The sequence below is a fragment of the Triticum urartu genome, chromosome 4A (assembly GCF_056163025.1).
Source record: "Triticum urartu cultivar PI428250 chromosome 4A, HENAU_Tu73, whole genome shotgun sequence".
NCBI classification, from domain to species: Eukaryota; Viridiplantae; Streptophyta; class Magnoliopsida; order Poales; family Poaceae; genus Triticum; species Triticum urartu.
This window is the reverse complement of record NC_141876.1, coordinates 442,288,673-442,360,761: the sequence shown is the minus strand read 5'-3', so window position 1 is coordinate 442,360,761 and position 72,089 is coordinate 442,288,673. Positions and strand designations below refer to the sequence as shown.

Genomic DNA, 72,089 nt, shown 5'->3' with positions numbered 1-72,089 from the left:
ACTATCGAGATTTAGTAAGAATAGACCACTCTTCAAGGGTGCATGACCATAAAATATATTACTCATATAAATAGAACAACCATTATTCTCTGATTTAAATGAACAACCGTCTCGCATCAAACAAGATCTAGATATAATGTTCATGCTCAATGCTGGCACCAAATAACAATTATTTAGGTCTAATACTAATCCCGAAGGTAGATGTAGAGGTAGCGTGCCAACCGCGATCACATCGACTTCGGAACCATTTCCCACGCGCATCATCACCTCGTCCTTAGCCAATCTTCGCTTAATTCGTAGTCCCTGTTTCGAGTTGCAAATATTAGCAACAGAACAAGTATCAAATACCCAGGTGCTACTGCGAGCATTAGTAAGGTACACATCAATAACATGTATATCACATATACCTTTGTTCACCTTGCCATCCTTCTTATCCGCCAAATACTTGGGGCAGTTCCGCTTCCAGTGACCAGTCTGCTTGCAGTAGAAGCACTCAGTTTCAGGCTTAGGTCCAGATTTGGGTTTCTTCTCCTGAGCAGCAACTTGCTTGCTGTTCTTCTTGAAGTTCCCCTTCTTCTTCCCTTTGCCCTTTTTCTTGAAACTAGTGGTCTTGTTGACCATCAACACTTGATGCTCCTTCTTGATTTCTACCTCCGCAGCTTTCAGCATTGCGAAGAGCTCGGGAATTGTCTTATCCATCCCTTGCATATTATAGTTCATCACGAAGCTCTTGTAGCTAGGTGGAAGTGATTGAAGAATTCTGTCAATGACGCAATCATCTGGAAGATTAACTCCCAATTGAATCAAGTGATTATTATACCCAGACATTTTGAGTATATGCTCACTGACATAACTGTTCTCCTCCATCTTGTAGCTATAGAACTTATTGGAGACTTCATATCTCTCAATCCGGGTATTTGCTTGAAATATTAACTTCAACTCTTGGAACATCTCATATGCTCCATGACGTTCAAAACGTCATTGAAGACCCGATTCTAAGCCGTAAAGCATGGCACATTGAACTATCGAGTAGTCATCAGCTTTGCTCTGCTAGACGTTCTTAACATCGCCAGTTGCATCAGCAGCAGGCCTGGCACCCAGCAGTGCTTCCAGGACGTAACTCTTCTGTGCAGCAATGAGGATAATCCTCAAGTTACGGACCCAGTCTGTGTAATTGCTACCATCATCTTTCAACTTTGCTTTCTCAAGGAATGCATTAAAATTCAACGGAACAACAGCACGGGCCATCTATCTACAATCAAACATAAACAAGCAAGATACTATCAGGTACTAAGTTCATGATAAATTTAAGTTCAATTAATCATATTACTAAAGAACTCCCACTTAGATAGACATCCCTCTAATCCTCTAAGTGATCACGTGATCCAAATCAACTAAACCATGTCCGATCATCACATGAGATGGAGTAGTTTCATTGGTGAACATCACTATGTTGATCATATCTACTATATGATTCACGCTCGACCTTTCGGTCTCCGTGTTCCAAGGCTATATCTGTTATATGCTAGGATCGTCAAGTTAAACCTGAGTATTCTGCGTGTGCAACTATTTTGCACCCGTTGTATTTGAACGTAGAGCCTATCACACCCGATCATCACGTGGTGTCTCAGCACGAAGAACTTTCGCAACGGTGCATACTCAGGGAAAACACTTTTACTATGATAATTTAGTGAGGGATCATCTTATAATGCTACCGTCAATCAAAGCAAGATAAGATGCATAAAAGATAAACATCACATGCAATCAATATAAGTGATATGATATGGTCATCATCATCTTGCGCTTGTGATCTCCATCTTCGAAGCACCGTCATGATCACCATCGTCACCGGCGCGACACCTTGATCTCCATCATAGCATCGTTGTCGTCTCGCCAATCTTATGCTTCTACGACTATCGCTACCGCTTAGTGATAAAGTAAAGCATTACAGGGCGATTGCATTGCATACAATAAAGCGACAACCATATGGCTCCAGCCAGTTGCCGATAACTCGGTTACAAAACATGATCATCTCATACAATAAAATTTAGCATCACGTCTTGACCATATCACATCACAACATGCCCTGCAAAAACAAGTTAGACGTCCTCTACTTTGTTTGTTGCAAGTTTTACGTGCCTGCTACGGGCTTAAGCAAGAACCAATCTTACCTACGCATCAAGAACCACAATGATAGTTTGTCAAGTTGGTGTTGTTTTAACCTTCACAAGGACCGGGCGTAGCCACACTCGGTTCAACTAAAGTTGGAGAAACTGACACCTGCCAGCCACCTGTGTGCAAAGCACGTCGGTAGAACCAGTCTCGCGTAAGCGTACACATAATGTCGGTCCAGGCACCTTCATCCAACAATACCGCCGAACCAAAGTATGACATGCTGGTAAGCAGTATGACTTATATCGCCCACAACTCACTTGTGTTCTACTCGTGCAAATAACATCAACACATAAAACCTAGGCTCTGATACCACTATTGGGGAACGTAGTAATTTCAAAAAAATTTACTATGCACACGCAAGATCATGGTGATGCATAGCAATGAGAGGGGAGAGTGTTGTCTACGTACCCTCGTAGACCGACAGCGGAAGCGTTATGACAACGCGGTTGATGTAGTCATACGTCTTCATGGCCCGACCGATCAAGCACCGAAACTACGGCACCTCTGAGTTCTAGCACACGTTCAGCTCGATAACGATCCCCGGACTCCGATCCAGCAAAGTGTCGGGGAAGAGTTCCGTCGGCATGACGGCGTGGTAACGATCTTGATGTTCTACCATCCCAGGGCTTCGCCTAAGCACCGCTACAATATTATCGAGGATTATGGTGGAGGGGGGCACCGCACACGGCTAAGAGAACGATCACGAAGATCAACTTGTGTGTCTAGAGGTGCCCCCTACCCCCGTATATAAAGGAGCAAGGGGGAGGGGCGGCCGGCCAGGAGGAGGCGCGCCAGGGAGGAGTCCTACTCCTACCGGGAGTAGGACTCCCTCCTTTTCCTTGTCCAACTAGGAGAGGGGGAAGGAAGGGAGAGAGGAGAGGAAGGAAAGGGGGGGTGCCCCCCTCCTTGTCCAATTCGGACTAGAGGGGGAGGGGGGGCGCGGCCTGCCCTGGCCGCCCCTCCTCTTCTCCACTTTGGGCCCATGAGGCCCATTAACGCCCGGGGGGGTTCCGGTAACCCCCCCGGTACTCCAGTTTTATCCGAAACTTCTCCGGAACACTTCCGGTGTCCGAATATAGCCGTCCAATATATCAATATTTATGTCTCGACCAATTCGAGACTCCTCGTCATGTCCGTGATCACATCCGGGACTCCGAACAATCTTCGGTACATCAAAATATATAAACTCATAATGAAACTGTCATCGTAACATTAAGCGTGCGGACCCTACGGGTTCGAGAACAATGTAGACATGACCGAGACACGTCTCCAGTCAATAACCAATAGCGGAACCTGGATGCTCATATTGGCTCCTACATATTCTACGAAGATCTTTATCGGTCAGACCGCATAACAACATACGGTGTTCCCTTTGTCATCGGTATGTTACTTGCCCGAGATTCGATCGTCGGTATCTCAATACCTAGTTCAATCTCGTTACCGGCAAGTCTCTTTACTCGTTTCGTAATACATCATTTCGCAACTAACTCATTAGTTGCAATGCTTGCAAGGCTTATGTGATGTGCATTACCGAGAGGGCCCAGGGATACCTCTCCGACAATCGGAGTGACAAATCCTAATCTCGAAATACGCCAACCCAACATGTACCTTTGGAGACACCTGTAGAGCTCCTTTATAATCACCCAGTTACGTTGTGACGTTTGGTAGCACACAAAGTGTTCCTCCGGCAAACGGGAGTTGCATAATCTCATAGTCATAGGAACATGTACAAGTCATGAAGAAAGCAATAGCAACATACTAAACGATCGGGTGCTAAGCTAATGTAATGGGTCATGTCAATCACATCATTCTCCTAATGATGTGATCCCGTTAATCAAATGACAACACATGTCTATGGTTAGGAAACATAACCATCTTTGATTAACGAGCTAGTCAAGTAGAGGCATACTAGTGACGTTTAGTTTGTCTATGTATTCACACAAGTATTATTTTTCCGGTTAATACAATTTTAGCATGAATAATAAGCATTTATCATGATATAAGGAAATAAAATAATAACTTTATTATTGCCTCTCGGGCATATTTCCTTCTGTCCGATGAGGGAGGGTTCCGACGAGGCGGCGGCGACGTCGACGTGTAGGAGGTGGCGATACAGAGAAGTGAACGGCTCGATCCGCGCGAGGCAGGGGTCCCGAGCTCCGATGTGTCCGCGTAGTCGATGAAGGCGGCGGAGGCGGTTCTCCCGGCACAATCTGAGGCGGCGTGGAGGACGTCCGGCGCGAGGACGACCGGATCAGCGACGGGGTCGGGGCGCCATTGCCCCGATCCAGAAAGGTGTGGGGAGTGGGGAACGAGAGGAGGAGTGGGGTGCGAGTGAGGGGATTCAGGTCACGAGGGGGGGTTATGAGGAGTGGGGGTGGGCCGGCCGGGTGGGTGGCCCAATGGCCTGCTGGGCCGGAGCCCAGTGGGGGTTGTTTCCTTTTTTTTCTTTTTTTGTTAGTTTTCTGTTTTTATAAATTTTTTCTTTATTTCTCTTTTTTCCTTTTCTATTTTAATTCAATTTAAAATATTTATGTATTTTCTAAACATGTGTTTTCTTCACCATAATTAACTATGTAATATTATGCACAAACCGAACATTTTTGTTTTAACGTTTGTAAACTTTTACTATTAACTTTATTTTTAAATTTTAATTTGACTCGGTTTTGAACTAACGTCAGACTATCAACAGTAACCGTGGTGACATGGCATGATTAGCGTTGGATTACTGTAGCACGATTATCCGGGCGTTACAAATCTCCTCCACTACAAGAAATCTCGTCCCGAGATTTAGGAGGTAGAAGGAAACAATGTGGGGTATTCATCACGCAGGCGGTCCTCGCGTTCCCAAGTGGCTTCATCTTCAGAATGGTGCGACCACTGGACTTTGAGGAACTTGATCGCCTTCTGACATGTGCGGCGTTCAGCTTGGTCGAGAATGCAGACCGGATGCTCTTTATAGGAGAGGTCCTGTTGCAATTCAAGCACTTCATGATCCACTGCTCAGATTGGATCCTTGAAGCAATGGCGGAGTTGTGACATGTCGAACACATCGTGAACCTGGGAAAGGTTCGGCGGAAGCTCCAGTTGATATGCCACTTTTCCACGCCTTTCGAGAATAGTGAATGGGACAATATAGCGAGGAGCTAGCTTGCCTTTGATCCCGAAGCGGTGAGCATCCTTCATTGGTGTAACTCGAAGATAAGCCTTTTCGCCAGGTTGATAGACCATGTCCTGGTGATGACAGTCATACTGACTTTTCTGACGTGACTGAGCAGTATTGAGATTCTCGCGAATAATGCAGACTTGTTCTTCGACATGTTGGATAATATCCAGACCGAAGAGTGGACGTTCCCCAGTTTCTGACCAGTTCAGAGGGGTTCGACACTTTCGTCCATATAGCACTTCGAAGGGGGACATCTTCAGACTAGCTTGATAGCTATTATTATAAGAGAACTCGGCATATGGAAGAGATTCCTCCCATTTCTTGCCGAAGGAAATTACACAAGCTCGAAGCATGTCTTCGAGAACTTGGTTGACTCGTTCAACCTGCCCTTGCAACTGAGGATGAAACACCGTACTGAACGACAGGTGAGTTCCCATAGCTTCTTGGAAACTTGCCCAAAATCTTGAAGTGAATAACCTGCCACGGTCTGAACTGATAACCAGTGGAATACCGTGAAGTGAAACAATTTTGGACATGTAGAGAGTAGCAAGCTGACTAGTAGTGATTGTCTCTTTGACCGCTAGAAAATGTGCAACTTTAGAAAGCCGGTCAATGACGACAAGAATAGCATCATTACCTTTCTGCGATTTGGGAAATCCAGTGACGAAGTCCATTTCAACATGGTCCCATTTCCATTTAGGAATAGAGATAGGTTGCAGAGTTCCAACAGGCCTTTGATGCACTACTTTGATACGACGGCAAATGCCACACTCAGCAACATAACGAGCAATGTCCTGCTTCATATTAGACCACCAGAATCTTTGACGGATATCCTGGTACATCTTTGTACTACCAGGATGGATGGACAGAGGCGTATCATGAGCTTCTTTCATAACCCTTTTAGTCTTATCCAGGTTTTTCTTCGAACATGGTACCACTAGGCGGCCTTTGAAGTACAAGGCGCCATCATCGGCGATAGTGAAGAATGAGGGCTTTCCTTCTGCTAGATGGCGTTTAATCTTATGGACTTCAGAGTCATAACCTTGAATAGTCTTTATACCAGCTACAAGATCTGGTATGACAACCAGGGTATTTAGAGAACCCTTAGTAACAACATGAAGATTCATCTTTCGAAACTCTGGGGGAGGGGGAGCGAGTTCTCCAGGAGGAACAATATGAAGGTTCAGCTTTCTAAATTCTTCAACAAGCGAGGGATGAACTTTGTGAACCTGGAGGTGGTTGCAGTAAGACTTGCGGCTCAAGGCATCAGCCATTACATTAGCCTTGCCGGGGGTATAGGCTATACCCACGTCAAAGTCTGCAATAGTCTCCATCCATCTCTGCTAACGGAGGTTCAGATCTGGCTGAGTAAACAGATACTTCAGACTTTGGTGGTCGGTGAAGATCTCGCAACGATTACCGAGAAGGTAATGTCGCCACTGCTTCAGTGCACGAATGACAGCAGCAAGCTCGAGCTCGTGAACTGGGTAGTTTTCTTCGTGAGGGCACAGTTGATGAGAGGCATAAGCAATCACTCTGCGCTCTTGCATTAGGACACAGCCTAATCCTTGACGGGAAGCGTCGCAGTAAATGACGAAGTCCTTCTTAGTATCAGGTGGAGCAAGCACTGGGGCAGAAGTCAACTTGTCTTCGAGCGCCTGGAAACTTTCCTGACATTTGTCTGTCCATTCGAACTTGACACCCTTATGCAACAGATTAGTCAGAGACCTGGCAATCTTGGAGAAGTTCTCGACGAATCGACGGCAATAGCTGGCGAGACCGAGAAAACTTTGGACTTGGTTGACATTCTTCGGAGGAGTCCAATCGAGAATAGCCTGAACTCGTTCAAGGTTGACGGCAATACCATCCTTGGATATGACATGCCCAAGATAGGTTACTTCGGGGAGCCAGAATTCACACTTGGAATACTTAGCATACAGTTGATGCTCTCAAAGCTTTTCCAGCACCAGACGAAGATGTTCAGCATGTTCTTCCTTCTTCTTGGAAAATACAAGGATATCGTCCAAATAAAGCATGATGAACTTGTCGAGGTAATCCATGAATATATAGTTCATCAGACGAGAGAAGGTGGATGGAGCATTCGTTAAGCCGAATGACATGATGGTGTACTCGTATGATCCATACCGAGTCACGAAGGCGGTTTTTGGGATGTCCTCTTCACGAACACGGATCTGGTGGTAACCCAACCTCAAGTCGAGTTTGGAGAACACTGATGAACCAGCCAGTTGATCATAAAGATCATTGATCCGAGGAAGAGGATATTTATTCTGAATGGTAGCTTGGTTTATAGGATGGTAGTCTTGGACTAATCGGTTTGTCCCATCCTTCTTCTTAAAAAAGAGAGAAGGTGCTCCCCAAGGAGAGCAACTTGGGCGAATGAAACCTTTGACAAGAGATTTGTCGATTTCCTCCTTAAGCTCAATGAGTTCATGTGGTGGCATTTTGTAGGGTCGTTTAGCTATAGGGGTGGTGCCGGGTTTCAAGTCGATGATGAATTCGACAGCTCTAGCAGGGGGAATCCCTGGAAGTTCTTCTGGGAAGACATCTTGGAATTCACGAATGATGGGAATGTTTTCAATGCCCTCGAGTGGTGCAGCGTTCAACGCATTCAAGGCATAAAGCCGTGCCTCGGCTTTCTGAACTAGATGAGCTTGGTAAGCAATTATTTCATCAGAAGGGTGTAGCAGATGGACGACCTTAGTGGCGCAAACTATAGAAGCAGTATGCGCTTTCAACCAATCCATTCCCAGAATGAGGTCGATGCTACAGGACTTCAGTACGATGGGAGAGGCAAGGAATTCCAGTCCTTCGATTTCAACGGGGACGTCATTGCAAATCATGGAGGTCCGACATTGGCCCGCGGGAGTGTGTACTAATAGCGAAGTGTTCATGTCCTCGCTTTTAATGCCATGCGTGAATGCAAAATCCTCTGACATGAATGAATGTGATGCACCTGTATCAAATAAAACAGATGTTGGTGCTGAATTTACGAGGAGTGTACCCATCACAGTAGCGGGCTGGTCTAGAACTTCATTGAGATCAACGTGGTTGGCATGAACACGGCCATAAGACTTGGCATTGTTGTTGCGGGGCTGGTTGCTTCCACGGCCAGTTGCAGGAAGGGCCAGTTGATTCTGGTTCTGAAAGCAGTTCCTGGCGAGGTGACCTGGTTGGCCACACTTGTAGCACAGACCATTATTGGGAGTGGGAACAGGAGCTTGGGGTGGTGGAGCTGGAAGCCTTGGCTGCCTAGTTGGTGGGGGAGGCAGACGCGGTGCAGCATAGGACTGCCTTGGAGCAGGTGCAGTTGGCTGGTACATGCTGTTGGGAATCCATATCCTACACGCTTCTGCGAGGACGGGCCCGAAGATGAGCCCGTGTCACGGTTGCGCCTGTGAGAGCTCTGGTGTTCCTGCAGACCAGTTTCGGCATTGATGGCCTTGTTCACCAAGGTGGCGAAATCAGCAAAGTCATGCACTAGAAGTGCGAGCTTGATATCAGCTTGAAGGCCATCACGGAACTTCTCGTGTCTGCGTGCATCAGTTGCAATGTCTTCTTCAGCATAGCGGGACAGATCCATAAACTCCCGCTGATAAGCTTCCACAGTTTTGTTGCCCTGAGTGAGGTTGCGAAACTCGCGCTTGTTCCGGTCCATGACTCCCTGAGGAATGAAGCAGCACGGAAGGCAGCTTGGAAGTCTGGCCAGGTGATGATTGTTCCAACTGGTAGAGTACGCATGTGGCTGTCCCACCATTGAGCTGCGGGTCCCTTCAGGAAGAAGGAAGCAAAGCTGACATAGCTGGCAGGGGCTACATCAGCAGACTCCATCTCATAGGTGATGTCACGGAGCCAGTCATCAGCATCCAGAGGCTGAGTTGAGTTGCGGTACACAGTTGGGTTCAGGCGCATGAAATCCTGCAGAGTTACTGGGGTTGGCTGCTGGTTCATATTGGGGCGAGGAAACTGAGCCATAATATTCTCCATGAACTGGCGTTTCATCTCAAGCTGTTGGATCATACCAGCCATGTACTCAGGCGGTGGTGGGGCATTGCCACCACGACCACGGCCACCTGGTCTAACCATCCTGCTATTATATAACAGGAGTAGTTCAGCATTGAGAAATTGCGAGGACAAGAATCATTCATGATGAAACATGCATAATGAAAGGAACACGATAGATACTACATAGTAGTTGGCACATCTTACAGAAGTGAATATGCATAGAGTTCGGTACACAGAGTTCACTACACAGACTAAGAACATCATAGGCGGCACGCAGGCTCGCGGCGAAGGCATCTAACACTAACAAGCAAGTCTACCTCAATCCCAGGAGGAACTGTGGAGGTAGGTGTAGCCTGACAGCTGGTAGTAACGCAAAGGGAAGACCTCCACGCGAGTAGCCTGGGGTCCGCGGATACTCTGGTGCGGAACCCGATGCACAGGTGGAAGGAGAGGACCAAGTGCGGGAGAGTAGCCTCCCACATCTGGCCAACCGATGCCCTGGGGCATCACGGTCCTGGAAGGGTAGATCGTAGAACGCGACAGATCACCAGAACGGACAGAGGGGTGCAACGGCGTCACAGCACGGTATAGGTGCTGACGGGTGGTGTACAACTCGTGGCGAAGAGCTCGGTTAGCTCTATCCAGCCCATCAGCATGCAGAACCAGGTTCTGATGGTAGAAGGGCTCTCGGGTGACAGTGGAGTAGGCAGCAGTGTAGTACCCCTCCGCACCAACATCGGATGCGATAGCAATGTGCCTGAAGGGGGAGGCGTCCAACTCCTGATACTCTCCATGAAGACGTGTCAGAGCAGCATAAGCAGCATCATGGACCGCCATGTCGATAGTCACTCCAACACCATGAGCAGTGTGCATCACGGTAGTGGAGTCATACTCCCGAGAGTAGAGGTGGACGATGGCACGGTACTGCTCCTGGTTGAAGTCCTGATACTCCTCATAGACGGTGTACTCAGGGTGCCAGCGATAACCCAGATAGGTCATCATCTCAACCAACACAGCAGGTGATCCTGAGGCACCAATGGCCATCGTGTGACGCACGACCTGTCTCGTGGGTTCCATCTGAAAACAAAGATGTTTCAAAGGAGTCAACTGATAGTGTGGATAATGTTCAATATACTACTCTAAAGAATAGCTAGGGCTTATCCAACTTTGGGGTGAACGTGGTCACGGGATCCTAATGTTAAAGTTAGTAAAATCATTTAACCCGAGTAGAAGAGAGATCAGAGTCCCAGAGTATAGGTCGAGGAATAAAGGATCCTAATATCACCCAATGGCGACGTGGGCCCATGGGCCACACAGCCATGTTAGTAAAACAGTTTTCATCGACTAGACTCGACTTCGGCCAAGGAGTGTGGAAGGGGGATTCCTACAGGCAGTCGGCTCTAATACCAACTTGTGACGCCTCCAATTTGACCGTACACTAATCATACACGCAAACGTGTACGATCAAGATCAGGGACTCACGGGAAGATATCACAACACAACTCTACAAATAAAATAAGTCATACAAGCATCATATTACAAGCCAGGGGCCTCGAGGGCTCGAATATAAGAGCTCGATCATAGACGAGTCAGCGGAAGCAACAATATCTGAGTACAGACATAAGTTAAACAAGTTTGCCTTAAGAAGGCTAGCACAAACTGGGATACAAATCGAAAGAGGCGCAGGCCTCCTCCCTGGGATCCTCCTAAACTACTCCTGGTCGTCGTCAGCGGGCTGCACGTAGTAGTAGGCACCTCCCGAGTAGTAGTAGTCGTCGTCGACGGTGGCGTCTGGCTCCTGGACTCCAACGTCTGGTCGCAGCAATCGGGTATAGAAAGGGGGAAAAGAGGGAGCAAAGCAACCGTGAGTACTCATCCAAAGTACTCGCAAGCAAGGAGCTACACTACATAAGTATGCATTGGTATCAAAAGGAATAAGGGTATCATATGTGTACTGAACTGCAGAATGCCGGAATAAGAGGGGGATAGCTAGTCCTATTGAAGACTACGCTTCTGGTAACCTCCATCTTGCAGCAGGAGAAGAGAGTAGATGGTAAGTTCACCAAGTAGCATCGTGTAGCAATATCCTAACCGATGATCCTCCCCTCGTCGCCCTGTGAGAGAGCGATCACCGGTTGTATCTGGCACTTGGAAGGGTGTGTTTTATTAAGTATCCGGTTCTAGTTGTCATAAGGTCAAGGTACAACTCCAAGTCGTCCAGTTACCGAAGATCACGGCTATTCAAATAGATTAACTTCCCTGCAGGGGTGCACCACATAACCCAACACGCTCGATCCCATTTGGCCGGACACACTTTCCTGGGTCATGCCCGGCCTCGGAAGATCAACACGTCGCAGCCCTACCTAGGCACAACAGAGAGGTCAGCACGCCGGTCTAAATCCTATGGCGCAGGGGTCTGGGCCCATCGCCCATTGCACACCTGCATGTTGCGAGGGCAGCCGGAGAGCAGACCTAGCAACCTCCATTACAAAGGAAGTTGCGTTACGCGGTCCAACCCGGCGCGCGCCGCTCAGTCGCTGACGTCACGAAGGCTTCGACTGATACCACGACGTCGAGTGCCCATAACTGTCCCCGCGTAGATGGTTAGTGTGTATAGGCCAGTGGCCAGACTCAGATCAAATACCAAGATCTCGTTAAACGTGTTATCTTGAAATAACCGCGAACGCCGACCAGGGCCAGGCCCACCTCTCTCCTAGGTGGTCTCAACCTGCCCTGTCGCTTCGCCACAAAGATCCACACAGAGGGCCATTGGGACAAAGGTCCTTTCAGCCCCCAATCCGTGGATCACTCGTGGGTGCTCCACGAGCCGACCCGACTTTAGTCACCACATGTATCATGTATAAAGTATATAAGTATATACCCGTGATCACCTCCCGAGTGATCACGGCCTGATAGTATAGCATGGCAGACGAACAAGAATGTAGGGCCACTGATGATAATCTAGCATCCTATACTAAGCATTAGGATTGCAGGTAAAGGTAACAACAGTAATAGCAAGGACAGGCTATGCATCAGGATAGGATTAACGGAAAGCAGTAACATGCTACACTACTCTAATGCAAGCAGTATAGAGAAGAGTAGGCGATATCTGGTGATCAGGGGGGGCTTGCCTGGTTGCTCTGGCAAGAGAGAGAGGGGTCGTCAACACCGTAGTCGTACTGGGTAGCGGCGGCGTCGGTCTCGGTGTCTAGCGAGAGAAGATGGGGGAGAAATAATAAATACAATGCAAACAAATGCATGACGATGCATGACATGACAAAGCGTGATGCTAGGTGTGCCCTAACGCGGTATGAGGTGGTACCGGTGAAGGCGGAAATCATCCGGGAAAATGTTTCGCGTTTGCGGACATACGAACCGGAGGGGGAAAGTTGCATGTTCGCTATGTTAGGGATGCCCGGCGGACGAACGGGCTGCGTATCCGGATTCGTCTCGTCGTTCTGAGCAACTTTCATGTACAAAGTTTTTCCATCTGAATTACGGTTTATTTTATATTGATTTTAAAAGATTAAAATAATTTTTAGGATTTGTTTAATTTATTTAATCCAACATTATCCAGAACAGTATTTGCTGACATCATCATGACGTCAGCATGATGTCAGCAGTCAACAGGGTTGACTGGTCAACCTGACGTGCACCGTTAGGTTAAACTAATTATTGCTTAGTTAGACTAATAGGTTAATTAGATTAATTAAGTAGGATTAATTAACTTAATTAATTAATTAATTTAATTATTATCTATTTATTTATTTTTATTTATTTATTTATTTACATTTACTTATTATTATTATTTTAATTCTATTTTTTTTGTAAAACGTTCTCAGGGTGGGCCCCCACTGTCATAGGCCCTATGGGGCTTAACGGGTGGGCGGCGACGGGCGCTGGGCGCGGTTGTGGGCGCCCGAGGGAATGGAACCGGGCGGCGCCGCGGCTACGGGATGCAGCAGGCCGGCCGGCGGAGGCCACGGGGCTGGAGTAGGGCGGCGTGTGTGCGTGCGCAGCGGGCATGCGTAGGAAGCAGTAGCTGCGCGAGGCGATGCGGTGAGGGGAGCGGCGCGGTACAACACGCAGGCAGAGCGGGTGGGCGGCCGAGGCGCGACGGCCACATGCGCAAGCAGCGGTGGACGAGCACGTCCAGCGGCGCGCGGGAGCAGGGTTATGCGGGCGGCGCGGTGAAGGGCTAGACCGGGGCCCTGACAGGCGCGGCGTGCAGCCGGGGAGGTAGGGGAGGGCGCAGGCGAAGCGAGGGTGCGGGCAGCGCGCGCTGAGCGCGCGCATCGTTGCGGGCGGGCGCGTCCAGGAGCAAGGGACGCCCACGACACGGGGAGCGGGAGCGGGCGGTGCACGCGCGGGTGCGGTCCAGGGACGGTCGGCGCGCGGTGAGGCACGAGAAGGGCGCGGCAAGCGGCGGGTAGGAGTGGCGGCAGCAGGCGATGCAGAGGAGAAGGAGGGAGGCTCACAAGGTAGCTGTAGGGTATGAGGCAGCAGGTGTTGAGGAGGAGGACGGAGACGACGTTGACGGAGACAGGAGGCAGTCCGATGAGGGAGGGTTCCGATGAGGCGGCGGCGACGTCGACGTGCAGGAGGTGGCGATACAGAGAAGGGAATGGCTCGATCCCCATGAGGCAGGGGTCCCGAGCTCCGATGCGTCCGCGTAGTCAACGAAGGCGGCGGAGGCGGTGCTCCCGGCACAATCTGAGGCGGCGGGGAGGACGTCCGGCGCGAGGACGACGGGATCGGCGACGGGGTCGGGGCGCCGTTGCCCCGATCCAGAAAGGTGGGGGAGTGGGGAACGAGAGGAGGAGTGGGGTGAGGGTGAGGGGATTTAGGTCACGACGGGGGGGGGTTATGAGGAGTGGGGGTCGGTCGGCCGGGTAGGTGGCCCAATGGCCTGCTGGGCCGGAGCACAGAGGGGGGTGTTTCCTTTTTTTCTTTTTTTTGTTAGTTTTCTGTTTTTATATTTTTTTTCTTTATTTCTCTTTTTTCCTTTTCTGTTTTAATTAAATTTAAAATATTTATGCATTTTCTAAACATGTGTTTTCTTCACCATAATTAACTATGTAATATTATGAACAAACCGAACATTTTTGTTTTAACGTCTGTAAACTTTTATTATTAACTTTATTTTTAAATTTGAATTTGACTCGGTTTTGAACTAACGGCAGACTATCAACAGTAACCGTGGTGATGTGGCATGATTAGCGTTGGATTATTGTAGCACGATTATCCGGGCGTTACAACCAAAGCTATGGAAATCAAGGCAAATGGAGACCAAAGCTCTGATACCACTTGTAGGATCGAAATTAGGTCTAGAGGGGGGGTGATTAGACTACTTGGCCAAATAAAAATTTAGCCTTTTTCCCAATTTTAAGTCTTGGCAGATTTTAGCAACTTAGCACAAGTCAAGCAATCAACCTACACATGCAATTCTAAGAGTGTAGTAGCAAAAAGTAAAACATTGCATATGAAGGTAAAGGGAAGGGTTTGGAGAAGGCAAACGCAATGTAGACACGGAGATTTTTGGCGTGGTTCCGATAGGTGGTGCTATCGTACGTCCGCATTGGTGGAGACTTCAACCCACGAAGGGTAACGGTTGCACGAGTCCACGGAGGGCTCCACCCACGAAGGGTCCATGAAGAAGCAACCTTGTCTATCCCACCATGGCCATCGCCCACGAAGGACTTGCCTCACTCGGGTAGATCTTCACGAAGTAGGCAATCTCCTTGCCCTTACAAACTCCTTGGTTCAACTCAACAATCTCGTTGGAGGCTCCCAAGTGACACCTAACCAATCTAGGAGACACCACTCTCCAAAAGGTAATAGATGGTGTGATGATGATGAACTCCTTGCTCTTGTGCTTCAAATGATAGTCTCACCAACACTCAACTCTCTCTCTCTCTCATAGATTTGGCTATGGTGGAAAGATGATTTGAGTGGAAAGCAACTTGGGGAAGGCTAGAGACTTGCGGTTGGATTGGAATGTCTTGGTCTCAACACATGAGTAGGTGGTTCTCTTTCAGAAAATGAGTAGTGGAAGTGTAGGCACGTTCTGATGGCTCTCTCTTCAATAGAGAAGGGGGTTGAGGGGTATATATAGCCTCCACACAAAATCCAACCGTTACACACATTTGACCCAACTCGGTCATACCGAATAGGAGAACTCGGTGAGACTGATTCAGTTCAAAATGTGAACGTTAGGAATCTCGGTGGGACCGACATGATCAACTCGATGGGACAGATGTGCTAGGGTTGGGGCAAAACCTCATCTCGGTGTGACCAATTGCATGAACTCGGTGAGACCGATTTCAGCAATGAGTAAACAGAGAGTTGGTCAGGAAAACTCAGTGGGACCGATCGCTCATTTCGGTAAGACTGAAACATTACGAAGGGAAACAGAGAGTTTACATTGCGAACTCGGTGGGACCGATCGCTTATTTCGGTAAGATCGGAAAATCACGAAGGGAAACAGAGAGTTTGCATTGCCATCTCGATGAGACCGAGAACCCGATCGATGAGACCGAATTGATTGGGGTTTCTGGCAGTGGCTATGTCAAACAAACTCGGTGGCGCCGGATAGATCAAATTGGTGGGGCCGAGTTTGACTTTAGGTTTTGGACAAATTTGGAATTGAGAAAGTGGTTGAGGGCTTTGGAGAATATCATTAAGCACTTTGAGCAAGTGGACCATTAAGCAACACCTCATCCCCTTTTAATAATATTGGCTTTTCCTATGGACTCAATGTGATCTTGGATCACTAAAATAGAAATGAGGAGTATTGAGCTTTTGCCAATCTTTGTCCTTAGCATTTTGAGGGGTCCACATCTCTAGTCCATGCTATGCCAATCATTGAACTTTCTGAAATATTTAACTTGAATGGATATTAGTCCAATGAGCTATATGTTGTTATGAATTACCAAAACCACCAGGGGATTAGTTGCACTTTCAACATGGCACTTCACCTTATTAGGGCCTAAGTGAATGCATTGTGGAGTAGTTATTAGATGATGGGTTGCTAGAGTGACAGAAGCTTAAACCCTAGTTTATGCGCTACTTCGTAAGGGACCAATTTGGGATCCAAAAGTTTAATGATATGGTTAGATTTTATCTTAATACTTTTCTTATAGTTGCGGATGCTTGCGAGGGGGTTAATAATAAGTAGGAGGCTTGTTCAAGTAAGAACATCACCTAAGCACCGTTCCACCCACATATCGAATTATCAAAGTAGCGAACATGAATCAACCAACATGATGAAAGTGACAAGATGAAATTCCCGTGTACCCTCAAGAACGCTTTGCTTATCATAAGAGACCATTTTGGCATGTCCTTAGCCACAAAAGGATTGGGCTACCTTGCTGTACTTTATTTACCATTACCGTTATTTGCTCGTTACAAATTATTTTGCTAGCAAACTATCTGTTACCAACAATTTCAGTGCTTGTAGAAAATACCTTGCTGAAAACCACTTGCCATTTCCTTCTGCTCCTCGTTGGGTTCGACACTCTTACTTATCGAAAGGACAACAATTGATCCCCTATACTTTTGGGTCATCAAGGCTCTTTTCTGGCGCCGTTGCCAGGGAGTGAAGCGCTCTTGGTAAGGAAAAATTATTACTACATGCTGAATTTATTGTCACTTGTTACTATGGAGAACAATCCTTTGAGGGTTTTGTTCGGGGTATCTTCACCTCGACTGGAACCACAATTAGTTGCCCCTCAACCTACTTCACCTACTGAAAATATTGGTTATGAAATTCCTTTGGGTATGATAGAACAAATGCTAGCTAATCCTTATGCAGGAGATGGAACTGAACATCTTGATACACACTTAATATATGTGGATGAAATTTGTGGATCATTTAAGCTTGCAGGTTTATCCGGAGATGAAGCCAAGAAGAAGGTTTTCCCTTTATCTTTGAAGGGAAAATCATTGACATGGTATAGGCTATGCGATGATATTGGATCTTGGAACTAGAATCGATTGAAATTGGAATTTCACCAAAAAAATTATCATATGCATCTAGTTCATCGTGATTGGAATTACATATATAATTTTTGGCCTCGTGAAGGATAAAGTATCTCTCTAGCTTGGGGGAGGCTTAAGTCTATATTATATTCATGCCCCAATCATGAGCTCTCGAGAGAAATGATCATTTCGAATTTTTATGCTCGGCTTTCTCGCGATGATCAATCCATGCTCAACAATTCTTGTACTGGTTCTTTTATGAAGATGACTATTGAACTCGGGTGGGATATTTTAGAAAGAATTGAACACAACTCTGAAGATTGGGAACTCGACAAAGGTAAAGAGTCAGGTATTAAGCTTGAGTTTGATTGTGTTAAATCTTTTATGAATACCGATGCTTTTCAAAAGTTTAGCACTAAATATGGACTTGACTCTGAGATAGTAGCCTCTTTTGTGAATCATTTGCTACTCATCTTGATCTCCCTAAGGAGATGTGGTTTAAATATCACCCCCCCTATTAAATAAGAAATTAAAGAACCGGTAATAACTATAGATGAAACTATTATTTACAATGTTGACCCAGTTGTGCCTACTGTCTATATTGAAAAACCACCTTTCCCTGTTAGGATAAAGGAACATGCTAAGGTTTCAACTGTGGTTTGCAAAAGTAATATTAGAGAACCTAAACCTGCTGAACAAATTAAAGTAGAACCAAGTGTTGCTATGATTAAAGATCTCTTGGCAGAAAATATTGATGGGCATGTTATTTACTTCTATGATGAAGCTGCTAGAATTGCCAAACCTGATGAGAAAGATAAACATAGACCTGTTCTTGGCATGCTTGTTGTCTCAGTCAAAATAGGAGATCGTTGTTATCATGGTTTATGTGACTTAGGTGCTAGCGTGAGTGCTATCCCTTTTACCTTATATCAAGAAATTATGAATGGCATAGCACCCGCCGAAATAGAGGACATAGATGTTACTATTAAACTTGCTAATAGAGACACCATCACACCACTTGGGATTGTTAGAGACGTTGAAGTCTTGTGTGGGAAAACAAAATATCCTACTGATTTTCTTGTTCTTGGTTCCCCACAAGATGACTTTTGTCCCATTATCTTTGATAGACCTTTCTTGAACACTGTCAATGCCACCATAGATTTTCATAAATAAACCGTTCGTATTAGCTTTGGTGATGAGTCTCATGAATTTAATTTTTCCAAGTTTAATAGACAACCTCATAAGAAGAATTGCCTAGTAAGGATGAAATAATTGGTCTTGCTTCTATTGATGTGCCTCCTACTGATCCACTAGAACAATATTTGCTAGACCATGAAAATGATATGCATATGCATGAAAGAAATGAGATAGATAAGATTTTCTTTGAACAACGACCTCTGCTTAAACACAATTTGTCTATTGAAACTCTAGTAGGTCATCCTCCACCTAAAGGTGATCCTGTGTTCGAATTAAAACAATTGCCTGACACTTTGAAATATGCTTATCTTGATGAGAAAAAGATATTTCCTGTTATTATTAGTGCTAACCTTTCAAAACATGAAGAAGAGAGATTATTGAAAATTCTGAAGAAGCATCGAGATGCTATTGGATATACTCTTGATGATCTTAAGGGCATTTGTCCCACTCTCTGTCAGCACAAGATTAATATGGAACCTGATGCTAAACCTATTGTTGATCATCAACGATGTTTGAATCCTGAGATGAAAGAAGTGGTAAGAATTGAAATACTAAAGCTTCTGGAAGAAGATATAATATATCCCATAGCTGATAGTAGATTTGTAAGTCTCATTCATTGTGTCCCTAATAAGGGAGGTATTGCTATTGTTCCTAATGACAAAAATGAACTTATTCCACAAAGAATTGTCGGTAGCTATAGAATGGTAATTGATTTTAGAAAATTAAATAAAGCAACTAGAAAAGATCATTACCCATTGCCTTTTATTGATCAAATGTTAGAAAGACTATGTAAGCACACACACTTTTATTTTCTTGATGGATATTCTAGTTTTCCTCAAATAACTGTTTCACAACATGATCAAGAGAAAACCACATTTACTTGTCCTTTTGGAACTTATGCTTATAGACGTATGCCTTTTGGTTTATGCAATGCACCTACTACCTTTCAAAGATGCATGACTACTATATTCTCTGATTTTTGTGAAAAGATTATTGAGGTTTTCATGGATGATGTTTCTGTATATGGAACTTCTTTTGATGATTGCTTAAGCAACCTTGATCGAGTTTTGTAGAGATGTGAGGAAATTAATCTTGTCTTGAATTGGGAGAAGTGCCACTTTATGGTTAATGAAGGTATTGTCTTGGGGGGGGGGGGTATTGAGGTGGATAAAGCTAAAGTTGATGCAATTGAGAAAATGCCATGTCATAGAGATATTAAAGGTATTCGTAGTTTTCTCGGTCATGCTGGTTTCCATAGGAGATTTATTAAAAACTTCTCTAAAATTTCTAGGCCTCTTATAGATCTTTTACAAAAGGATGTTCCATTTGTTTATAAGCCTTTGAAACACTTAAGAAAGCCTTAATTTCTACACCTATTGTTCAACCACCTGATTGTAACTTGCCTTTTGAAATTATGTGTGATGCTAGTGATTATGTTGTTGGTGTTGTTCTAGGACAAAGAATTGATAAGAAATTAAATGTTATCCATTATGCTAGCAAAACTCTAGACAGTGCCCAAAGAAATTATGCTACTACTGAAAAAGAATTTTTAGCAGTTGTGTTTGCTTGTGATAAATTCAGATCTTAGATTGTTGATTCTAAAGTTACTGTTCACACCGATCATGCTACTTTTAAATATGGGAAAACTTTGTTTTTGCCACTCTAGCTTTTGCCAACTTTGCTTATGCCACTCTAGAATTTCATCTCTCACTTTTGCCACTCCTAGCTTTCGATAATATATCACAAATGCCATTCTGTTAGGTCAATGGATGTTTTGACCAAACAGAGCAGAGAAAAGACTAGATTGCCCCCAATTAATTTGTTTTGCTTTTGCCACTCTCGTTTTATTCAACTATTGCTTTTGCCATTATATTAACGTCATGACCAGCAGCATACTAAAGAGGACATTTTGGTTGACATTTGAAAATCTAACCATCACACATAATTGCACAATATTTAGAGATCATGACCAACACCACCGTAAAGAGAAAATTTTGGCATGACCTATTTGAAAATCTAACCATCACACATAGTTGCACAATATTTAGATGAGAAGTATGCACATTAATAAGATCATGACCAGTAGCATAGTAAAGAGGAAATTTTGGCATGACCTCTTTGGAAATTTAACCATCACACATAATTACAGGATATTTAGATGAGAAGTGCAATAATAACATCATGACCAAAATCATAGTAAAGAGGTTAAGGCATTCTAAATATCAACAAAATACTTCATAGAAATCAAATCCATCATCTAATCTAAACAGCTCGTTCACATGCATATGGACCGCCCCAAAAGCAGCTCTACACAAGTTGAGACATAGTACAGCCAAGTCTAGCAACATCATCAGCTAAACAGCAAGGTTCACATATGCATAGTGCTCCACAAAATAAATGTAGTTGTGAATCATCCTAAACAGCAAGGTTCACAACTTCTTTTTGCTTGTGCTCTTCACCAAAGGACATTTTTTGCTTCTTGTGTTCTTCGACGGAGGACATTTTCTTCTTGTGTTCTTTGCTGGGCTATCATGGGTAGCAGAAGTCTTCTTAGATGCTTCAAGAACTGGGCTAGACTTTGCCCTTTTACCACCTCTTCTCTTGTTTGTAGAACCATTTTCAGCACTGAGAATGAATGCAAATAAGTGTTGAGATGCATATTTGATAGGCAAAAATAGAATTCTATGCATTGGCTTGTTCGAAACAAAATTAGACGCACCAGAGTAGGCAAAATGCATATTTACAATAGACAAAATTAGACCATTATGGATTGTTGGAAGCAAAACAAAGAATATTAACCTTGTAGTGCCCATAGTCTCAGCATCTATGGCAATAGCTTCTGCGTCTTCGATGTCTACTGGCTCAACATTTTTCCTTTTCCTAGCAGATTTGAGATAGAGAAATTTAGTTAGACTATACATTTCTTTGCATTTAAATTTCGAATGTACAATTCTTTGCTAGAAAGTACCTGTTTCTTGTCTTGTGTTCGGGATAAAGTTTTGGACATGTCTTCAACAAATGCCCAAGTTCTTTGCATTCTGGGCACTTGTGTCTTCTCTTTGATATGCTCTCAAAGGTTGACTTTATCCTTTGTGTCCTAGGTCTACCAGCAGCCTTTTTCAGTACAGGAGGGTGCAATTTGAACCCAACATCGACCACTGGCCATTGTTTCTTATCAGTCATGGTGGGCGCATTTTTTGCATATGCATTGCTGAATGATTTCACGGAGTAGTACTCATGCGCATAGTCATCTATCTCTCGACCTCCTCTAATACTTGTGATGAATGCAATGGCATGTAGGCAAGGTTGTCCAGTTACTTGCCACTGTCTACATGAGCATTCCCACTTCTCCAAATCTACACAATGCTTCCAATTATATCCATGGATCTTTATAGTGACCTCCGCTTTGCAGTCATCACTTCTAGATATCCCAACTAGCACAATCCCCCTTGATCTATTGTTCATCATGTTGCTGATCCTTGGCAGAATTTGTAGATGTCTGCGTACAAATTTCTCCGCTATTTTAGCTCTTATTTCAAATCTGACCATTAGCCATTCTCGCAATGCATCCAATAATTCAAGAACAGGGAAACCCTTCAATTTCTTAATCATGGAGTTGAATGACTCGGCTATGTTGTTCATCACATAGTCACATTTGCATGTCGTAGAGAACTTGCTTCTGCTCCACAAATTAGAATGCCACTCATCAAGGTATGCGATAGCTTCTGGATTGGCTTCCATAATTTTGTCCATATGGTGATTATGCTTGGCAAGAGAATACGTGTATGCTGCTGGTCATAGATTTTCTTCAAAAACCTTTCCATGATATTTCTTTCTGAAGTTCATTATCATGTGTCTAAAGCATTCCCTATGTTCAACAGCTGGGAATACCGTATGCACTGCTGTTTCCAACCCTTTGCACGCATCTGTGCATATGACTAAGCCATCTGGCATGCCAATAGCTGATTTGAGATTCTCCATGAACCACTCCCAATTTTCTTTAGTTTCTGAATCGAAGACAGCATAAGCTACAGGATACAACCAGTTGTGTCCATCAACACCACAAGAAACTGCGAGCTGTCCTTTCCATTTCCCATTCAAGGCAGTGGCATCAACGCTCAAGTCAGGCCTACATCCTGACAGAAATCCATCAATGCAAGCTCTAAAACACACAAATGCCCTTGTGAATTGTTGCTGCCCTTCTACCTCTTTGTGATTTATCACTACAATACTTGTTGGGCACTTCCTAAGCACCTCAGCTTGCCAGCTATACAAGCACTCAAAGCTATCCTCCCACTTCCCAAATATCTGGTCCAAGGCTATGCGTCTACCTGCAAGCACTCTCTGATAATCAATATCGACATGGTATTTCTCGAACAACCTTTTCTTCAAAGCGATGCTAGTCATACTTGGGTCACCCTTCAACCAATCAGTCACCCTGGCCGCAATCCATTTTCTCTTAGCAACCTTTACTTTTCCATCTCTTTGTGTGCTAGGACATGTGTGCATCTTGGGTTGATTCTTCACCTGAATTGTTTTTTTGTCATATAAGATCGAACCATTCACCCTCCACTTGCATGGGTTTTTTTCCTTCCGGTGGTTCATAGGAACAAGAAACCCTCACCCTCTTTTGATCACTTTTATCAGTTTTGTAACTAAACTCATTGACAATGGCATGTGTAGCAGGTTCAACTCTGAACTCTTCAATTGAGGGAAATAATGTCCCTTTTGTCATAGGTGGATTGTCCTTGTCATAACTTATTGCTGGAATATCATGCACTATGCCCCCATCACTATCCTCATCACTAACAACCCCTTCATCACTATCAGCTTCCTCATCATCACTATCCTCTTCCTGCTCACCACTATCTTCATCAACATCTTGGGGAACATCCTCGGTTGCCTTATGGTCAGCATATTTGGCTAGCTCGCCTCCATTTTCCTGCTCACCGCCATCAAGGTACTGCTCCTCCTCGTCTATTCCTACATGGTCCTCTCCTTGATAGCCCTCTTCAGATCTTTGTTGCCCTGCCAAGTTCTCCTCAGGTATCTCATACTCATACTGAGAATTTTGAGTTAAATCTTCCAGTATGAACTTGGGTATGTCCTTTGCTGGAGGTTGGATTGGTTGAAGCAAACTAATAGCAAGCTCATCCTCCTCACCATTCTTGCAAAACTGGAAAAGTATCTTAATAACCTTTTCTTCCTGATTCTCATCATACATGCTCACCACATCTTCATCATTGCGAACTAGCGCAAAATATTGGTTGCAAGTATTCCACTTTGAGAACACAACACCCTCATCATTTCCCCATGGATATTTACTCTACATGAGCCCCACAAGCTGATCGTAACTAGCCAGCCTCTCTACATGGATGTCCCAGCTCCAAGAAGAGACAGTGCACTTCTCGCCCTTGTAATTCTTGTAAGAACGTGCCCCATATGTCACAATCAGCTTATAAGGTGGCATGTTTGACCTACATTGATAGAAATTTGACATCAGTGAATGCATAGGTGATTTACTTAAATGATCTACTGATCTAGTGATTTACTTAAGTGCTGCCAGAACATAGGTTATTTACAGACATGAAGAACACTATGCAATCAGCATTTGCAGACCAGAAAAACAAACAAACAAGCAGTACCATCTCACAGACATGTGTATGGTGAAGAAATTATTGGATGCTACACATTATTGGATGCATTGCATGTGTGTTCACTGATGCATTCAAATTAGACATCCGACGGCGTGGCTCACAAACAGACAACCAGACTTGCAATCCCAACAAACTAGCAGTGGCATCTCACAAACCACCAGCCAATATGCCCCATGAACAGAACACAAACGAACCAGCATGAGCATACAAGGAATTCTATTTCTAGCATAAAAAGATGTTTATTTCTAGCAGACCAGATGCTACACATCAATGTGAGGAGTTGAAAACTTGCCCATCAGGAAGAGGAACCAGCAGGTTCGAGGTCTTCTGTGCCGCCCCTACCGCCATGGTCGACGGCGCGGCCCCCTCCATCCTGTGTGAGCTGTTGAAGGCAAAGGAAGGGGGGTCGCTGGTGCAGACAACGTCAAGGAGGGAGGCCGGTGTAGAGGATGGGCCGTCACTGGTGCGGACCGCGTGGGGAGGGAGGCCGGAGCAGAGGAACCAAGCCCGCTGCTGCGGACCACGTCGGGGAGGGAGGCTGGAGAAGAGGAACCAAGCCCGCTGCTGCGAACCGCGTCGGTGAGGGAGGCCGGAGATGGGCACCGCAGAGGGGAGGGCGGAGGTGCGCCATGGATCGGCGAGGTCGGAGCAGGGCGTCGTGGTGGGGGGACCTGAGAGTCGCGATCCATCAGCGAGGCCGGAGGACGGGAGGCCAGAGGGGACGTGGATGCGGCGGCGGCGGAGTGTGGCCGCGGCGGCGGCGGGAAGGAGGACGCCGCGACATGGATGCGGGCGTGGCTGGTGGATGCGGCCCGTGTGTGGTGTCGATGCGGCTAGTGGCTGCGGCCTAGGTCATTTTTTTCAGGGAACGGGTGGGTGTGTGGTGTGGTTGGACCCGTGTGTGTATATTCTCTGTTTGTGTCACTTACAAAGTGGCCCCACAAGTCAGTAGGGGCAACCTGTGTCATTTTTACAAATACTGACAGCTCTTCTTCTAGTCAACTAGATAGAATAAACAGTCAACTAACGGATGTGTAACAGAATGGCATTTGTGATATATTATCGAAAGCTAGGAGTGGCAAAAGTGATAGATGAAATTCTAGAGTGGCATAAGCAAAATTGGCAAAAGCTAGAGTGGCAAAAACAAAGTTTTCCCTTTAAATATCTTATGGAAAAGAAAGATGCTAAACCTAGACTCATTAGGTGGGTTCTCTTGCTACAAGAATTTGATTTACATATTACTGGCTGGAAAGGAGCTAAGAACCCCGTAGCTGATAACTTGTCTAGGCTAGAAAATATTCTTGATGACCCACTACCTATTGATGATAGTTTTTCTGATGAACCACTAGTTGTAATAAATGTTTCTCATAACACTCCTTGGTATGCTAACCATGTTAATTATATTGTTGCTAAATGCATACCACCTAGTTTCACATACCAACAAAAGAAAAAATCTTCTATGATTTAAGACATTACTTTTGGGATGACCCACATCTTTATAAAGGAGTAGATGGTATTATTAGACGTTGTGTACATGAGCATGAACAAGGACAAATCCTACGGAAATGTCACTTTGAAGCTTATGGAGGGCATCACGCGGGAGATAGAACTGCTCACAAGGTATTGCAATCTGTTTTTTATTGGCCTACTTTCTTCAAGGATGTCCGTAAGTTTGTTTTATCTTGTGATGAATGCCAAAGAATTGGTAATATTAGTAAATGTCAAGAAATTCCTATGAATTATTCACTTGCTATTGAACCATTTTATGTTTGGGGTTTTGATTATATGGGACCTTTTCCTTCCTCTAATGAGTATACACATATTTTGGTTGTTGTTGATTGTGTTACTAAGTGGGTAGAAGCTATTCCAACTAGTAGTGCTGATCACAACACTTCCATTAAAATGCTCAAAGAAGTTATTTTCCCAAGGTTTGGGGTCCCTAGATATTTAATGACTAATGGTGGTTCACACTTTATTCATGGTGCTTTCCACAAAATGCTTGCTAAATATGATGTTAACCATAGAATTGCATCACCCTATCATCCACAATCTAGTGGTCAAGTTGAACTTAACAATAGAGAAATAAAATTAATATTACAAAAAACTGTTAACAGGTCCCGAAAAAATTGTTCTAAGAAATTGGATGATGCACTTTGGGCCTACCGAACAACATGTAAAAATCCTATGGGTATGTCTCCTTCTAAAATGGTTTATGGAAAATCTTGTCATTTGCCTCTTGAGCTAGAACATAAAGCATATTGGGCAATTAAGGAACTCAACTATGATTTCAAACTTGCCGGTGAAAAGAGGTTATCTGATATTATCTCACTAGATGAATGGAGAACCCAAGCCTATGAAAATGCCAAGTTATTTAAAGAAAAGGTTAAAAGATGGCATGAAAAAATAATCCAAAAGCGGGAATTTAAAGTTGGTGAATATGCCCTTTTGTTCAACTCTCGCTTCAGATTTTTTGCAGGAAAGCTCCTCTCTAAATGGGAAGGACCATATATCATCGAGGAGGTTTATCGTTCTGGAGCCATCAAAATAAATAACTCCGAAGGTACTATCCCGAAGGTTGTCGATGGGCAAAGAATAAAACACTATATCTCAGGTACGCCTATTAATTTTGAAAGCAATAGTATTCAAACAATGACACCGGAGGAACACATAAAAGAAACCTTCTGGAACACTCCAGAATAACCGAAAAGAGGAGGTACGTGATACGGTAAGTAAACGGACACCAAAAAATCCACAAAAATATTTTTTTTGTCAGTTTTGGAATATTTTAAAAATTAGGAAAATAAGAAACAACCAGGAAGGCACCCGAGGGGGGCACAATACACCAGCGCACACTGGGCCCCCTGGTGCGCCTAGGTGGGTTGTGCCCACCTCGGGAACCTTCCAGACTCTGTTTTTCTCCCGTTTGCTTGTTTTCCAAGATAAAAAATCTTTATATACCCCCCGAACGCATTGACCACCGTATCGCGGAGAAATCTCCTATTCTTCTTTCTTGTTGTTTCCTGGTAGATTTGAAATATGTCATCTCAAGGTTCAAAAGAGGATTGCCCAGTTTCTTATCAACCCTTGGATAAAAATATCTTCAAAGACACCTATCCCTATATGTGGTTTACCGATGAGGAAGATGAAGATGAGCCAGTACCTCCTCGTTTCAAGCAAGAAATCAAGGAGGCGTTATGCAAGAGGATAATAAAGCTTGAGATGGAGAATGAGGAGTTGAGGATAGATAATTTTACTCTTCGACGCAAGTTGGAGAAAAAGGATAAGCCTACTACCTCATCACCACCACCACCTTCTTCATCACCAAAGGAGAGTTGAGTTCATGGTATGGACACTCCCCTTGGCTCGTCCCAAGCTTGGGGGAGGTGTACCGGTATCGTATCACCACCACTATCTTTGCCCTTATCTATTTTAGTTCAATCTTTAGTTATCTTTTGATTTAGTTGAATAAAAGTTTAGTTTGATCCTCTCTTTTCGAGTGCTTGCTTAGTGAACTATATATGTAATCATGTTCGAAATATATAATAAAGTTTAGTTTATGTTTTGCTTTCTTTACTTTTAAGTTTCAATAAAAAGAAGGGAAATAAATGAAAAAGATCATATGCTAATCTTGTGGTGAGTAATGACATCACATAAGGAAAAGTATAAGTGGTAAAATTTATTGGAGATTGACAAACATAGCATTGGTCAATGATGCAATTCATGAAAGAATTAATAAGGGCAGAGAAGATTCACATGCAAATACACTATCTTGGACATCAAAAGGGAAGATTCACATGCAAATACACTATCTTGGACATCTTTTATGATTGTGGCCCCCCATCAAAATATTACATGCCAAAATTGTTGGCGTCGGACAAGGAAGACAACGTAATGATTTATGTTTGTTCATATTCACATAGAAGTTATATTTTCATAGATCCTTTAACATGTGGTGCTTGCTCAATATCTTTGCTAGCCAAAAATTTCACACTAAGTAGAGATACTACTTGTGCATCCAAAAACCCTCAAACCCAAAATCTTGTTTTGAGAGTCCATCATACCTACCTATGGATTGAGTAGGATCCTTCAAGTAAGTTGTCATCGGTGCAATAAGGCAATAAAAGTGCTTCTAAATGTGTTGGATCATTTAGTGTAAGAGAAAATTGAGCATCCTATGAATTTGTGATGGCAAAATAATAAAAGCGACAGACTGCATAATAAAGGTTGCTATCATAAGGGGCAATATAACGTGACGTTCTTCTGCACTAAGAGATTGAGCATACAACCAAAAAGCGCATGACTACCTCTGCTTCCCTTTGCGAAGGGCCTATCTTTTACTTTCATGTATTTACTTTTATGCAAGGGTCAAAGTATTCTTCTCTATTCCTTTTTATTTTCTCTTTTTGCAAGCACCATGTGGTGAGGAAAGATCTAGGCACATATACCCAGTTGGATATGGGTGGGCATGAGTTATTATTGTTGACATCACCCTTGAGGTGAATACGTTGGGAGGCCAAACTATAAGCCCCTATCTTTCTATGTGTCCGGTTGAAACCTTTTGCTCATGTGTATGCGGTGAGTGTTAGAAATCATAGAAGACTATATGATGGTTGAGTATGTGGACTTGCCAAAAGGCTCCGATACGTGACCCTTCCTGAAAAGATGATGAATTGTAGCTGCAAAGTTGCCTGAGAACATAGTTTGTTGGTTTTCAATAAGGTTTATGCATTATACTTCAATGTTGTGATGAATTGTTACTTGCTCATGAGAAATTATATGATAAAATTTATGTGATAAAGTTTATTGCTGTTATAATAATATGCATGATGCTTCTATGTCTGTATTTTCTTTTTATCGACACCGGTCTCTCTAAGCATGTGGACATGTTTTTCGATTTTGGTTTTCGCTTGAGGACAAGCGAGGTCTAAACTTGGGGGAGTTGATACATCCATTTTGCATCATGTTTTCCTACTGTTATTTATAATGTTTTTATGCATAATAATGCTTCTTGGAGTATTTCTAATGCATTTTCTCTCATAATATGCAAGGTTTACACAAAGAGGGAGAATATCGGTAGCTGGAATTCTGGACCTGGAAAAGCTATGTCAGAGTTACCTATTCTGCACATCTCCAAATGAGCTGAAATTTTACGGAGAATTATTTTGGAATATATGAAAAATATTGGAACAAATAACTACCAGAGGTGAGCCGAGGAGGGCACAACCCACCTGGGCATGCCAGGGAGCCCAGGCGCGCCCTGGTGGGTTGTGCCCTCCTCGGCTCACCTCCGGTGCCCATCTTCTGGTATATAGGTCATTTTTACCTATAGAAAATCAGGACGGGACTTTCGGGACGAAGCGCCGTCATCCCTAGGCGAACTTGGGCAGGAGCACTTTTGCCCTTCAGCAGAGCGATTCCGCCGGGGGAACTTCCCTCCCAGAGAGGGAAATCATCATCATCATCATCATCACCAACAACTCTCTCATCTGTGGGAGGGAAATCTCCATCAACATTTTCAACAACACCATCTCCTCTCAAAAACCCTAGTTCAACTCTTGTGTTCAATCTTCGTACTGGAACCTTAGATTGGTACTTGTGGGTGACTAGTAGTATTGATTACATCTTGTAGTTGATTACTATATGGTTTATTTAGTGGAAGATTATATGTTCAGATCCATTATGCTATTCAATACCCCTCTGATCTTGAGCATGATTATCATTTGTGAGTAGTTACTTCTGTTCTTGAGGTCATGGGAGAAGTCATGTTGCAAGTAGTCATGTGAACTTGATATGTGTTCGATATTTAGATGATATGTATGTTGTGATTCCCTTAGTGGTGTCATGTGAATGTCGACTACATGGCACTTCACCTTATTAGGGCCTAAGGGAATGCATTGTGGAGTATTTATTAGATGATGGGTTGCTAGAGTGACAGAAGCTTAAACCCTAGTTTATGCGCTACTTCTTAAGGGACCGATTTGGATCCAAAAGTTTAATGCTATGGTTAGATTTTATCTTAATACTTTTCTTGCAGTCGCGGATGCTTGCGAGGGGGTTAATCATAAGTAGGAGGCTTGTTCAAGTAGGAACAACACCTAAGCACCGGTCCACCCACATATCAAATGATCAAAGTAGCGAACATGAATCAAACCAACATGATGAAAGTGGCTAGATGAAATTCCCGTGAACCCTCAAGAACGCTATGCTTATCATAAGAGACCGTTTTGGCCTGTCCCTTGCCACAAAAGGATTGGGCTACCTTACTGCACTTTATTTTCCATTACCGTTATTTGCTCGTTACAAATTATCTTGCTATCAAACTACCTGTTACCAACAATTTCAATGCCTGCATAAAATACCTTTGCTGAAAACCACTTGTCATTCCCTTCTGCTCCTCGTTGGGTTCGACATTCTTACTTATCAAAAGGACTACGATTGATCCCCTATACTTGTGGGTCATCAGCCACTGCTTCGAGTATGATGGTGACCTCTTTGATGTGACCTTGGTATACCCCGCGCAAATCTTTGGGGCAGTTCTTCCATTGTCAGCGCATGCAATTAGCAGAACCGAGCATACTTGAAAAACCTCTTGCCTCTCCAATAGCCATCAACCTTTCTGTATCTTGCACATCTGGTTCTCTCAAATACTTTGCTCCAAACACCTACACCATGGCACGGACAAATCTCACAGTTGTCTTTCGGCATGTGTTCCCACCATCCGGACCATCTCACCAACGACATGGTGACAGTGCAAGCATCCTCATAGCAACCGTGCATTTCTGCTTGGCAAAGAAAGAGAGTAATCCGCAACAATACTTGGTGAGCCTGAAGTACGGATCATGTGCCTCCACTCCCTCCACTACGCGCAAGAAGAAGGGTTTGCACATGTCGAAGCGTCGACGAAACCATCTATCAGGGAGTGTTGGCCCGAATAGGAGTAGTCCTTGCAGAGCAGCCATGCTGCAGTGACCCTATCCATGTTCAAAACTCTCCCCCTTTAACCAAACCCTTGAAGTTCGGAATGTGCTCCACCTCCTGTCCATTTCCTTCTGGACACTCATGATCGTCATCATCTCGGCATCTTTGTCCAACTACGAGGAATTGAAGAACTCCTTTTGCACTAATTTATCAAGCTCTATGTTTCCATACTCCTCATCCGACAAACCATCCGAATCCATCGTTTTTGCCTACAAAAAAACTGCTCAAATAATTTGTCGAACACATAGAGTGCAGGGTGCAGTTTGAGAACAGCCGGGCATACCGTGGCGACATTCGAGGCGGCGAGACGGCCGCGGATGAGTTTTGTGGCGGTGGCGGTGGCGTTAAGGGGCCGGAACGACACCGGAGCTAGGGTGGCGCGGAGCTAGGGGAGGGCCAGATGGACGAGGGAGAAGAGAGGAGAAGAAAATGACTGGTTCGGCAAGATCAGGCTCATTTGGTGGAATTTGTGTTGGGTCTTGTCTGTTGGATCCGGCACTATGGACGCGCCCGGGCAAGTCCGAGCCTACTCATATCCGCCCTAGATATGAGTTGGATATGGAGGGTGCCGGTCAACCTAAACGTATAGGACCGATTTGAGGAGGCCGATTGGGTCATGATTTTGTGATCGGTCACTGACCGGGCCGTCCGCCCAGACGACGTATAGGGGACGTTTGAGAAGTCTGGCTATAGATGCTCTAAACCATTTTCTTAATCAAGTTTGGGATGCTTACCCATGTACCACGTGATACCTAAACCATTTTCTTGAACTTCCAGTCGAGTGATGGAAAGTATAAGAGCAACTCCAACGAGGCGACCCATTTCATCTGCGGCCGTTCGTTTGGCTCGGCACGGACAAAAAATCCGGCCCAACGCGCCGACCCAAACGGGCGTGCGTCCGCTTTCGTCCGCCTGCCGACCCATTCCCGGCCCATTTTTGAGCCTGATTTGCGTTGGCGTGGACACAAGACGGACGCGCGCGCTCGCCCTCTTTCCTCACCGGGCCCGCTGGTCGGTGGCACATTGGATTCACATCTTCGCCCGCCTGCTACGTCGCCAATGCCGGCGGCCATTTTTTCAGATAAAAATGGATACATAGATAATTCTAGCGTACACAGATAAAAAGAAAAGACCACTACTCGTCGATTTCTGACTCCGACTCAGTAATGTCCTCCTCCGATGTCTGAATGTCGGCGTCATCATACGCCTCGTCTTCAAAGTCCCAACCCGCCGTTTCTCGTAGCTTCAGTTTCAATTGAGCTGCCTACTTCCGCGAACGCTTGTCCTCCCGATAGGCGGCTCGCTCCCTCCTCCTCACGTCCCTCTCTGATCTCAATTGCTTGTAGAACTGGCGCTCGTCGATGATGTCCTACGGGAAGCCTCCGCGCCACACCACCAAGGCTTCCACGTCCTTCTTTATGATGGCGAGGCGACGCTGCCGCCTCCGGTGGACACGACGATCCTCGTCAGTGAAAAGCCGCGGGAGAGGCGCCATATCCTGCGCCCGTTGGCTCGACACGTTGGGAAAATTCATATCCCGACGAGGCCTCAGGAGACGCCACGCCGTCACGTCATGCGCGTGGGCCGCCTTCTCTGCGGTGTCGAAGGTGCCGAGGACGAGACGTTACTCGCGAAACCAGATCTCGGCGGAGAAGGCGCCGGAGCGGCGCTCGCGGACTCCACGAAAATCCGAAGCGCCCAGGCGGCGAGAGTGGGCGGCCGACAGAGTGTGGAGGGAGCGCCTTTTTTATAGCGAGTGTCGGCCGCGGCGCGCGCGAACCTTTCCCGCGCGCTGGAGCGCCAAAACCAGTGCGCGCTAGGCCGCTTTCCCCGTGCGCGCGAACCTTTCCCGCGCGCTGAAGCGCCAAAACCAGGGCGACGGCATGATGTTAAACGCGCACGGTCATGAAATGGGTCGGCCCGTTGGACGCACTGCCGACCCAAAACTAAAAAAGGACGGACGACGGACGGGCGGCCGACCCAAACGGACAAAAAGCGGACAAAAACACCGTCCGTTTGGGTCGACCCGTTGGAGTTGCTCTAACTACGATGTCTCGTGATCAGCTGTAAAAAAAACTCCCGTGATCTGAAATCGTGTGATGGGATGACTCACCGGGACAAGCAGGTGTGCCGACACTATCCAGATTCAAGGCCGTCAGTTTCCGTGAAGAAATCTGGTCTATTTTCTGTACTCTGACAACGATCCACTGTCCAGTAGGGCAGCAGTCCAGTACAAACGTCGGGTCAGGCAAGCACCGCCCAAACTTCACCAGAAAAAGCCTGACGCCGATGGCTGCACTGCCAAGATTTCTTTCTTTCTTTCTACACGGCCCGCTATACCAAGACCCAAGTACTCGTACTACTACAATCCAACAGGCAACGCCAAACGGATGGAGTGGGACTCACTTTCACCCTGGCAACCGGCGAGTATAAGTCAAAAACGCTCTTATATTATGGGACAGAGGAAATAGTATATAGGAAAAACATTTGATAAAGGAAAGCAAACATGATTATCAACTGTGCTGATTATGCTTAGGAAAAGAACATTCGTTGATTTCAGATGAACTTAATAGAGGGTATGTGAATCATTAAGCATGAATGCATTTTTGGTTGGCATTGCACATTAGCACAGCTGAAAAACTCATGAAAGCAATGCTTACCTGGGGAGATAATCTGGCATATATGATCTCCATATTTGCCAAGTTTGTCGTCCAGCTTCTGTAGCTTATACAGTATGAATAATTGAAAATGATCACTACTCAGTCCCAGACACTCCTTCCATTTATGAGTGCAATTGTTGGTACATCGTTAGGCGTAATGGTACACGCAGTCACAAGGGGTCCATGCAAAGCATCTTTCACAGTTGATGCACCGCACTGCATATATGTATGTAGTACATCCACCAACCAGGTAGTGAGATCGCATTCTACACAAATCACACCCAATCCGAGCATGGAAACTGACGCAGCGAAATCAATGAACTCTTTAAACATGGCTGCAATTCCCTACGGATCAGGGACTTTACAATGGTACCTGTATCTCAGAGTACACAGAGTAACCTTTGATGCCAGCTTAATCTGCTGTCATCCTGTAACAGTTTATTTCTACATTTTCTTTATAACATTGCCAGAATCTTCCTTTGTAGGGACTCCTTTTTCTAAACCTACTGATATGTCGTTTTCGGGGTTCTGCTACCGCCTATATTTGGTGGCATAAACAGATGCCCAATGCTGTTCAGATACAGGTAGGAAAGGCTTCACCAGAAATCTTCAGCAATCAAAACACATGGGTGAGGAATAGGATTGTTACAGCAGGAGCTACAGTTCCAAGGAGTGTAACAATACCTGTGTGTTTTGAAAGATAAACACATTCAGATCTGCTTCCCCCCTTCTTTTGCTCAGCTTTATTTTGTTTCTTCTTGTCCCTCTACTTTTCAAAATATTCACTTGGTCTTATTAGCCAAAGGTGTCCAGGGCTGGTAAAGGAGTTCCATCTGAGTTCCTTTTACACAGCTTGAGGCAGAAGAAAGCTTGTATTCAGGCTTTGCTGTCACAACTTCACAAAAAGGAAAAAAGCCCAATCACAAGAAAACAAGCATGAAGGAAAATGACATATTTTTTAGAGAAAGAAGAGTGATCAAAAACCTTTACCTCTTGGTTGGTGTAAAATAGCACACCGACAGCTCAAGGTAAATCTAAAAAATATACCAGCCAAGTGAACTGAACATAGACGGCGGTAAATTATGTATGATAGAATTGGAAAATAGTCGTACACAAAAGGAAAAGAGAAACACACAAGCTTGTACGACTGAATTTCTTTAGTGAAGTTACACAAAGAAGATAGGTACCCCATAGCAATCACTTGAAGGACAAGTAATTAGCCTAGCAGCAGCACCTCCTACCTAACTTTATGTTCCACCAGTTCTTCCCTGCACATATGTAAGTTCCTCTTGGCTAGACTCAACAGAATTGTACAGAAGCTCACTTACATCTCCTTTAGTGCTCCACAGAATTATATGAGTGATGAAGTAGGAGACATATATAGATTATACGAGAGTAATCAGTACCACCATACAGAGAGATCAGCTCCTCTGGCGAAGAAGAGATGATGAGGGAGGGTGATGCATGTGTTGCACTTCTGAGAAGCAAGCTCCATGGCCTGATCGAGAGGAACCACACTCTGGAAGAGGAGAACAAGCAACTGAGGCATCAAGTCAGCCGTCTAAAAGGCCAAGTCTCCTCACTTGAAGGGCAGGATACTGAGAGAAAGATAATGTGGAAGAAGCCGGAGAATTCTGCCACCAGCAACAACTACTTCAAGGAAAAACAGTTTGTTCACAACAATGATGATGTGAAGGAAGCTATGGATCTAAACAGCTCGGCATGTTACAGCAGGCAGCAATTTTCTAGGACACCGTCTGTGAAATCAAGAGCACCAAGGGTTCCAAATCCACCACCAAGTCCGACGTGCATCCAACCGATCATCAAGGCAAAAAAGGAAGGATCCATGGGTCCTCCTCCTCCACCGCCACCTCCCCTACCTTCCAGATTACTGAAGAGCACCAAGGGAGTCCAAAGGGTGCCAGAGGTAGTTGAGTTGTACCGGTTGTTAGTAAGAAGAGAAGGCAAAAGCGATGCGAAGTCTGGATCTGTGGGAATTCCAGTAGCTACTAACAGCCGAGACATGATCGGGGAGATAGAGAACAGATCAGCTTATGTTATAGCTGTAAGTACATATGATTTTCTATCTATTTTTAGATGTGCATATGATATACTGTTTACTTAGCTGCCAATTCCTTTCTTAGTTTAATTTTTCTTTTCTTTTCGAACCAACATAAGCAACAAGAGTATGAGTAGTATGACAATTGCACAATATTTCCTCCCGCATGACAGTTACCAGTTCGTTGCTGTATTAAAGACAATATCTCAATAGATAGACTATTCTTTAAACATCTCTCCCATTTCATAAATAGTAATTTTTTATTGTGTAAAATTTTCACTCATCTTTAAAACCCTACGAATACACCACAATATATGATATCTTTTCCTTATGCATCAAAAAGCAATGCCATGCGTTAGTTTAAGAGCATGCGACATGTTCTTCTGATTTTTCTGTTTCCCTCCTGCAGTTGATAATGTTATATAACTCTTTATTCTTTTAGTACGAATAATCTTTTAATGTACATCTGAGTCATGTTTTCTCCCTATTATTCTGTATAGATCATTAATTTCCTCAGCAATCCAAAAACATTCCCTTATGATTGTGTTCCAACAGATTAAATCAGATGTAGAAAATCAGGGTGAATTCATTAGCTTCCTGGCAAGGGAAGTTCAGAATGCAGCATACAAGGAAATAGCCGATGTTGAAGAGTTTGTTAAGTGGCTAGATGGGGAACTATCATACCTGATAGACGAACGGGCAGTGCTCAAGCACTTCCCTAACTGGCCTGAGAAGAAAGCAGATGCCATGAGAGAAGCAGCATTCACCTACCGGGATCTGAAGAACCTGGAAGCAGAAGCATCATCATTTCACGACGACAGGAGAGTGGCTACACCTATGGCTTTGAAGCGCATGCAAGCCCTACAGGATAAGTGAGTAGACGAACTGCATGCATTTAGTAAGGCTGTTACATTGTCAAACTTTCAACAATATGACATGATTCATACTTCCCCTTGTAGAATTGAACAAGGTATTCACAATACTGAAAAAATAAGGGACAGTGCAAGTGGAAGATACAAGGATCTCATGATCCCATGGGATTGGATGCTTGATTCTGGAATCATAAGCCAAGTATGTACCATCTACTCCCAAACTATCCATCTTTTTCATCAGTTTGATATAATAGAGAAGACAGAGTTAAGTGCATTTTACAAACTCGTCTTCAACTCCAAACCAACTTATGAGTTATGTGGTACACATTGGAATTATCCCACTACCCTTTTAGCTATAAATTCGTGTCTAATAGACATATCATATATGAAGTATCCTCTTGCTATGTTAACAGCTAAAGACCGCTTCATTGAAGCTTGCAAAAGAATACATGAACCGCATTATGAATGCACTGAAGTCCGATCCATTTGTAAATGATGAGGAACTGCTCCTGCAAGGTGTCCGCTTTGCCTTCCGAATACATCAGGTAATTCTACCACAATCATGAATTACTTTCGGATGGCATTATGAGTTGCTACCTACAAACTAACTAACCAAGGTAACTTCAACAAACCAAATTTGCAGCTTGCGGGTGGCTTTGATGAAGGTTGCCGGAAAGCGTTCCAAGAACTCAAGACGTATGCAAGCAAGTCAGAGTGATCTGATGGATCATATATGGGTTCAAATAAGCATCATTGGGATGCAATGGACATAATTAAGTTTTGCCGAGGTTGGCTCCAGGTCGACTCCACTAGTCTCCAGGATAATTCCGTGAACAATTTTCTTAACTTAATTATTTTGCATCTAAGATGCGGACCTCTTGGATGCAATTTGAAGCCTGAGAATTCTAAGTGCATCCACTCACCACTCTTAATTTAAGTACACCTTTTGGGAACATTCTAAAATTTCATTCGAGGCTGGTTAATAAAAGAAAACAAGAGCCAACCCTTTGATTGTTAGGTGGTCGTACCATGAAGTATCAAGTAAGAATCTGGAAATGGCATAATTTACGGATACAGACAGGACGACAGTATGTGCCCTTCATTCCTAAGGAGTGAGGTTCACAATTGTTAGGGCACACTGAATACGATTTTTTCTTGTTAGAATTTGTCTGAGGTTTGCTAAAGAGCAAATTGGCTGTAAATGCTCAAAAACTAGATGTCTGCTCCAAGTATTCAGACCTGCACAGCATTTATGCGACAACTGACAAGAGTATCAGATACATCCAGTTTTCCCATAAAAAAAGCAGACAAATCCACTTTTACCTAGGGCGCCTACCTTTTCAGATTCCGCTGTTGAGGGTGTTCAAGTGCACGCTGAATCAACAACAGCCTCTACTTCTCAGGAGCTCTAGTTGTCTGTAGCAATAAAAATACCACCTAAGCACCATAAGCCCGACATTTCCCACAATCCACCAATGGTGGATAGCCCTATTATACAGAGGACGGCAGTATAATCCTATTATACAGATAGGACGACAGTATAATCCTACTATACAGATAGGACGACAGTATGTGCCCTTCATTCCTAAAGAGTAAGATTCACAACTGTTAGTGCACATTGAATAAGGTTTTTTCTTGTTAGAATTTGTCTGAGGTTTGCTCAAGAGCAAATTGGCTGTAAATGCTTCCCATTAAGTAACAATTGCCAAACCATATCTCTCCTTAGGCTTCCGATTAAGCATAAATGTGATGAGGATGGTCTAACAATAAGCTACAGAAAATCTTAAGAAGTACTATCGTCTCAAATCGTGTTTTGGATCGAAGGCAGCAGGATCATGCGGTTTGGCAAAATGTGCAAGTGTTCCCGGCGCCAAAGATCCACAAACCAGAGAAAATCTACAAGGTTGCTGTCAAGGAAAAAAAAACACGGGCACCAATCAACTTCGCTCTACGGCGCCTACCATTTCAGATTCTGCTATTAACTGCTGCATTGTTTCGAATCAACAACGTCATTTACTTCTTTAGCAGCTAATATTGTCCGTAAGCAATAAGAATACCACCTATATATAACCCTCAAAAGAATTTGCACAATCCACCAATGGTGGAAAGAATTTGCGAGATTACTCAACTACCCAAACAGAGATGCGCGAGCAAACCAAGCACGAATGCATGGAGCTGGCAGGCTGCTGCAATATCTACAAGAGCATCACACAGACGTGCTGCAGTATCTACAAGAGCATCACACAGACGTGCTGCAGTATCTACAAGAGCATCACACAGACGGGAAAGGAAGGAAATCAGCCACCTTACCCGCGAAAAAAAAAGGAATCAGCCACCCCCCAAAAATACCTGGATCATGTAGCCCTTGCTGGTGCGGCGGAAAAAACCGGCGGCGGCGGGCCGGTCCATATGACGGCGTCTCCCCGCGGCACCGCCTGCTTCCCGCGTATCTCTCTCCCTCTCTCTAGGCTGCTCGCCCCCTTTCTCCGCGCTGAGACGCTTCGCCCGCCGTCGTCGGCCGGCGGTATTGCTGTTGTCATCGGACATTCCTAGGCTGGCTGGTGGGCCAGGTACGTTTCCGGCCCCACCAGCTGTTGCGGATTACGAAGGGATCTACCACCATCGCACCTCCCCTCGTGGCCCCACTTGACAGTCGCACGAAAAGACGATACCGACGCGCTCGCTTTTCTTCCTTCCGGCACCTTCCAAGTCCCCCTTCTGGCCTCCCCGGCGATGGCGACGGCGGCGAGCTCCGGCGGCGTATCCGACCACCAGTATGTCTCGGTCAAGTTGGAGAGCCCCCGCCTGGCGGCGCTCGACCTCGCCCCTCACCTCTTCGGCTCCCACCCCGCCGCCGGCTCGTGGGACCCTACCAAAGCCGTAAGCGTCGCATCCATCCCCTCTTGTTCGCGAGTGTGTTTCCCGTGCGGAGATTGATGGAATTTCTTTTTCCTGGTGGTGTTCGCAGCTGCCGATGGAGCGGGCCGCGGCCGCCATTTGGGAGCTCAGCTGCGTCCTCCCTTCTCGACACGGTGAGTTGGCTCATTTTATCATGCTGTTCGACAACTCCATGTGGGTTTGAGATCCCTTCTGAGGAGGTTTGCGCTATGATGAGCTATCTTGCTGTGTCATGCTGCTGGGATGCTCTTGTTTGAGTTGTTGGGTTGGGCTTTAATTGTTTATTGGGGCTGTCTCCTGTCTGTTTAATGTGTGTACATATTTTGTCATGAACTAGTGATTTGTCATTGCTGAGTATAACAATGTAGTACATGAAGTTGGGCCTTCGAAATGAAATAAAGTGATTCTTCAGCTGATCATTTGCTATGCTCTGGTTAACTGAGTTGTTTACTTACTACATACGCATGGAGTTAGATTCTCTTCAGTTTTTTGAGCATCCTGACTAGTTTTATGCCCTTTATTTGTTATGTTTTGTTAGAAACACTGGATTTCAAGTTACTATTGAAGCCAAAAGCCGATAGCTCAGAGTGCATTGTTGAGGAGGGACCGAACCGACCGCTAGGTTGCGGGAGCAATCAAGTGGAAATGACGGATGCAGTCTTTAAACTCACTGAGAAAGATTCACTTGAGTGTAAGGTTTGGGTTGAGACAGAGATGTTGTCCCCATTTGACCTAGCCGCAAGCTGGAAGGCTCATCAGGAGAATCTTCAGCCTTCAAGGGTGCGAGGGACCTATGATGTCGTTATGAACACTGAGACTGAAGCCAGGGACGAGGTTTGAATTCTTTTATATGCTTTATCTTACTTCTGTATTATGGTGCTGCCGAATGTAATTAGGAAATTGTAAACCTAACCCTCTAATAATCTTTTAACGGATAGTATATATGCTTATTTTGCAAAAACCTGGTTTCTTTGAAAGTAGTGTTTGACTGTTTGTAGCATCTAGTTTCCAGCCAATGCTTTGTTGTTAACAGTCCGATACCTTAGAGGGTGCTATGTAATAGGTTGACTGTTTGAGGCAGCTTGCTACTTGCTTGTGGACCTGGACCTCATGTCTGGTTCCTAGCAAAACTCACTTGTTTCAACACGTTCCCATTTCCCTGCTATTAATTGGTGTAATGAAGTGATGTGTTCACTCAAGAGGGTGTGAAACTGACCAAGTACCCAGCAGATTTCAGAACCATGACTGACAGTACATCTTACATATTACTTTGATGTTTCAGCTCTTGTGTTCTTGTGAATGTAACCTACTCTCTCCGGTCATCATGGTGTTTGAGATGCTTGGCCATTAGTTTCCGTTACAGATATTTAAAGTTCGTAATATTATGGAAGTATTTCACAGTGAGTTGCCATTTTACTCTAGTGGTCAAATGTCAAAAAGTTCAATGGCATGCTTCCAATGGTCACAAGAAGTTGTGACCAGTGGAAGTATTGGAGTAATGCCTTTAAAACCCCAGAATGGTGACAGATTTTACCTTTAGGAGAACTGCAAGCATTTAAAATATATCAAACCAAGCAGAAAATCAAATGGTAAAAAACGTCCCAGTGTAGGACTGCGGGAAAAGACCAAATTGCATTTAGCACAAGGTACTTATGTGACCTAAAAGTTAGTTGCCCTAACTAATTTAGACTGCCCCACTCATGTTCAAGCTGTCTTTATGCGAAGTGTGACACCCAGGTTTGGCAAAATATATTAGTGTAAAGAAGTAGGTTCAAGGGTCTTTCCGAAGGCAGGAGCAGTGTTTGTTACTGTGTACTTAAAAAAATAAATTCTTCCCACAAAGCTGTTGCCTGTGTTTCTATTGCACTATAGGTGGTGCTTCCTTTTCTGTTCTGCCAATTTTGTCTTTTTCCTTCAAGCAGAATGACTTCGCTTCTGGTTTGGAGCTTGATTTAGAGAAGTATGTAGTTCCAACAACACCCAACATGGGCTCAGGTGTTGTTTATGCAGCTAACTTGACTGAGAATCCCCGCTCTTTATTGGACACCGGTATCTCACCAAACAATTTGATCAAAGGTGACGCACCCCTGAATCATTATGCTAACACAAAGAAGGTATGACTTAGTTTTCTCTGCTCTATTCAGAATTGACTGTTAGCTTTAAATCATGTAGCGTCGACATTTATTCATTTATACAATCCATTATAGATGGTAGTTGCTGCCCTTTTTAGTAAACTATGTGCAAATTTAGGCAGCTTTAATAGAAGCCACTTTCTTCAATAGTGTCATCCGTTTCTTTAGATATCCAAACAAATGAGCTACTTTCTCATATGTCTTTTGTTCGTTCAGAAAAGAAAGGAGAGGTTGAATTGATTTAAGTTAAATGAGATTATGAGCCAGGAAAAGTTTCTGTTATTATGTTATATATGTTAGGAAATGTGACTCGTTACGAATGACGTGCTTGGATTTTTTTCTTGTGGTCATGGATCTACCAGATTTTCTTTACTTGTTTGAACTTAAGCCTTATCAAAAGTTTCTGCATTATGTAAGTCAACAGATAATGGATGTTCATCTTATGGATGGACTTATCTGTATGTGTTAGAGACTGAAACTCGTTTAATATGCACATGTACCATACAGTTGGTTCGCTTTCTATGTCTATGAACTGAAACATTGCAATTATTTTCTGTAGCAACTGAAGAAGCTTTTGTTTATCATTAAATATATATATTTCTGATTTAGGCCTCATGGGAGGATTAAAATATAACTATTGCTAATAAGACTAGGATAGTATGAGAGAACTAAACATGCATTTGTCAGGCTACCCAAAGCCGACGCTCAGGGGGCAGGCCTGGGATTGTTCCAGACTTCAGGCCATAGCTGCTTCCACAAAGCCGCCTTGGCTGAACCCCTGTTGCATATACCACTCTTTATGTGTCTGCTATCATTGTCATCTGGTCAACAGCCAAAGGAGACGAACACATCCCATTCAGATTAGAACAAACTTTTTGAAATATATATGTCTACATTTTCCTACATTTGGATAGAGGAGCTCCTGTTAATATCAACACTAGGAATGATTTATAACTTATGCCTCAGGATGTAGATGGAAGACATACTCCGTCACAGGAAGAACAAAAGGCAGTCTTTGTAGATAGAGGTGTTGGTTCACCAAGGTTTGCTAGACCAACAAACGAAACCGTTTCAACGAGCAACATCAAGCAGGATTCTGAAGCAAAGTTGGTATGTATTGTTGAGCTATTTGGTATGTGCTAAATAGGCATTGAGCTTTAACTCATTGAAACTTCCATAACTTCTTCGTTATTGCAATTCATGCAGGACTTAGTTCTCCCGAGTCTTAAACTACAGTAACTGTGTAGAAATATTTATGATGTATAAACTCATCAGTTTATTTGTTTCAAGCTATCATATATCACATAGGAACTTCACCCTTTGGTTTATTCTTTAAAAATAAAAATTCATCCCCTATGATAAGTCCTGTACTATGAAGTTTCTGAATCTGTCAAAAATACATGTTCTCAAATCTGTCATCTGAAGTTCTTTCAGCTTTGGCTATCAGGGTATGCCAGCAGCAGAAGGAGCTGTTGCAGCAGCAGCTGTAGCTGATCAGATGTACGGACCAAAAGAGGACCGCAAGTTGGTCATTGTGCTGGTAATTTTCATGCCATTTATGTATGTATTCAACAAATATTTTAACAACAAAGAATGTGCAGCACTACCTCAGGGTTTTCTTTGTGTTGATAATTGCTCAGTTATATATTTATGGTTGATAAGATATGAATATAGTTAAATATGGTTATACTCATTCCTCTGAACTCCTTGAAGCATTTTCTGTTGTTTCAACTACCTTGTCTGTCCTTCTGTAATCATGTGCTGACATTGTAGGTTGGGCTGCCAGCTCGTGGTAAGACCTTTACAGCAGCTAAGCTTACAAGATATCTCCGATGGTTAGGTCATGAAACAAAACACTTCAATGTTGGAAAGGTGAACATTTAGCTTAAGCTAGTTTTGCAGATAACTGCACATATTTATGGTAATCACTAACCCTGTGTATTTTTTGATGTTTCAAATATAGTACCGTCGGCTCAAGCATGGCACTAATCAGGTACTTGCATTTTTATGTGCCTAATCACTGTTACTAGCATTGGAGTATTTTAACAATGCTCAGGTGCTACTGACAACTGGCTAATTTTCTGGTGGTTTTCATGGGAAATGATGAACTTGTAATTTCCATTTCCATTGAGTCCAGCATAGGATTTTATTCACTCATGAAGTATTTTGAATCTGAATGGACTTTGAAATTGTGATCCTATTTATGAGTTTTGTTAAGGAAGAGTTCTCTAATTGCATCATTTTCTTTTGCGCAGACTGCTGATTTCTTTCGTGGAGATAACAAGGAGGGTGTGGAGGCACGTAATGAGGTTGGTGCATTGCTACTATCACTATGTTGAAAGTCAAAAGTAACAGGGAAATTGTAAGTATTTATGTTGAATCTAGAGCATGGGCAATGCTACTCCCTCTAATTCCAAATGTGTGTTATTTTTGATAATGACATGGTCTAGTGCACTATTTTGACTACTAACTTGTGTCCAGTATGCTGTTACAATTATGAAAGTATGTTCATGATGAAATAGGTAATACCGCTTCCAAGTGGATAATCTAGAGCTCAAATTCCTTCTATATATGTTAATGTTGGTTATCAGACCCAAAAATGTTTTCTTAAGGGAATATTTTACTTTCTGTGGATCTAGTTTGCATGCATTTTCATACATAACAAAGTAACAAACCTATATGTTTTCCATGAAACACATAATTCTTGCATTTTATGCTAAACTATTTTATGCATATTTTAGGTGGCAGCATTAGCAATGGAAGATATGCTATCATGGATGGAGGAAGGTGGCCAGGTAAGGCAATTTTTTCTTGTCTTATTCTCTTTTTTTAACAACTGATTATTTCTGCTGGTCTGCAGGTTGGTATTTGTGATGCCACAAACAGCACAAGAAGTCGAAGGAACATGCTGATGAAAATGGCTGAAGGAAAATGTAAGGTACAAATTAAATCGGCGGTAGCTCTTGAGTGTCTTCTCAGTTGGAATCATTTGGATCCATCGGTGATACTTGTCACTCCTACACTTTTTAGTGTAACTGGCCACTTCCCCTGCATTTCTAAAAATAACACCTGAAACCATTTTTCACGGGTATATGTTCCAGATAAACTCCAGAGGCAAATACTGTTCCATGTGAACATTTCTGTGTGTGTTGGCCTAAGTAATTGTTGTGTGTGCCTGCTTAGTGAATGCATTCACATTCTGAAGGACAAATTTCTAAAAGCATGATCTCTAAAATTTAATCAGGAGCAAGTAACAAAATTTACTCAAAAGTTCTTACACATATCCTAGTAATTACAATTATTATCTGGAAGACTAGAATAATCACTATTTACAGAATAAATTGACATCACACCAGCTATTTTGAGCTGAGTTGCACCAAATGCTAGGTCCAAGTGACATGTTTAATAAAATACCACTCACTTTGACATTGTTTTGCACATCTAACATTGCCCTCCATATTCTGATTTGAGTCGCATAAAACACCATGTAGACCAAATGCGCCACCACACATGTTAAATATGCCGAGTTACTGTACAGTTTGTGACCTAATTATCTGCTCTTTAATATTGGCCATTCGTTCTACTTTCTAGATCATCTTTGTGGAAACAATATGTAATGATCAGGATGTTCTTGAGAGAAATATTCGCCTGAAAGTTCAACAAAGTCCTGATTATGCGGAGCAGTGAGAAACATCTTGCCTACTCACTTGTTAACATCATACCAAGGCATTTCTTGTGTCATTGATGTTGTTTGTATTACAGAACGGATTTTGAAGCGGGTGTGCGAGATTTCAAAGAGCGACTGGCATATTATGAAAAGGTCCATAGCTGCTGAATTGTGTTATTTGGGGAAAAATTGTGCGTGGAATTTCGAATAGCTATACCCAAATAATTTGAAATTTCTGCAGGTGTATGAACCAGTAGATGAAGGGTCATACATAAAAATGATCGATATGGTTAGTGGGAACGGGGGCCAATTGCAGGTATGTATGTGCAGTCAATCTGAGATATGTTAAATAGAGCAAAAGTTCATCCGGTTTGATCCTATTGTGGACATTGTTTGACATTTGACGTTTCTTTCTATTTTGTGATAACTGTATACTTATTAATACAATCTAAGAGTCGGTTCTCTTCGTGTTTGCTATACAAAACCAAATATGTGGACTAGATGCAAATATATACTGCTGTGGTGAAGGCGATATTATTAACTTGCAATCTTTGCAACTAGTTTCAAAGATCCTAATCTGTCTGTTACTTTTTCATGCAGATCAACAATATAAGTGGTTACTTGCCTGGACGGATTGTCTTCTTCTTGGTATATATCCAAAATATCTGAACCTTTTCTTATCACACCTTAAGATTAACTGATGGCTTTGAAGTTCATTATGATTATAATTTCCAATTCATCCAATGTTAGATCAAATTGCAATATGAGTTATGTTTAGTGATTCAATGATACAAGCATCTATCTTGGGTCTCTCTAATTTTACCCACTGTTCTCTGCATATTTGAAAATTGAAATTATATCTTTCCTTCTGCTCAGTACTTTACAATTGATGTTGTATAAGACCCAGGGAGACTTCCATGGGACCATGTTTCATTTGGGGTAGGGGTACCTTTCAGGCGATTGATTACTACCACTTTAGGGTCGATAGGGACAATGCTTGCCATGTTAACCTAGTTTTCAAATTGATATTGAATGCATAATACTGACAGCAGTCCTAAATCATGCTTATGGCTTATGTTATTACTATATTGGGCGAGTTCCATTTATTTCTGATAGTAGCGGATGCAATTAAGTGGCACACTGCTGTTTTGGTTCTAATGCTACTTGTTTTGTTAACTAATACATTTATTTTTGTTACAGGTGAACTGTCATCTTACACCTCGTCCTATCCTGTTAACTAGGCATGGGGAAAGTTTAGATAATGTCAGAGGAAGAATCGGTGGAGATTCATCTTTGAGGTCTTTAATTTCTTTGTCCTACAGTCTTGTTGTTTAGCCTTTGCTGCCATACTGAGTTTCATTTGGGTACTACACTAAGGAACAATACATCAGAAGTTCTAAATGGTTATTAATCTTTCGTGCTTGCAATAAAACCATCCGCCCACTAAGGGGACAACATTTACAGATCCAAATTATAAAATTTGAGTTGACCAATCCTTTTCTTGCTAGCTAATCTAAGTTTTCTTTTGCCTTTTTCTTGTTCTTGAACGGCTTTTGCTCTTTCTAGTTGAGTGCCTTTCTTAGACTTTATTATCCATATGGCACCTCCGGAGTGTGCATGGTTATTCAAACTGGACATGTGATTATCTAATTTTACATACCAGTAACCTCTATTGTCTATAGCAAGATTCGGACATTCATCTTCTCTGTTTACATTAAATGGAAAAGGAAAAAGAGGAAAGGGAAAAGAGGAAAGGGAAAAGGAAAGGGGGATTATAGCATGCCTTGATGGAAGGATAGCAGTAACTACGTGCATAATGATATACCAATCAACAACCTGGTCATTACATGCCTGGGCACAGTAGTTTTCATCTTTCTTTTTGTCAGCCCCCTGTGCATTCTATATTTGAAAACCTTCGCTTTGGCTTCACCTGACTGAAAATAAATGGTATTCAGTGAGGTCGGGGAGGTTTATTCAAGGAAACTTGCAAGCTTTGTAGAGAAGCGACTGAAGTCTGAGAGAACCGCCTCCGTAAGTATGCCTTTTGTTACTACCGTTGAGAAAGAGACCTACTTGCTAAATATATGTGCAACATCCGATTCAGATATGGACTAGCACACTCCAGAGGACAATATTAACTGCACAGCCAATCATCGGATTTCCAAAGGTAGGTTGTCATTAATAATTAACAAAGTTCAGCAAAATTTATCTGCCCCTAATTGTAGTTGGGAAAACTAAATGGTTTTCCAACATTTCTTGTAGATACAATGGCGTGCTCTTGATGAGATAAATGCTGGTGTTTGTGATGGGATGACATATGATGAAGTAAAGAAAAATAAACCTGAAGAATATGAGTATGTAAATTCACTGATTTTATTGCTTCATTTTTTTCCCTGGAAACAAGGCATGCCACAGGATATTGATTGATGCACCTATAATTTTAGCAACTCTTTGTAGTAACAATCTGATCAAATTCAAGCCACGGATTGTTCTTTTAATCATGCAATATTAATCGAGCATCATACAAATCCTTATCGATGGGTTTTTCTATACAGTATTTTAGCTTGTAATATTTCATATAAATCTGTTATATGAAGTTAGGAAATTTAGTGAAATGGTTAACAACGTACCATGATATATGAACACAGCATCTGTCAACCAGCAATCCAGGAGTCTCTGCACATCCAGTGCCTATGAATCTATGTCTTTGTTTTTACTGTTCCTCATTTTCTTGAAGAAGATTTCATTTACCTGTATGTGTCTGTTTAGATCACGTCGCAAAGACAAGCTGAGGTACCGTTATCCTAGAGGAGAATCCTACCTCGATGTCATTCAGAGGTTAATCCGAGTTGCTTAGTACCATCACATGCCTCTTTACATAATTCAACTAGTGTATTTCTTGTTGGTGCCTCTCTTAATCTTGTCAATTTTCTGTGTGCAGATTGGAACCTGTAATAATTGAGCTTGAAAGGCAGCGTGCCCCAGTGGTAGTCATAGCTCACCAGGTAAGCGTGTCCAGCTTTTGCATTTTTCTAAACCTTTTCTTACCGAAGTATGCATTATGGATGTATGAGGGAAGAAACTCTTGTAGGCTGTGTTGAGATCACTATATGCATATTTCGCGGACAAACCACTGGAGGAAGTTCCTAAGATTGAAGTAAGCACGTGTTGCAACATCTTATAGTATCATCATGGCTGAAATCATTTGTTCATGACGACTGAAATCATTTGTTCCTCTAGATACCTCTTCATACAATCATTGAGATAAAAATGGGCGTCACTGGTGTTGAAGAGAAAAGATACAAACTCATGGACGCAGTGAACCCAACTGCAGAGGTCTGAGGCATGGCGCATGGAGTCTGTCCTCTCAATTCAGACAGCACAAATAAATTTCCGGATGATAGTTTTATTTACCGAAGTATGTAGATGTAGATGATACCCAAACGTATCACTATATTTCATTGTCCAGAAGTAAAGCTATAGTGCAAAAGTGAACCATTCTTTATGAAGTCTGGCACATAGATGATCAAAGTTTTGAATTTTGGCTGGCCATGTAAAGGTTCGCTTGGGGCAATCCAGATGGATTCATTCATGTTCAACTGAACTTGTTAATTCAAGATTTGCATGTAACACCACAGATTCAGTTTATAAGGCCAAGATTTGGGATCGATCGATCCAAGTAACCGCGTGGGCGTGGAGACGCTACCTAGTCCGAATTTCAGCTTTGTGAAATATAACCGGCTATATGTGTTGCTGTATATTTCGGCGTGTACCATATGGATATGGATTACAAGTGATGCCCTGAATCAAGCGCCAAAGCCAACTGCCTTTTATGTAGTAGAATCTTCTCTCATAAATTTGCGTACGACAGTAGTTCGGCGTGTAGTACCATATGGATATCAGGATAGATTAAGAGTGATGCCCTGAATCAAGCACTATCTGCTGCACGTTCAGTAGAAACAATCAAGGGCGTGTTTGGTTGCAGTTTGCAACAGTAGTTGCATTGCATGTCCATCTCCAGCCAGTAGTTGCATTGCATGTCCATCTCAAGCCAGTCTGGTTCTTGAAATGCAGCCTTATATGCAGCAGATGCAACATATTTGGTTGCCTGCATCGCATGGAGGAGCACTTACCCCCTGCTGTTTGGTTGCCATTTTTGTGTTTAGGGTGTGAGTAGATGAAAACTTCAGTTGTTTCGTTGCAAACAACGTTTGTACTCTGCTCACCCCATTCAAATATGGTGGCCTTACCACCACATGATCAGCACAACAGCAAGATCAAACAAATCAAGCAATCAAATGAAATCAAACGCATCAAGCAAGAAAATGACAGCAAACTACTTAACTACATAGCATAAGTCTAGATTAACAGCAGGGGCATCCTGCTTCCCTGCTCCATGCCAGGGTGCTGCTCCTGGCCAAAATATGAACAAGTTCTCATCACAAGTCTGCCACACACCATAAAAGTTCAACACTAACACCTTACTTAACTTAACTACATAGCACGCTCGATGTCACCAATGCATTTGTGCCTGCTGCAATAAAACCTGCACATGACCGAGGAGTCGTGGTTGTAGATCTGAACCTTCAGTCCGAGTCCTGAGATGCGCACAACGACGAGGTCGCCGGGGACGATCCGGTGGCGGCGGTAGAAATAGTTCCAGCCCCGGCCAAGCACCATGTGCCCCTTGAAGTTCTGGACCTGCACCCAGAACACGCATCGCTTGTTCGCCGACAGCCTGACCACGCGCGAGAGCCACTTGATGACCATCCAGGTGTTCATCACCTCCACGAACTTGCGAGGGACGACGAGCATGGCGAGGTCCTCGTTGTCCTTAATCTGCTGGTAGAAGCGCAGCGGCTCCCGGGCCCCCCTCCTCGTGGCCCTGCCTCGGAGATCATCCCCTTGAACAAGGCAGGCTCATGAAGGCGATCCTGCCAGGTAGGTCCACCGTCCCGAGCCACCTATTCGTGGGGATGAAATCCTTGGCGCCCTCAGCTCCGGCCACCACCTGAGCTCCTCCACCCGCCACATCCCAGTCAGTCTTCAATATCTTGTCAGGTAAGATGACAAGTATTAGTGCACAAACTCTTTGCAAAATGGCACTGCTCAAAGACATTTGCCCAAGAGCAAATGCCACTGATCAGCGCACAAATTCTTTGAGCAAATGCCACTGATCAATGGAACTTGCAGTTGGGCAAATGCCATTGATCAGTGGCACTGATCAGTGGACTTGCCCAATAGCAAGTGCCACTGATCAGTGGCAGGCACTTGCTGTTGGGCAAGTCCACTGATCAGTGGCATCCGCTTTTCTGCAACTGCCACTCATCAGTGCATTATCCTAAGCATGGAAACATCTAAAAATAGCAACAACAAGTGCCAATAGCACCCATGTGCACCCATGCACATTTGGCAGCATCCTAAAATGGTCCTACTACATGCACGTATAACAATCAACACAAACTCTAGCATGAACATGTATGTAGTAACATGAACAACAACATGAACATGATCCTAGCTTGGACATGAACATGCCATTTGCATGAACACACATCCTAGCAAGACCCTACCATGAACACAGATCCTAGCAAAGCACACTACCATTGGGGATTCTAGCATGAACACAGCTACTAGCATGAACACAGATCTTAGGACACACTAGCAGTAGCAGAAGAAAATTATCCTAGGACACACACTGTACGAAACAAGAACAGATCGGTCCGATTGGATTCGATTGGGATCGCATCCAATCGGATCTACTCAAATCCTATCTAATCCTATCGAATCCACTAACTACCAGCACATGGCTAAGAAATAAACCCCTAATCTACATATACGAGCAAGCATTGAGGGTGTTTGACCCACCGGAGCACGCGCAGTCGCAGCGAACCGAGGCCGGGGTGAAAATCCCGGCGGGAAGGGGAGAGGTGGCAGAGCAGAGGAGGAGCTGGCCCTGGCTACGGCTTGTGGCATCGGCCCCGTGCTCATCGCCACACTGGGGGTTGAGGAGGACGGCCCACCGACAGGAGAAAACCCTTGGACGGGGGGGTCAAGAAAACCCCTTGCCCAATGGGGTCCTAAGAAGTGGCTGCTCCGCGGACGGCGCCGGCGCCGAGCCCAAGACCATGAGGTCCGGAATCGGCGGCGGAACAGGAACGGCCGGCACCGCATTGGTCGGCGCTGGTGGTGGCCGGCAGCAGATGGGGGACGGCGCTCGCAGCGCCGATGCCAGGTCCCGGCCCGAGTTCTGGAGCCCGGCCAGCCAGCACTCCTGGATGCTGGTGATGCGCTGGTCGACAGGGGTCAGTGAAGGAAATATGCCCTAGAGGCAATAATAAAGTTGTTATTTATATTTCCTTATATCATGATAAATGTTTATTATTCATGCTAGAATTGTATTAACCGGAAACTTAGTACATGTGTGAATACATAGACAAACAGAGTGGCCCTAGTATGCCTCTAATTCACTAGCTCGTTAATCAAAGATGGTTAAGTTTCCTAGCCATGGACATGTGTTGTTATTTGATGAACGAGATCACATCATTAGAGAATGATGTGATGGACTAGACCCATCCGTTAGCTTAGCACTATGATCGTTTAGTTTATTGCTATTGCTTTCTTCATGACCTATACATGTTCCTTAGACTATGAGATTATGCAACTCCCGAATACCGGAGGAACACCTTGTGTGCTATCAAACATCACAACGTAACTGGGTGATTATAAAGATGCTCTACAGGTGTCTCTGATGGTGTTTGTTGAGTTGGCATAGATCGAGATTAGGATTTGTCACTCCGTGTATCGGAGAGGTATCTCTGGGCCCTCTTGGTAATGCACATCACTATGAGCCTTGCAAGAAATGTAACTAATGAGTTAGTTACGGGATGATGCATTACGGAACGAGTAAAGAGACTTACCGGTAACGAGATTGTACTAGGTATGATGATACCGACGATCGAATCTCCGGCAAGTAACATACCAATGACAAAGGGAACAACGTATGTTGTTATACGGTTCGACCGATAAAGATCTTCGTAGAATATGTAGGAGCCAATATGGGCATCCACGTTCCGCTATTGGTTATTGACCAGAGAGATGTCTCGGTCATGTCTACATAGTTCTCGAACCCGTAGGGTCCACACGCTTAACGTTCGTTGAGGATATAGTATTATATGAGTTATGTATGTTGGTGACCGAATCTTGTTCGTAGTCCCGGATGAGATCACGGACATGACGAGGAACTCCGGAATGGTCCGGAGATAAAGATTTATATATGGGATAATAGTGTTTGGTCTCCGGAAGGGTTCCGGATGTTTTCCGAAATGTTTGGGTACGAGAACATTTTATTTGGGCCAAAGGGAAAAGCCCACAAGGTTTTTGGAAAGCACAAAAGGAAGTTTTGCAGAGTCCAGGGACCAGACGCCAGGGACCCAGACCCCGGGAACCCTGGCGTCTGGCCCTGGAGTCCGAGAAGGACTCTTGCCTTTTGGGTGAAACCGACTTTGTGGAGGCTTTTACTCCAAGTTTCGACCTCAAGGCTCAACATATAAATAGAGGGGCAGGGCTAGCACCCAAGACAGATCAAGAAACACCAAGCCGTGTGCCGGCAACCCTGTCCCCTCTAGTTTATCCCCCGTCATAGTTTTCGTAGTGATTAGGCGAAGCCCTGCGGAGATTGTTATTCACCAACAACGTCACCACGCCGTCGTGCTGCCAGAACTCATCTACTACATCGCCCCTCTTGCTGTATGAAGAAGGCGAGGACGTCATTGAGTTGAACGTGTGCTGAACGCGAAGGTGACATACGTTCGGTACTTGATCGGGGCGGATCGTAAAAGTGTACGACTACATCAATCGCGTTGATAAACACTTTCGCTTTCGGTCTACGAGGGTACGTAGACACACTCTCCCCTCTTGTTGCCATGCATCTCCTAGATAGATCGTGCGTGCTCGTAGGAATTTTTTTTCAAATAGTGCATTCCCCAACAGTTAGAGGACGGCGTGGCGGTGGGCGAGGCGGAGCCATCGAAGGAGAGGAGAGGGAGGGTGTTGAGGATATAACCATTAAGGGTAAACCGCCCAGGAGGGGCCGGTTCACCTTCACCTATGCTGAAGCCCAAGGAAACCCAGAAGATGGTGCTTTACGGATAAGGCTTAGAGGCCCAGAGCCCGCGGGCAATTTAGGGCCCATGGTAGTAAACCGCCATGATTGTATAAACTAATATTATAAGATAGGGAAGAGGAGACCGAGGCGGACACTTGTATGAGCCAGCCTCGGGACTCTGTAGACCGGCCGGGATCCTCCTGAGTATATAAAGGGTGACCCAGCAGCGGTTCAAAGAAAAAACAACAACTCGAGAGCCAGACAAAGCGGATTCGCTCCCTGGCCTTCGAAACCCTAGCAATACCAATCACAACTAGACGTAGGCTTTTACCTTCATCGAAGGGGCCGAACTAGTATAAACTCCCGTGTCCCCTTGTCCGGTTTAACCCCTTTCAAGCTAACCCGTAGCGATGGCTCCGCGACTAAGTCCTTTCACGAGGACATATGCCGTGACAATTTCACGATAGTTGGTGCCCACCGTGGGGCTATCGCACGGTGGTTTTGAGTTCTTAAAGGGCAGCTTCGATGGACTCAAGGGATACGCCGTGGGCCGGATGACGAAGAGTCGCCGTGGAAAGCTCTACATCGACAACGCAGGATGGGGTCCCGAGGCCGATTCAATTGAATACGGGTATCGGGTCCCCTTTGGTGGGATTCACGTCTTCATCGGCAAGATCGGCGAACCGGCCCCCGAGCCGGACATCTGCACCGACATCATCGAAACGGCTCAGCGTGCAAGTTCTTTACCGGTTCAGCCTGAGGCAAGGCATGTTTTCGTAGGTGTCGTCCATGGATCGGGGTACGAGGAGGGACCGGTCTCCGATGGAGAAACCATAGTCCGCAGTGGTGACGAGTCTTTTGGAGAAACCGAATCACTTTACCAGTTGCAGGATGGCCGGATTGAGGGAGGATCCGAGGGCAACAGTATTCCGGATTCCCCGGTCTGCCAAACCGGGCCGCCATCTTCATGGCCGGCACACGATCGGCGCCTCATTCATCTACCGCTGCAGCAGTGCTCTCCGGTTCAACGACGGCCACACCAACAGGGGCAGGAAGCTCGGCACCACCTCCGGCCCAACTCTTGTCTGATTTGTTCGACGCTCTAGCGGCACTGATGTCCGCGGAGGTAGATGCAGCAGCCAGGGATCAACATGATGCGGAGATTCTAAAAGTGAAAGATCAGATAGCCCAGGCTAAAGCGGACCTGGCAGCAGAGAACGCCGGGATGGCTACAGAGCGGGCCGAGTTGGAAGCACAGGCTTATCGGATTAGACTGGATCAGAATGCTTCGGAAGAGGTCATGAGAAGAAGGTACCGATCACGTCTCCCGATGGTTTATGAGCCGCATAATCTTTTCAACACGCCAGGTGCAAAGCTGGTAACCAACCCACACTAAACCGGGCGGGGGCGCCGGGAGCAGGAGCGCCGGTTCAGCCGCGCGCAACAGACCTGTTGGGGATCGTAGCAGAAATTCAAAATTTTCTACGCATCACCAAGATCAATCTATTGAGTAATCTAGCAATGAGGGGAAGGAGAGTGCATCTACATACCCTTGTAGATTGCTAAGCGGAAGCGTTCAAGTGAATGGGGTTGATGGAGTCATACTCGTCGTGATCCAAATCACCGATGATCCTAGTGCCGAACGGACGGCACCTCCGCGTTCAACACACGTACAGCCCGGTGACGTCTCCTACGCCTTGATCCAGCAAGGGGAGAAGGAGAGGTTGGGGAAGACTCCATCCAGCAGCAGCACGACGGTGTGGTGGTGGTGGAGGAGCGCGGGACTCCAGCAGGGCTTCGCCAAGCACTACGAGAGACGAGGAGGGAGAGGGGTATGGCTGCGCCAACAGGGAGAGCAAATCACATGTGTTGGGCAGCCCCATACCTCAAATATATATAGGGGGAGGGGAGGGGCTGCGCCCCCACCTAGGGTTCCCTCCCTAGGGGTGGCGGCAGCCCCCAGATCCCATCTGGGAGGCGGCCAAGGGGAGGGGGAGAGGGAGGCGCACCAGGCATGGGCCTTAGGGCCCATCTGCCCTTAGGGTTTGCCCCCTCTTCCCCTTAGGCGCATGGGCCTTGGTGGGGAGGCGCCCCAGCCCACCTAGGGGCTGGTCCATTCTCACACTTGGCCCATGTAGGCCTCCGAGGCTGGTGGCCCCACCTGGTGGACCCCCGGACCCCTCCGGTGGTCCCGGTACACTACCGGTGATGCCCGGAACACTTCCGGTGGCCAAAACCATACTTCCTATATATTAATCTTTACCTCCGGACCATTCCGGAACTCCTTGTGACGTCCGGGATCTCATCCGGGACTCCGAACAACATTCGGTAACCGCGTACATACTTTCCCTATAACCCTAGCGTCATCGAACCTTAAGTGTGTAGACCCTACGGGTTCGGGAGTCATGCAGACATGGCCGAGAAAACTCTCCGGTCAATAACCAACAGCGGGATCTGGATACCCATGTTGGATCCCACATGTTCCACGATGATCTCATCGGATGAACCATGATGTCAAGGATTCAATCAATCCCGTATACAATTCCCTTTGTCCATCGGTATGATACTTGCCCGAGATTCGATCGTCGGTATCCCGATACCTTGTTCAATCTCGTTACCGGCAAGTCTCTTTACTCATTCCGTAACACATCATCCCGTGATCAACTCCTTGGTCACATTGTGCACATTATGATGATGTCCTACCGAGTGGGCCCTGAGATACCTCTCCGTTACACGGAGTGACAAATCCCAGTCTCGATTCGTGCCAACCCAACAGACACTCGGAGATACCTGTAGTGTACCTTTATAGCCAACCAGTTACGTTGTGACGTTTGGCACACCCAAAGCACTCCTACGGTATCCGGGAGTTGCACAATCTCATGGTCTAAGGAAATGATACTTGACATTAGAAAAGCTTTAGCAAACGAACTACACGATCTTTGTGCTAGGCTTAGGATTGGGTCTTGTCCATCACATCATTCTCCTAATGATGTGATCCCGTTATCAACGACATCCAATGTCCATGGTTAGGAAACCGTAACCATCTATTGATCAATGAGCTAGTCAACTAGAGGCTTACTAGGGACATGGTGTTGTCTATGTATCCACACATGTATCTGAGTTTCCTATCAATACAATTCTAGCATGGATAATAAACGATTATCATGAACAATGAAATATATAATAATAACTAATTTATTATTGCCTCTAGGGCATATTTCCAATAGTCTCCCACTTGCACTACAGTCAATAACCTAGTTCACATCGCCATGTGATTAACACTCACAGGTCACATCGCCATGTGACTAACATCCAAGAGTCTACTAGACTCAATGATCTAGTTCACATCACTATGTGATAAACACTCAAAGAGTTCTGGGTTTGATCATGTTATGCTTGTGAGAGAGGTTGTAGTCAACGGGTCTTGCCATATTCAGATCCCTATGTATTTCGCAAAACTTTATGTCATATCGTAGATGCTGCTACCACGTTCCACTTGGAGCTATTCCAAATTGTTGCTCCATTATACGTATCCGGTATCTCTACTCAGAGCTATCTGGATAGGTGTTAAGCTTGCATCGACGTAACTCTTTACGTCGAACTCTTTATCACCTCCATAACCGAGAAACATTTCCTTATTCCTCTAAGGATAATTTTGACTTTTATCTGGTGATCTACTCCTAGATCACCTTTGTACCCTCTTGCCAGACATGTGGCAAGTCACACATCAGGTGCGGTACTTCAGCATGGCATACCGTATAGAGCCTATGACAAAAGCATAGGGGACGACCTTCGTCCTTCCTCTTTCTTCTGCCATGGTCAAGCTTTGAGTCTTACTCAACTTCACACCTTACAACTCAGGTAAGAACCCCTTCTTTGACTGATCTATTTTGAACTCCTTCAAAATATGTCAAGGTGTGCGTTCTTTGAAAGTATCATCAGGCGTCTTGATCTATTTCTATAGATCCTGATGCCCAATATGTAAGCAGCTTTATCCAGGTCTTCCTTTGAAAATCACTCTTCAAACAACCGTTTATGCTTTCCAGAAATTCTACATTATTTCGAATCAGCAATATGTCATCCACATATACTTATCAGAAATGTTGTAGTGCTCCCACTCACTTTCTTGTAAATACAAGTTTCTAGCAAACATTGTATAAACCTAAAAGCTTTGATCACTCCATCAAAACATATATTCCGATTCCGAGATGCCTGCTCTAGTCCATAGAAGGATTGCTGGCGCTAACATACCTTTTAGCATTCTTAGGATCGTCAAAACCTTTTATTGTATCACATACAACTTTTCTTACAAAAACTGGTAAGAAAACTTGTTTTGACATCCATCTGTAAGATTTCATAATCGAAAAATACAGCTAATTCTAACATGATTCCGACGGACTTAAGCATCGCTACGGGTGAGAAATTCTCATCGTAGTCAACTCCTTGAACTTGTGAAAAGACTCTTTCCCACAAGTCGAGCTTCATAGACGGTAACATTACCACCCACGTCCGTCTTCTTCTTAAAGACCCATTTATCTCAATGGCTTGCCGATCATCGGGAAAGTCCACCAAAGTCCATACTTTGTTTTGATATATGGATCCTATCTCGGATTTCATGGCTTCTAACCATTTGTCGGAATACGGGCCCACCATCGCTTCTCCATAGATCGTAGGTTCATTGTTTTCTAACAACATGATATCCAAGACAGGATTACCGTACCACTCAGGAGTAGTACATATCCTTGTCGACCTACGGGGTTCGATAGCAACTTGATCCGAAGCTTCATGATCACTATCATTAACTTCCTATTCAACAGATGTAGGCTCCACAGAAAACATCTTTCTGTGTTGCATCACTCTTTGGTTGAAATAAAGGTTCGACAACCTCATCAAGTTCTATCTTCCTCCCACTCAATTATTTCGAGAGAAACTCCTTCTGGAGAAAGGACCCGTTCTTGGCGACAAACATTTTGCCCTCGGATCTGAGATAGAAGGTATACCCAACTGTCACCTTTGGGTATCCTATGAAGATGTGTTTGTCCGCTTTGGGTTCGAGCTTTTTTCGGCTGAAGCCATAAGCATCGTAGCCCCAAACATTAAGAAACGACAACTTTGGTTTCTTGCCAAACCAATGTTCATATGACGTCGTCTCAGCGGACTTAGATGGTGTCCTATCTAAAGTGAATGCAGCTGTCTCTAACGCATAACCTCAAAATGAAAAACGGTAGATCGGTAAGAGACATCATAGATCGCACCATATCTCATAGTGTTCGATTACAACGTCCGGACACACCATTACCCTGTGGTGTTCTAGGTGGCTTCAACTGTGAAACAATTCCACAATGTCTTAAGTGATTGCCAAACTCATAACTCAGAAAATCCCCTTTTGATCAGATCGTAGGAACATGATCTTTTGTTATGATGATTCTTAACTTCACTCTGAAATCGCTTGAACTTTTCAAACGTTTCAGACTTGTGCTTCATTAAGTAAATATACCTATATCTACTCAAATCGTCAGTGAAGATGAGAAAATAACGATATCCACCGCACGCTTCAATTCTCATTGGATCACACGCATCAGCATGTATGATTTCCAACAAGTCACTTGCCCGTTTCATTGTACCTGAAAACGGGGTCTTAGTCATCCTGCCCATGAGGCATGGCTCGCATGTGTCAAGCGATTCAAAATCAAGTGACTCCAAACATCCATCGATATGGAGTTTCTTCATGCATCTTACGCCAATATGACCTAAGCGGCAGTGCCACGAGAAAGTGGTACTATCATTATTAACTCTACATCCTTTTGCGTGAACATGTGTATTACCATGATCGAGATTCAATGAACCATTCACATAGGGTGCATGACCATGAAAGGTATCATTCATGTAAACAGAATAACCATTATTCTCTAACTTAAATGAATGACCGTATTGCAATGAACATGATCTAATCATATTCATGCTCAACGTAGACACCTGATAACATGTATCTAGGTTCAATACTAATCCCGAAGGCAGATGGAGCGTGCGATGGTGATCTCATCAACTTTGGAAACACTTCCAACACACATCGTCACCTCGCCCTTAGCCAGTCTCCGTTTAGTCCGTAGCTTTTGCTTCAAGTCACCAATAATAGTAACTGAACCGGTATCCAATACCCAGGTGCTACCAGGAGTACTAGTGAGGTACACATTAATAACACGTATATACTTTGAAGTTGCCAGCCTTCTTATCTACCATGCATTTGGGGTAATTCCGCTACCAGTGACCGTTCCCCTTACAATAGAAGCATTTAGTCTCGGGTTTGGGTTCATCCTTGGGTTCCTTCACTGGAGCGGCAACTGGTTTGCCATCCATGAAGTTTCCCTTCTAGCCCTTGCCCTTCTTGAAACCAGTGGTCTTGACAAACCATCAACACTTGATGCTCCTTCTTGATTTCTACCTTTTGCGGTCTTAAGCACCGCGAACAGCTCCGGGATCAACTCCATCCCTTGCATGTCATAGTTCATCACGAAGATCTAGTAGATTAGTGATAGTGGCTAGAGAACTCTATCAATCACTATCTTATCTGGAAGTTTAACTCCCACTTGATTTAAGTGATTGTAGCACCCAGACATTCTGAGCACATGCTCACTAGTTGAGTTATTCTCCTCCATCTTGTTGGCTAAAGAACCTGTCAGAGGTCTCACACCTCTTAACATGGGCATGAGCCTGAAATCCCAATTTTAGCTCTTGGAACATCTCATATGTCTTATGGCGTTCAAAACGTCATTGGAATCCCGATTCTAAGCCGTAAAGTATGGTGCACTAAACTATCAAGTAGTCATCAGGATGTGTCTGTCAGGTGTTCACAACATCCACAGACGACGTTGTAGGGGTTTGCACATCGAGCGGTGCATCAAAGACGTAAGCCTTCTGTGTAGCAGTGAGGACACTCCTCGGACTACGGACCTAGTCCGCATCGTTGCTTACAATATCTTTCAACTTAATCTTTCTCTAGGAACGTATTGAAACAGGGAGCTACAACGTGAGCTATTTATCTACAACATATTTGCAAAGACAATTTAGACTATGTTCATGATAATTGAGTTCATCTAATCAAATTATTTAATGAACTCCCACTCAGATAGACATCCCTCTAGTCATCTAAGTGAAACATGATTCGAGTCAACTAGGCCGTGTCCGATCATCACGTGAGACGGACTAGTCAACATCGGTGAACATCTTCATGTTGATCGTATCTTCTATACGACTCATGCTCGACCTTTCGGTCTTCTGTGTTCCGAGGCCATGTCTGTACATGCTAGGCTCGTCAAGTCAACCTAAGTGTATTGCGTGTGTAAATCTGGCTTACACCGTTCTATTTGAACGTTAGAATCTATCACACCCGATCATCATGTGGTGCTTCGAAACAATGAACCTTCGCAACGGTGCACAGTTAGGGGGAACACTTTCTTGAAATTTTAGTGAGGGATCATCTTATTTAAGCTACCGTCGTTCTAAGCAAATAAGATGTAAAACATGATAAACATCACATGCAATCAAATAGTGACATGATATGGCCAATATCATTTTGCTCCTTTTGATCTCCATCTTTGGGGCTCCATGATCATCGTTGTCACCGGCATGACACCATGATCTCCATCATCATGATCTCCATCATCGTGTCTTCTTGAAGTTGTCTCGTCATCTATTACTTCTACTACTATGTCTAACGCTTTAGCAATAAAGTAAAGTAATTACATGACGTTTAAGTTGACACGCATGTCATAAATAAATTAAGACAACTCCTATGGCTCCTGTCGGTTGTCATACTCATCGACATGCAAGTCGTGATTCCTATTACAAGAACATGATCAATCTCATACATCACATATATCATTCATCACATCCTTCTGGCCATATCACATCACAAGGCATATGCTGCAAAAACAAGTTAGACGTCCTCTAATTGTTGTTGCAAGTTTTTACGTGGCTGCTATAGGTTTCTAGCAAGAACCTTTCTTACCTACGCGAAAACCACAACGTGATATGCCAATTTCCATTTACCCTTCATAAGGACCCTTTTCATCAAATCCGATCCGACTAAAGTGGGAGAGACAGACACCCGCTAGCCACCTTATGCAACTAGTGCATGTCAGTCGGTGGAACCAGTCTCACGTAAGAGTACGTGTAAGGTCGGTCCGGGCCGCTTCATCCCACGATGCCGCCGAATCAAGATAAGACTAGTAACGGCAAGTAAATCGACAAAATCGACACCCACAACTGCTTTGTGTTCTACTCGTGCATAGAAAATACGCATAGACCTAGCTCATGATGCCACTGTTGGGGATCGTAGCAGAAATTCAAAATTTTCTACGCATCACCAAGATCAATCTATTGAGTAATGTAGCAACGAGGGGAAGGAGAGTGCATCTACATACCCTTGTAGATCGCTAAGCGGAAGCGTTCAAGTGAACGGGGTTGATGGAGTTGTACTCGTCGTGATCCAAATCACCGATGATCCTAGTGCCGAACGGACGGCACCTCCGCGTTCAACACACGTACAGCCCGGTGACGTCTCCTACGCCTTGATCCAGCAAGGGGAGAAGGAGAGGTTGGGGAAGACTCCATCCAGCAGCAGCACGACGGCATGGTGGTGGTGGAGGAGCGCGGGACTCCAGCAGGGCTTCGCCAAGCACTACGAGAGACGAGGAGGGAGAGGGGTATGGCTGCGCCAACAGGGAGAGCAAATCACATGTGTTGGGCAGCCCCATACCTCAAATATATATAGGGGGAGGGGAGGGGCTGCGCCCCCACCTAGGGTTCCCTCCCTAGGGGTGGCGGCAGCCCCCAGATCCCATCTGGGAGGCGGCCAAGGGGAGGGGGAGAGGGAGGCACACCAGGCATGGGCCTTAGGGCCCATCTGCCCTTAGGGTTTGCCCCCTCTTCCCCTTAGGCGCATGGGCCTTGGTGGGGAGGCGCCCCAGCCCACCTAGGGGCTGGTCCCTTCTCACACTTGGCCCATGTAGGCCTCCGGGGCTGGTGGCCCCACCTGGTGGACCCCCGGACCCCTCCGGTGGTCCCGGTACACTACCAGTGATGCCCGGAACACTTCCGGTGGCCAAAACCATACTTCCTATATATTAATCTTTACCTCCGGAACATTCCGGAACTCCTCGTGACGTCCGGGATCTCATCCGGGACTCCGAACAACATTCGGTAACCGCGTACATACTTTCCCTATAACCCTAGCATCATCGAACCTTAAGTGTGTAGACCCTACGGGTTCGGGAGTCATGCAGACATGGCCGAGACAACTCTCCAGTCAATAACCAACAGCGGGATCTGGATACCCATGTTGGCTCCCACATGTTCCACGATGATCTCATCAGATGAACCACGATGTCAAGGATTCAATCAATCCCGTATACAATTCCCTTTGTCCATCGGTATGATACTTGCCCGAGATTCGATCGTCGGTATCCCGATACCTTGTTCAATCTCGTTACCGGCAAGTCTCTTTACTCGTTCCGTAACACATCATCCCGTGATCAACTCCTTGGTCACATTGTGCACATTATGATGATGTCCTACCGAGTGGGCCCAAAGATACCTCTCCGTTTACACGGAGTGACAAATCCCAGTCTCGATTCGTGCCAACCCAACAGACACTTCCGGAGATACCTGTAGTGTACTTTTATAGCCACCCAGTTACGTTGTGACGTTTGGCACACCCAAAGCACTCCTACGGTATCCGGGAGTTGTACAATCTCATGGTCTAAGGAAATGTAACTTGACATTAGAAAAGCTTTAGCAAACGAACTACACGATCTTTGTGCTAGGCTTAGGATTGGGCCTTGTCCATCACATCATTCTCCTAATGATGTTATCCCGTTATCAACGACATCCAATGTCCATGGTTAGGAAACCGTAACCATCTATTGATCAACGAGCTAGTCAACTAGAGGCTTACTAGGGACATGGTGTTGTCTATGTATCCACACATGTATCTGAGTTTCCTATCAATACAATTCTAGCATGGATAATAAACGATTATCATGAACAATGAAATATATAATAATAACTAATTTATTATTGCCTCTAGGGCATATTTCCAACAAGACCTGCCTCGCCAGAACAACGTTGTACCATCAACGCCGCCCGGGCATTATTCCAACCCGTTCGATAATATTGTGGCCGCCGCTTCGCGTCTGGCGGCCCTCCCAACCGACGGCGAGTCACCCGTTGCAGTGGAAGCGCGTCGGGCCAGGGATAGCACTAAATCAATAGCAAGCGTATTCACACAGCCGTGAGAGGATTCATTCCACTCCCCGTCCAAGCAAGAGTTATAGCAGACACGTGGAAGACGAACCGGCCGTGTCCAGTAGCGCACGCCACCGAAATTCGCCACGGGGGAACAACCCGGCCGGGGAGGTGCTAATGCGCAAGATGTTGTGGACCACGGCCGCGCATGACGAGAGGCCGAGTTGACAGCTCGACACGAAGCACGACAACATACTCCGGTTCACCCCACTGCCTCCGTGGAGCCAGGGGTGATGTTCGGTTCCCTAGGGGTACCATGTTTAACTCCCGCATTGCGTAATGTGCGATTGCCCAAGGATTTCAAGGGACCTCGTAAGGTACCAAATTACACCGCCGATTTGCAGCCAGAGGCGTGGGTGGAGAGCTATGAGATGGCAATGGAGATGTTAGATGTGGATGAGGCGGTGTGTGCTAAATATTTCACCATGATGTTGGAAGGAACAGCTCGCACTTGGTTGAAGAGCTTGCCGACCAACTCTATTGGTTCATGGGCCGAATTAAAGCGCCGGTTTATCCAGAACTTCAAGGATACGTGTAAGCAGCCGATGTCAATTGTAGATCTGGACGCTTGTGTCCAAGAGGAAGGAGAGTCCACGACCCATTGGGTCAAACGGGTCTCGGTGATTTTGCATTCATCAAATCGTATCAATGCAGACACCGTAGTGTTAACGTTAGAGGGCAATTGCCATTTCAAGACGTTGAAACAGAAGTTGGGGAGGCTCAAACGTCACTGCAACGACATGTCAACACTCATGGCCGCTTTGGTTAAGTATGCCGATTCAGATAATACCAAGGATCCGGATTCAGAGGAGGACAAACCGGAGAAGGGAAAGAAGAACGGCGGTGCAAAAGGGCAGCACCACAACCAAGGAGGCCATGGGAATAATGGTAAGCGTAAAGCGGATAGTTCAGATTTGGTGGCTAACACAAATATGCAGCGTCGCAAAGGTAAACCGCCCCAGCACGGTGGAGGGATGAATCTGGAGCGTTTGTTAAACCAACCCTGCCCGAAGCATGGAACCAAGGAGGCCCCTTCCACACATCTTTGGAAGGATTGTCGTATAATGAGGGAGTTCAAAAATTCTGATCTATACCGGTATGATCAGGATCCGCCGGGCGGTTCGGGCCAAGGTTTCCATGGGGGCGGCGGTTCAAGCTCTGGATTTCAGAACAACTAGGGCCATTAGAACAACCATGGTAATAACCAGCAGAATAACCAAGGGAATCAGCAACAGTCAGGTTACCAGAGTCACCCCAAGCAGTTGAACAGCGGACAGTATCATGTGCTCACTACTAGCCTGTGCAAGCGGGATCAGAAACTTCACAAGAGGGCAGTCAATACTGTTGAACCGGCCGTACCACGTTATCTACGATGGTCGGAGCAACCCATTGTGTGGAGCAGAGAGGATCACCCGCCCCGGGTTGACAATCCGGGTCAACTAGCCTTGGTGATAGCACCTCAGGTGGGGGGCTATAAGTTTACCAAGGTTCTGATGGATGGAGGGAGCAGTATCAACATCCTGTACTATGAGACTTTCCGTCGCATGGGGTTGACAGATAAGAATCTTAAACCATCAAACACTATTTTTCATGGTGTAGTACCAGGTTATCGGCATACCCTGTTGGAAAGATTGCTTTGGAAGTTGTGTTTGGAGATGAGCATGATTCTAGGTCTGAGACTTTGACCTTTGAGGTGGTGAAAATCCAGAGTCCATATCACGCGCTATTTGGACGGCCGGCTTACGCGAAATTCATGGCGAGACCCTGTTATGTCTATTTACAGCTCAAAATGTCGGGTTATAAGGGGACGATCACAGTACATGGGAGTCGAAAGATTGCTTTGGATTGCGAGCAAGGTGAAGCGGCCTATGCTGAATCGGTTTGTGCTACAGAGGAGCTGAAATTCTATAAGGACAATGTTGATCCGGCGGACATGACCCCTCTGAAGAAACCTACGACTGAGCATGACCCGGCCCTGACGTTCAAACCGGCTAATGAGACTAAACTCATTGACTTCGTCCCTGGTGATTCATCCAAGCAGTTTAGTATCAGTGCCAATCTGGATCCGAAATAGGAAAGCACGCTCATCGAGTTCATCCGTGAGAACCGGGACATCTTTGCATGGAAACCTTCTGACATGCCAGGTGTACCGAGGGAACTCGCTGACCACACTCTCAATATTGATCCTAAGTTTAAACCGGTCAAGCAGTACCTTCGCCGTTTTAACGAAGAAAGACACAAGGCCATCGGCGAAGAGGTAGCCCGGCTACTGGCAGCTGGGTTTATTGTCGAAGTGTTTCATCCCGAATGGTTGGCTAATCCGGTGCTTGTTCTTAAGAAAAATGGCACTTGGCGTATGTGTGTGGACTACACTGATTTGAATAAAGCTTGCCCGGCAGATCCTTTCGCTCTCCCGCGTATTGATCAGATCATTGATGCAACGGCGGGTTGTGAGCGCCTGAGTTTCCTGGATGCTTATTCAGGTTATCATCAGATTAAAATGGCAGTTAAGGACCAGGAGAAGACAACCTTCATCACTCCCTTTGGAGCCTTCTGCTATGTTTCTATGTCCTTTGGGCTCAAGAGTGCTCAAGCAACCTACCAGCGTTGTGTGCAAAATTGTCTTCACAAGCAAATCGGGCGTAATGTTCATGCCTATGTGGATGATATTGTGGTGAAGTCCAGGAAGCAAGAAACCTTGATAAATGATCTCAAGGAGACGTTTGACAATCTTCGGGTTTACAAAATGATGCTCAACCCGGACAAATGCGTTTTTGGTGTTCCGGCAGGCAAACTCTTGGGCTTTCTTGTGTCCAACAGAGGTATTGAGGCAAATCCGGAAAAAATCAAAGCAATCACATCCTTGGCTAAACCGGCGTGTATCAATGATGTTCAGCATCTGGCGGGCCGGATTGCAGCCCTCAGCCGGTTTATCAGCCGTTTGGGAGAGAAGGCAATTCCCCTGTATCAGATGTTGAAGAAGACAGATAAATTCGTCTGGAGTGACGCCGCCAATGCGGCATTTGAGGAATTGAAGCGCCAGTTGATAATGAGCCTCTATTGTTGTACGTGGCTGCCAATGCCCGAGCGGTCAGTGTGGCGATTGTGGTTGAGCGTAAGGAGGCTGGAAAAGAATATCCGGTTCAACGACCAGTTTATTATATCAGTGAGGTACTGATCGAATCAAAGCAAAGATATCTGCATTGGCAGAAGCTAGTGTATGGAGTTTTTATGGCAAGTAGGAAACTGAAGCAATACTTTCAAGGCCATCCTATCACAGTGGTTAGTTCTGCCCCCTTGGGCGATATAATCTAGAATAGAGAAGCAACTGGCCGGGTTGCGAAGTGGGCGATTGAGCTTGGTCCCCATGGTTTGAAGTATACGCCCCGAACAACCATCAAATCTCAGGCGCTTGTTGACTTCATCAATGATTGGACCGAGTTACAGGCACCAGAGGACAAACCGGATAATACATACTGGACCATTCACTTTGATGGGTCCAGGCAGTTGGAAGGCTTGGGGGCTGGGGTTGTCCTCACTTCCCCTCGAGGAGATAAGATTTGTTATGTTCTCCGCTTAATGTTTTCTTGTACTAACAATGCAGCGGAGTACGAGGCCTTACTCCACGGCCTTCGTGTAGCTAAGGAAATGAACTTAAGCCGGGTTCGATGCTTTGGAGATTCTGATCTGGTGGCTCAGCAAGTTTCTGGTACTTGGGATTCTAAGGACCCACTCATGGCGGCTTATAGGCGCGAGGTGGATATTGTAGCAGGTCACTTTAAGGGTTATCAGGTGGAACACATCGACCGGTGCAAGAATGAGGCAGCAGATGCTCTAAGCCGGCTAGGATCTCAGCGTAAGCCGGTACCACCCAATACCTTTCTAGATATCTTGCATAACCCATCTGTAAAGTTGCCTACAGAGGAGGATTTAGCTGTTCCTGATCCGGAGGCCCAGTTGGTAGCCGTTTTACATGCCACTCCGGATTGGACGGTTCCATATTTGGCGTATCTGAACCGGGGCGAATTACCAGAAGACGAACTTTTCGCCAGACAGATAGTCCGGCGGTCCAAGTCTATGGTTGTTCACAATGGCGAGTTACACCGTTCTAGCGTTTCAGGCGTATTCCAACATTGTGTTTCTCCTGAAGAAGGACAAGAGATTCTATGTGAAATCCATGAAGGGGATTGCGTTCACCATGCCGGTTCAAAGTCCTTGGTTGCTAAAGCTTTCCGACACGGGTTCTACTGGTTGACAGCTCATTCTGATGCGGAAGACTTGGTAAAGTGGTGTGACGCTTGTCAAAAATTTTCACGTCAAGCTCATGTTCCGGCTCAAGAGTTACGCATGATTCCCATCACTTGGCCGTTTGCTACTTGGGGACTTGATATGGTTGGACCCTTTATGCGCTCCAAGGACAAGAAGACCCACCTGTTGGTGGCGGTTGACAAGTTCACCAAATGGGTTGAAGCGGAGCCCATCAGTAAATGTGATGCAGCCACGGCGGTTCAATTTCTCAAAAAGATTATTTTCCGTTTCGGCTTTCCACATAGCATCATCACAGATAATGGTACGAACCTTTCTAAAGGTGATATGGAGGAGTTTTGCCAACGAGAGCACATCCGGCTTGATGTAGCGTCCGTGGCTCACCCCCAGTCTAATGGTCAAGCTGAGAGGGTGAATCAAGAAATCCTGAAGGGTATCAAGCCTCGGCTTATGGTCCCTTTGAAGCGGACGCCGGGTTGTTGGGTGGAAGAACTACCATCTGTGTTATGGAGTATAAATACCACCCTAAACCGATCTACGGGATATACACCTTTTTTCCTGGTCTATGGGGCTGAGGCTGTCCTCGCAAGTGATATTCGTCACGACTCGCCCCGGGTTGCAAATTATGTTGAAGCGGACAACGAGCAAGCACGCCAAGAGGTGCTGGACCTGTTAGATGAGAAACGAGACATGGCTTTGGCTCGGTCGGCGGTTTATCAACAAGACCTGCGGCGTTATCACAGCCGCCGGGTTAAGACAAGAACCTTTCAAGAAGGCGATTTGGTACTTCGGCTCATTCAAGACCAGACTGATATGCACAAATTATCCCCACCTTGGGAAGGGCCCTTTGTGGTCAGCAAAAATCTGCACAACGGATCATACTACCTCATTGACGTTTGAGAAGACTCACGTAGCTCTGAGGAGGAGACCCGGTGGCCATGGAACATAGCTCTCCTACGGCCTTATTACACTTGAAGCCACAGGCTCGTATGTACATATTTCAACAATGTATATATTATGATCAATATAATAAACCGGCATCCTTGTTATCAAGCAGGGTCTCCGCCGTTTTTTCTTTAAATATCTGTTAACTTGGGGGCTTTAGCTAATAAAGCGAAGTACTACATGTTAGCCCGGCTACCATGCCACCATCTAGCTTGGGAGCTTCACACCCAAGGGGCCAAAGAGAGTTTGATTGCGTAAAGCACGACTCAAACATAGGCACCCATTGAGCACAGCTCACAAAGTTACTTGGGGGCTCTTTGTGTCAAATACCAAAGAGTTTGAAAGGACCCTTGTAGCTGGGTATCGACCCACGGTTTGGAAGCCTGGTGTATTCACCTAAAACCCCGGGTTAACCTGCATTCATCAAGTAAGCCACTCCTATCAAGGTAATCCTGGCACGACCCGTCGAACGTTTGACAGTTACTCTCATTGAGACCCTGAACTTGTAAAAGTTAAAACGATGATTGGTTAGTTGGAGGGCCATCTTAAAAGGCTTCGTCAAAATGGTTTAACTTAGTGGCCTGGCAGCCCATGAAAAGCCTCGATTTGGGCCTGGCAGCCCTTGAAAAGCCTTGACCATGGTTTTTGTTTGCTTCTTGCCAAGTTTTGTTTTTCGTAAGGTTTATGTTAAACCGGTGTTTTTTAACCCGGTATGGCTTAGGGATCTTCTGTTAAAGCATACACTTAAAGGTAACCCGGCATCCTTCAAAACTGGTCTGGCTTTGACACCTTGTCTCCAGCAATCGGCCGGTGTTCGTCACAACCCGGTTCTATATCATATATATACCAGCATGGCATGGTGGAAGTTGGGTTTTCACCCATCTTCAAATCACAATTGGTAAACCAACAGCAATGTTTTGTATCATAGGTATGATTTATTATTGCTGCAACCATAGTTGCTTACCAAGTTGTGTTGGGTATTTTGACCCGTCCGGTGGTAAACTGCCTGGACAGATTTTCCTTATGCAGACACAGGGATTGCATAATATTGTAAAAATACATAAGCCAGTACCAAAATTATCACGACGAATCAACGCAAAGTGTATCCCAGTGCACGATGGCAACGGATTAAAATATTTTCACTAGCCTATTACAAGGCGCTTGAAGGCCCAAAGTATGGTGCTTCCAGCAGAACAAGGTTTATGGAGCATCACTCTGATTGCCGGATCAAGTCTCATTATCATGTTGATGCGAAGTTGATGGGTCATTTGGCGTCGGATCAGCCTCCTCCTCCCCACCTAGCGGCTGGAAGTTTGTGGTGGTCCAGTCAATCCGGGTTAAGGCCTGAAAGATAGCTTCTTCACTGATAAGTTCTAACGGATCAATGTCAGGGGCATAAGTGTGCTTATGGATTCCCGGAATAAGATTTTGCGCCTCCGGAATGACAGTGTTAACCCGTTTGTTGTTGGCATCATAATAAGACCAGTGAATAGTCGAGTTAGCATCTACTGCCAGCTGACTCGCCAGAGGACGCATTTCCCTTGTCACTCTTTTAAGGGCTTCATCATCAAAATCTGCCCCGTTTTCTTGTGTGCTTGGAAAGCCTTTGGCAAGGTCAACCGGATCCAAGTCAGCTATCCACGCTTTGGCTCGGGTAAGTGCCAACAAAGCGCCAGCCCTGGCAGCAGATCGCTTTACCTCTTCTATCTGTGCTGGTGCCATGGATAGCCTTGCCAGAGTGTCCTTGATCAGTGTTGGGGCCGGATTGTCATAGGATGCTGCGCAGATAACCCGTTGAGCACCGGCGTATAGTTGTTCAAGCAGAGTATATGCTGCTTTCAGCTTCATCCGTACATCTGAGCCCAGATGAGTAATGCGGCTACCTGCAACGGTTTAAGAATTTCATATTTCAACCGGCACCTTACAAGATGGATATTTCAGATGCCTTGCTAGGAGTACTTACCAAATACTGCGGAGGTCATGGCGTTCACTTGACGCTTCAACCCAGAAAGCTCTTCTGCCACTGGTTTAAGAGCAGATTCGGCGTCTTCAGCCCGTTTCAGCAATGTACCCTTCTCAGTGTCCCAATTGGCACGTTCAGTCTTGAATTCTTCCTTCAGTTGTTCTATGGAAGTTAAAGCGGCTCCCTTTAGAAGATTCTTTTTGATGAGATTTGATACTCTCTTGAAGATCAGCAATCTGCGTCCGTTGATGGTTTATGTCAGCCTGCCACAATCAGAGGAGCATATCAATATTTTATCAAAAGTCCCAAGCATACAACTGGTTCTACACTTGGCACTTGGGGGCTAATGCGGATTGTTTCTTTCTTACTTCTTATTCAAAGTCCCGAGGATTCATACAAGTTTCAATCCTGGCACTTAGGGGCTAATGCGGATTGCTTCTTTCTTACTTCTTATTCAAAGTCCCGAGAACTCATACAAGTTTCAATCCTGGCACTTGGGGGCTAATGTGTATTTGTTCAAAAAACTTAAAAGTCAACAATGTGCAGTTTGGAAATTCAAAAGTCCCAGTTTGTCTTTACAAGCTAAACCGGCCCTTGGGGGCTACAGGATACAAGGCAGTAAAAATACAAAGATAAGGATGAAAATATTTACCTCATAGCGTTCCTTCATCAGATTTACCAAGTCAGCCTCATTTTCTCGGCTTGTATAAAGCCGGTTCAAGAATCCGAAATGAAGATCCTGGGCAGAAAGATTAGCATATTTTGACAAGTCAGCTTCCATCTTCCTCTTGCCCATAGAAGTAAACTCATCCTTGGCGGTATGTTTTGCCAAGATAACTGGATCGCCCGGAGCGGTATAAGCAGTGCCAGTAACAATAACGTCATCATCTTTGGCTGGGCTTGGCGGATTAGCAGTTGACCTCAGTGGATCAGCAACCGGACTTGCAGGTATAGCGTGTGGACTTGAGGTGTCCTCATGTGTGGCCGGATCAGCTTCCGGCGGATCAGCGTTGTTAGTTGGCTCTGGCGGGACATAATCAGC

The 72,089-nt window shown here is 44.9% G+C and overlaps 2 protein-coding genes and 1 long non-coding RNA gene across 4 annotated transcripts; 2 read left to right on the top strand and 1 right to left on the bottom strand.

Moving 5' to 3' along the window:
* Window positions 1-34,131: 34,131 nt before the first annotated feature.
* LOC125551992 (uncharacterized) lies at window positions 34,132-39,351 on the bottom strand. Of its 2 annotated transcripts, none has more exons than XR_015601330.1 (3): window positions 39,117-39,351; window positions 34,521-36,681; window positions 34,132-34,443 (listed from the first exon to the last, which is right to left on the bottom strand). It is a non-coding gene; the product is annotated as an uncharacterized LOC125551992 (long non-coding RNA). The 2 variants fall into 2 exon arrangements; XR_015601329.1 differs by having other exon boundaries at window positions 34,521-36,756; window positions 39,117-39,348.
* Window positions 35,281-37,784, top strand: LOC125551991 (CHUP1-like protein). Its single transcript, XM_048715428.2, has 5 exons — window positions 35,281-35,901; window positions 36,451-36,767; window positions 36,855-36,966; window positions 37,181-37,312; window positions 37,411-37,784. Exons 1-5 carry the CDS (start codon window positions 35,281-35,283, stop codon window positions 37,483-37,485), a joined length of 1,257 nt encoding a protein of 418 aa, XP_048571385.1. The 3' UTR covers window positions 37,486-37,784.
* A 1-nt stretch (window position 39,352) lies between the features above and the next one.
* Window positions 39,353-49,147, top strand: LOC125551990 (6-phosphofructo-2-kinase/fructose-2,6-bisphosphatase). The gene is made up of 23 exons (XM_048715427.2): window positions 39,353-39,647; window positions 39,736-39,799; window positions 40,204-40,499; window positions 41,588-41,779; window positions 42,764-42,907; window positions 43,245-43,337; window positions 43,571-43,669; window positions 43,761-43,790; window positions 44,053-44,106; window positions 44,539-44,592; window positions 44,658-44,735; window positions 45,389-45,480; window positions 45,560-45,617; window positions 45,706-45,780; window positions 46,065-46,112; window positions 46,665-46,762; window positions 47,420-47,495; window positions 47,569-47,631; window positions 47,727-47,818; window positions 48,234-48,302; window positions 48,406-48,469; window positions 48,556-48,621; window positions 48,705-49,147. Exons 1-23 carry the CDS (start codon window positions 39,501-39,503, stop codon window positions 48,804-48,806), a joined length of 2,154 nt encoding a protein of 717 aa, XP_048571384.1. The 5' UTR covers window positions 39,353-39,500; the 3' UTR covers window positions 48,807-49,147.
* Window positions 49,148-72,089: the final 22,942 nt, after the last annotated feature.

Bases quoted from the DNA above. Each gene is read 5' to 3' on its own strand.
- LOC125551991 (XM_048715428.2), top strand. From the start codon at position 35,281: ATGATGAGGGAGGGTGATGCATGTGTTGCACTTCTGAGAAGCAAGCTC. The intron at 35,902-36,450 runs GTAAGTACATAT...GTGTTCCAACAG, and splicing joins GATCAGCTTATGTTATAGCT to ATTAAATCAGATGTAGAAAA. The intron at 36,768-36,854 runs GTGAGTAGACGA...TTCCCCTTGTAG, and splicing joins ATGCAAGCCCTACAGGATAA to AATTGAACAAGGTATTCACA.
- LOC125551990 (XM_048715427.2), top strand. From the start codon at position 39,501: ATGGCGACGGCGGCGAGCTCCGGCGGCGTATCCGACCACCAGTATGTC. The intron at 44,107-44,538 runs GTTGGTGCATTG...TGCATATTTTAG, and splicing joins GTGTGGAGGCACGTAATGAG to GTGGCAGCATTAGCAATGGA. The intron at 44,736-45,388 runs GTACAAATTAAA...TCTACTTTCTAG, and splicing joins TGGCTGAAGGAAAATGTAAG to ATCATCTTTGTGGAAACAAT.